General features: G+C 45.5%; 1 protein-coding gene across 1 annotated transcript; it reads left to right on the plus strand.

Annotated features, from left to right (window-relative positions):
- The first annotated feature begins 25,664 nt into the window (after positions 1 to 25,664).
- POU2F2 (POU class 2 homeobox 2) lies at positions 25,665 to 58,939 on the plus strand. Its single transcript, XM_063139690.1, is given in 17 exon segments — positions 25,665 to 25,774; positions 36,480 to 36,545; positions 38,747 to 38,781; positions 38,908 to 38,964; positions 41,097 to 41,216; positions 42,348 to 42,442; positions 42,444 to 42,549; positions 42,949 to 43,054; positions 44,970 to 45,061; positions 45,973 to 46,086; positions 49,159 to 49,300; positions 50,130 to 50,278; positions 52,138 to 52,314; positions 53,037 to 53,103; positions 54,897 to 55,068; positions 55,417 to 55,490; positions 58,373 to 58,939. Coding segments are annotated over 17 exon segments (1,950 nt in total). The 5' UTR covers positions 25,665 to 25,746; the 3' UTR covers positions 58,723 to 58,939.
- The last annotated feature ends 2,009 nt before the right edge of the window (positions 58,940 to 60,948 follow it).

Raw genomic sequence — 60,948 nt, forward strand, 5'->3', positions numbered from 1 at the left:
GGGGAGGGGGTCAGTGCTGAAGCTCACGTGTGTGTGTGTGTGTGTGTGTGTGTGTGTGTGTGTGGAGCAGGGAGGGGGAATGAGGGCAGGATGTAAAACCTTCTCTCGCAGAGTGAGCTTTTCCACCCACCCGACCCTTAGCCTCTGCCTGCCTCTTCCCCTCTCTTGCTCTCTGTCCACCTCCCTCCATCCATACCTCTTTTTGTCTCTTCCTCCCGGAAGAAGTCCCTGTGTGATGTGGATGCACCTTGCAGCTCCCCCACATATATATCTGGACCTGATGTCACTTAAAAATTGTGTGGCCCCAAGGTATAGGCCAATAGCAGAGAAGGTGCACCTGTCTCCCTCCATATACCTCACACACTTTCCATAAGCCATCAGACCTGTCCATTGCTCATCCTTAATTCCTTTCTACCCCGTGTTTCCCATGCCATCCAGCTTCCTGACTGGACGTATGCTTCCACTCTCCATGTCCCCAGCTCCTTCCCTTGTTCTTCCCTTATCACCCGTGTCTTCTGTTTGCCGAAAACCTCATGTATACCTTAAACTTCAGACGCCCATATTACATCCTGCCCCCCCCCCTCCGGTGCCATGATGCTAGAAATAAAGGCTTCGAGAGACCCTTATTTGAAAACATACAGAAAAGTCTGGCACATAGCCCTAGAGCATGCCTCATTATCGAAATTTTGCACGAGAGCTGCAAAAGTTGGCCAAGTGGGAAGGAAACTACAATGCAGTGACTGGTGATTGTATGTAACTTGCTTCAGGGTGATGATCCACCCAAGGATCACCAGGAGTAGGTGTTTGCCGGCACTCAAGTCTTCCCTCACCCTGAATCCTCCCTACTGTGTTATGCTTTGCTGACCACACACCTTTCCCAATGCGAGGAACCCTTTCCGATATCCCCCCCCCCCCCATGTGCCTGCGTTTCCCATCCAACTGCCCTTTCCAATTTTCTGCTGTCTTCTTCCTGTTCCGCGTGATGAATCTCCTTCACCAGAGCATGGGTGTTTTAACTCCCCAAACTGTTCCCCTGTCCCTCTCTCCCATTTTCTTGCTTTCTTCATTTCTGCCACATGCTGGAGACAGGGTAGGTTAATTCTCGTTGTGAAGGTAAAATGGCTGCTGTACTAATGTGAACAGTGGCCATGAGAGCTGTCAGTAGGCTAGCATGTGAACTAATGGGGAGAGTGGCAGGGAGGACAGCATATGGATGAGTGTGTTGAGCAGCCACTGGGTCAGCCATCGTTGCTGGCTTGTGACTGACACCCATACTAACTCTCAGCTTCATGAACATCAACACCCCCCCTGCCCCCGTCTCCAGTAAAACTGTAATATGTGGGATAATAATACTGGCCTATCTTGCAAGGGTGTTGTAACGAAAGTGTGCAGAATTGTCCCAAAAAGCAGTGCTTTGTTTTCCTCCATAGAGTGAACGGCATCCCATTTACTCTTTCCCACAGAACCCAGTGGGAGGTAGCCATTTAGAACTGAGCCTGACTCTATGCTGCATAGCCCCATCCTGGGTTTCGTGGTCACGCCAGGGTGTGACAGAACTTTGGAAACTAGCTTTTATATATAGAAAGATTATTATGGATCATTGGCTCACTCATGGCTCACAAGTTTTTGCAAATGTGTCTTGGGGGGGGGCATGATTTATACAGACAGAAATTGCACAAATCATCAACTATAAGCACAAGTTGCCGATACATGCATGATAAGACGTGTGGGCATCCATGCAGCTCACTGCACGGCCCGGATGTCTGATTCACACCATTGGTTCTCCATGCAGTAGCTTTAAAAGACAACAGCGACAGAAGTCTACATAGATTGAAAAAGGAGTACAGCGTGAGATTGTGTGAATAAACCCTGCTAGAGGCAATGCTCTATAAGAAATGGAAGTTTGCTAAGGATTGTGAAGCTACATGGCAACAGTTTACAGGCTGATACGAGTTAGCTTGTACCAACATGTTGCTGCCCTTTTGTACAGATTCTTGCACGCCAAGCATGAGCATATGGGTTCTCTCCTTGAGTATTGTGGTAGAGAGACTCTGTATTGTGGGCTGAGTCTCTTAGTGAATGGATCTTGGGCAGTTACTTGCAAATGCTAACTGCTGCAGGAATACCATCTTGGAAGTATAAGGTGCTCCAGTGGAATTGTTTGCATCTGCTAATGGCTGCAGAGCAACCGTTGGGTTGCTGTGGAGTTACATGTACATGTGTTTATGGTGGAGTCTGATCATGTATGGATGAATTGTTGTGGGGTGACTGTGCATTCAAGTGGCTGGAAATGTGAGCAGTGATTTATAGTTTTCATTTAATCTGCCACCAGTTCATCTTGTGCATTTTCATTGTTGCCAATGAGCATTATGTTACACTTCCGATTTGCATTCTTACCCAGCCCTGTTAGGTCGCAGTGAAATGCTTAAGCACTCTTGAGACTACGAAGCCCAAAATGCACCGCGTCTGCGAGTGCAAACATTTGCAGAAACATGCAGGCTTTAATTGAAGTGGGCGGGTGAAGGAATGGTTGTGCACGTGGAAAAAGCTAAAACAGGTAGATTTTCTGTGAAAATCCTTGAAGGAAGGAATTGGCAACAAAATTTCTCCTGCAGGATTTATACATCACTACTAAGAGGGACTGTAGGAATCAGTATGGATTGTTCAATCAAACAAGAGTTTTTTGAGGCACATACTTTATCACAGCCTCCTCCAAATGTGTTGGACTACAACTCCCAGTGTTGCTGGCAGGGAGATTCTAGGAACTGTAGTTCAGCCCACTAGGTTGGCAAAGGGTTGTTTATAATTTTCAAAATGTCTCTGTTTAGATCGTAAGTCAAGGACAGTGTAGTCCAGTAGATAACATTGTGTTTGTCTATTTACTAGCAGAATGCCTGCCATTATGATAAGGTGGTACGTGTGTGTGTGTGTGTCTGAAGGGAGGACTTGCATATTGCAAAGACTCATGGGGGATGTAGTACCTGTCTTTGTACTGCGTACATACTGTGTACACACTGTGTGATCTCTGTCAGTGTGGGCCAGGCTACCCAGAGCCTGGGATGGTTTTGCCCTCAACGTATTGGATTAAATGGCAGATCTGCTGGAGAAAATAAGGTGGGTAGATGTGAGAAATGAGTGACACAATTGGAGAAGAGCATTATTTAACACTTATACGGTACATAAAATTCTCTAAGCACCATGCAGATATTGAAAGATAAGACCTTATCTGACTGAAGGCTCTTAATCTAATAATGATACAAAAAGAAAAAGGGATGGGGAGAGAAGAGGAAAACAAGCACTGGAGGAGAAGCACGTTCTATGACCGACTGGTTGGTCTCAGTCCTAGTTGGTATTCTTTCTGGCAGGGAAGTGCAAAGCAAGCTCCCTGCAGCTGTTCCTTCTCTGGCCGATGTAGAGGGCCAGGTTGGTGTTCTTCTTGTCATGATGTTCTTCCTGGGAGGTAGGAAGAAGCAGTCTCCCAGTGGCCCTTAGTCTCCAGACTGATGGATGAGGCCAGAATGGGCACTGTGCAGCTATTCCCTGGAATCACCCTACATCTGTATGGTGCTTTTCCTTCAAGAAGCTCAAAGTGGGAGATGCTTTCTGTCCCCACCCTCACATCATGTACAAAGTCTCCTTTAGTTGCGCATCTGTAAAATGTGAGCAATAGTGATCCATCCCACAAATGGCATTGTGAAAAAGGACAAGATGAAGGGCCCATTCAAAAGACACCTTAAACCATGGCTTTAACCATGGTAGTTAAGCCAGAAAGCCAGGCTGTGTTCAGAAGACACCTTAAACCATGGCTTTAACCATGGTGAATAAGGGTTTTTGCTTTATTCATTGTGGTTAAAGCCATGGTTTAAGGTGTCTTCTGAACACAGCCTGGTTTTCTGGCTTAACCACCATGGTTAAAGCCATGGTTTAAGGTGTCTTCTGAATGGGCCCTTCATCTTGTCCTTGTTCACAATGCCATTTGTGGGATGGATCACTATTGCTCACATTTATAGCTAAGCGCTTTGCTTGTTAAAGGTCCTGCATAAATGACGAGTGAATATAATCTTCCATCATACCAAGTTGCCCAGTATCTCAACATTGTGATCAAATTGGAATGAAACACTTTGGAGAATTCAACTTGTAGAGCTTATTATAAAGCATACTGTTGTGTCAACAGTGCGCTTAGTATAATGGGCCATTTTGCAGGTAAGTGAAGAAGAACAGCTTTTCTGTCCTGGAACCGCCATAGTAACTTCTTGTCTGGTCCTATGTGTGTTTACTCTGGGCCAAGTCCACTGAGTATATGGAACTTACTCTGAAGTAAGTGTGCATAGGATTGCAGCCTCTGGGCAGAACTACATGTTACAAAACAAACACAGTATACTCATCTTTGCCTTGTAACACTAATTGAGGGGAAGGGGACATTTGCAGGGGTGAATTGGTGCATGGAGAGTGTTTAGGTTTTCCTGTGCCCACAAATTCTTCCCTGCAAAGGCCTCCTACTGCTTTTAGCTCATTCCCCCTCCCATGCATCCCAGTTGGTTCTGACAACACAAAAGGGGAAACACCCCCCTCTGTTTACCCCCTGATTCTCCCATTCATATTGTGTGCCTTTGCCAGGATAGGTACCAGTCTTGTGCCACATCCAGACCCTGTTGCAAAGCCCCTTAGGGCACATCCAATGCATTTTTAGACAGAAAAAAGGCCTTTTTTTGTCTAAACATGACCTTATCCATTTACACAGATATATACGCACACATTTTCTATTGCTCAGAGATTTACAAAAACGTGGGGGGGGGGAAGCAGTAAAAGTTAGTGAGGAAAGGAGAACTTTCTCAGTAGTTACAGTGGAGGAATATACAAACATGTGGAAGAGAAACCAAGGCCTTAGCTAGACCTAAGGTTTATCCCGGGATCGTCCCGCAGCCGTCCCTGCCTGCTCCCGGGATATCCTGTGTGTCATTTACATGAACAGGGATGACCCCGGGACGATTCCGGGATAAACCTTAGGTCTAGCTAAGGCCCAAGACTTTGTATCTTAGATTGAAAGAGCAAGGATTTATTTAGTCATTCATTTAAAACATGTATTTCCTGGGCCTCATAATCAGACCCTCAAGGCAGCTTACAAAAATTAAAACAAACTACCATAAAATCCCGTAAAAGCGTAACTGAAATAAGCCATTTGACAGCAAACAGAGAAGAATATTATTCATCAAATGTCCAGGCAAACAAAACTGTTTTTATTTCCCTTCTTAATGGATATTTCTGAGGAGGGCATTCTACAATCAGAATGCCATCTTGGCCAAGGCCCTATTCAGGGTCACCATCTACCTAACTTCTGAAGGTAGGGTTACCCAGAGCAGGGTGAAGAGGACACTATTATGGACAGGCTCATAAGGAAGAAGACAGGTGTGTGAGAGTTGAAAGTGAAAGCTCGGCATCAAATACTCAAAATGTGGGCAAGATATATCCGTGGTTGGGGTTATGTTGGAGGTTAGAAACTTCTGTAGCTGGCCTGTGAAACAGGAAGGTTTTGTGGCTAAATAGTTGAGGTAAAGAACTGGATTGATATGCATCACTTCTCTCCCCCCCCCCCCCAAGAAATGATTGTTTTTTCTGAAGTGTGAATGCAGTCATTGCTTAATGTCTAGTCATGTAGGAGTGGGACAAGATTGCCTCAGAGATGCAATTAAATGGCAAAGTTAAATGACAAAAATGGAAGCATAAATAAGGGGCCTAAATATTTTTTAGGGTTGTGGGGCCTAACTATTTTTATGAATACCTCGGTTTTAGACTCTTACACTTTGAAATAAGTCCTACTGGTTTCATTTCATAGATGTCTAAGTTAAATATGCCTAGAATTTCAGTTTAAAGCATAGCAAATCCAGATAGCACATCTGGCTCGCTGTCCTTATATTTTGTGTGCTACAAGTGGTGCCAGACTATCAAACAAAAGGCACACATTGGGCTGTGATGTACTTTAAAGATCAGGAAAATTGGTGTGTGTAGAAGCAGAGAGATTGGTGTGGTTAGAGTATTGGCCCAGGGAAACCAAAGTTTAAATCCCTACTCAGCTGTGAACTACACTGGGTAAGTTTGGGCAGTCACTCTCGCTCTGCGTAACTCAACTGATCGGGTTGTTGTGAAAACAGAATGGAAGAATCTCATGTAATCGAAGGGCAGGATACAAGATGGATGGAGATGTCATGACTCCATGGTAGAGCATATGCTTTAGATGCAGAAGATCTCAGGTTTGATCCCTGATATCCCTAAGTAGAACTGGGAAAACCCCTACCTGGAACCCTGGAGAGCCGCTGCCAGTCAGTGTCAACAATACTGAGCTATATGGATCATCAGTGCTGTATTTGATTCAGTATAAGGCAACTTCCTATGTTCCTAGAGCATTGAAGGTGCCACAGAAACCATCACATTGATGCTGCAGAGGTTTTGTAGCTGCAAAAAGTTTAGGCCACAGTACTTTGGTCATAAGACTTAGAACCTTGAAATATTGGGTTTCAAAGGGTATGTGTCTGAAAACCTGTTGAGTAACTATTGTTGTTTTAAGGGGACCTATTTTGAGTTATGCAGTGGTACCTAAAGGGCCACTGCCTCTTTTTTGCATAGACAAAGGGAGCTGGATGGAAAGCATCAGGAGTCAGATTTAGATCCCAGTTGACTATGTCTAGATTAGAATTTTTACATCATTCAACTTAGGGAGTTGAATGTTAGAGCTGAGACATTTTGGGGCTGGGAAAGCCATTATGCAGAACAGCCATCCCACAACCTGGTGGCCTCTATTATGTAGAATAGCCTTCTCTGGTACAGTTCCTATCATCCCTAGCTGGAATGGCCATGGGGATTGCTGATGGGATGATAGGAGTTGTAGTAGTCCAATATATCTGGAGGGCACCAGATTGGGAAAGGCTAAGGTAGAATTTTGGAGTTCAGAAAGGCTTCTGTGGAGATATTGCAAACCAGAGGAAGTGAGAAAGTAGATTGGGATCTACGTGTAGATCACTGTGATGTGCCATAAAGCGGCAAGGGCTTCTGACCCCAGTTGTTTAATAATAGCAACAACAAAAAGGTCCCCCCCACACACACACACTTCAAAATTAGGCTGTAAGCATCTCTGATCTTTAGTAACTCAGATGCTGATATATACTCATATATGCAAGTCATTCCAGTGTAGGGTGCTATAGGTAATTTATTCGTTCTGGCCCCTGAGCCACTATTTTGCACCTGGCTCTGGTTGGGTGGCCTTAGGGATCTAGTAAATACTGCAAGCCTGAAGTCTGTCCATGCATGTTCTAGACTACAGCATATTATTAAAAACGATACTGCATTCTTGTGTGAAGCTTGTCCACCAACTTGCTTAATCCTATTTCCATTACACAATGAGGTTATATCATGTGGTTCCTAGTTCCTGTATTGAGAGAGAGAGAGAGAGAGAGAGAGAGAGAGAGAGAGAGGGAGAACAAACATCTGCAGAGAAGTGAATGATTGAACTGAGGTTTAGTGAGCCGATCACATTTTACGCTCTCTCTCTCCTCATCATCATTTAATGAGGTCGGAAGTGGAGCTGCTTAATGAAGTTTAACAGGGTTTTAATTACTGGCAACTTAGAGCCCGTTCTATAAGGACAGGGCCTGGCCGCCAGCAGGAGTGATGGGAGTGTAGCTACTATGCCGGCCTCAGAAAAAAGACTAACAGGAGAGAAGTTGGGGCAGGAGGGAGTGGGTGTAACATAACAGACTTTCTCTGAAAGCTCAGCCTCTGACCCCTCTCTTCTTCTCTCCACACCTTGTCAGATACAGGTCCAATATTTATCAGTTTTTTAAAAGGCAGTGAACCTAGTATTAAAGAGCCACTAAAGAGTAGTGGTTAGAGTGTTGGACTGGGAGTCAGGAGATCTGGGTTCTAATCCCCACTCAGTCACGAAGCTCACTTGGTGACTTTGGGCCAGTCACAAGTTCTCAGCCCAACTTACCTCACAGGGTTGTTGTGAGGATAAAATGGAGAAGAGGAGGATTATGTATGCCATTTTGGTCTTCCTTAAGGAGCAAAAAAGGTGGGATATAAATGTAATAATAAAATAAATAAATAAAATAAACTGGCTGGCTTGGAAATTCCGAGGAACGGGATGTACCAAATTAAGGGAGATGGGTTTTGATTGCAGGTCCGGGTCAGAGGAAAGTGACTGGCACATTGGGATGGGGAATGGGGTATGAGTAGGGTTGCCAACTTTTTTTCTGGTGGTGTTCTTGTGCCTTTAACACCAATCTGATACAATGAGCAGGTAACACTTTACCTGCCATGGAGGTAAGCATTAGGTAGAGTTTCAAATGCTATGTGTCAGGTAACAGAGGGATGGGAGCAGAGCAAGGAAGAAAACTGAACCTTCAACACAAGCAGAAAGATTGTATTCCTTGTCAAGGTACAATATTTATTTCCTGTGGCATCACCTATAATACACCTGAGTTTTCTCAGTTTCTGTGATGCTGTTGTATCCATAGGCTCTGCCTGACACAGAGCCAGAGTTCATTCTAGATAGTTTCCTGAAAGAAAGCCCGGTGTCCTAGTGGTTAGAGCAGAAGTGTGGTGGACTTCCCTGCCCCCTCCCTCAACACATAGACATCATAAATCACCCTGTTCTGGTGGGGTGGGGGTGAGATAGGTCTACCCCCTTTGTTGTAGAAGGGGGCGTTGTCGTGACCCCCCCGACCCTACTCCCGACCCCCTGAGGGTGCAGCGTCCCCACCTCGCAGCATGGCTCCTAGCAGCCGACGCGGGCCTGACGGACAGGTCTGGCAATCGGGTAAATTGTGTGAGGGGGGAAGCATGAGGCCCAGTCTCAGGAAGCTTGTGAGGGCCAGCGCCTTGATGAATCACTTTAGATCCTTGTCATCACACAGACTGCAAATCTTCACTGGATCGTGAGGCAGAAGTACTCACAGGTGGACTGACGTGGCCCCTTACGAGTAGCTGCTTTGTTACAGTGTGTAACCCACCCAGATACATTTCTGTGCAGCACTGTGTGTCTCCTTGAGTACTTTGTAGGATGTGTGTCTATATGGGCAAGACCTGGGACAGGGTTCATAAAAGGGGGGAGAATGTAGGAGGTGCAGGGCTGCAAGGGTAGCCCCAACAAGAAGCTGCCTCAGGTGGAGATTAGGGTGCCACTGAAGGTGGGCGATAGAGAAACATGACCTGGGATGTTCTCCCTCGTAAATCCAGCAGAAATAAAATGCAAGAGCAGAGCTCTTGCACAGTTCCCATTCATTTTGATGAGGCTGTGCTGGAAAACTGCCCAGTGGGTTGTAGGACTTTTTTAATTGGTGTGTGTCAAGTGTGCAATTTGGATTCTCCACCTCATGTTCCAGAATGTCTTGAGTCAGCCTGGAAGGCTGAGCCAAGGGAAACCAATACCCGAGGAATGGCAGCTACAGGGACCTGGCTCCTTTGTCTGTCAGTCCTAAGTCTCCATCTTGCATTTACTGCTGCATTTTACCTCAGGTCCAAAAAAAAGGAAGCTGAGAAGGTGAAAGGGAGATTAGTATGCTGTAATAATTTGATTTGTAAAAGTATTTTGCAGCGTTCATTATCTCCACAACAACCCTGTGGGATGAATGGCTGCCATTCCCATTTTACAGTTAGGAAGTGAAATTGAGAGGAGAGCTGCTTGATATCGTGCCATGAGATGAAGGCAGCATCTGAACCCACAAAAAACAAGTGGAAGAAAGCCGCCTCTTCTCTCACCTCATATTCTGCTTGTGGGCTCTATTGCTGAGAAGAGCACTGCCATTTGCATTGCGGCATTCTTTGGAGAGAGGTGTAAGGCCACGTGAGGTAAAAGCAGGGTGAGATTGGCATCTGGCACGAATACTGGTACTGCTGTGGGTATTGCACTAGCTTTGGATGTGGGAAACCAATATTCAGATCCTCACTCAGTCACAAAACATACTGGAATAATCTTGGGCAAGCTGCGGTCTCTGAGTCTAATCTGCCTCACAGGGGTGTTGTGAGACAAACATGCAATGTACAAAAATACACTTGTTGTGGGAAAGCTATATGCAAGCTAAATTTGTCCATTTTAGCACTTCCTAGCCTTTACAGAGTGCCAAAAGGGACACATTTTACTTACAAATGAGCTAATTTTGTCCACTTCCCTTCTACTGAGCACCATGGAGTGGGTTGTTTCTGAATTTTGGTGGTGAACCAGAAATTTGAGTGGTAGGTAGTGCGCCCCATACAACTGCGTCCTTATCTGGATGAAGATAGCCTAGCTACAGTTATCCATGCTCTGATAACCTCTCGTTTGGATTACTGCAATGCGTTATATGTGGGGCTGCCTTTGAAAACGGTCCGGAAACTTCAACTGGTACAAAACAGGGCAGCACGGTTACTAACAGGGATTGGCCGATGAGGCCACATCACGCCAGTCCTTTTCCAGCTTCATTGGCTGCCAGTCCAGGTCCGGGCCTGATTCAAAGTGCTGGTATTAACATTTAAAACCCTAAACGGCTTGGGGCCAAGCTATCTGAAGGAACGCCTCCTCCCATATGTACCTGCCCGGACCCTAAGGTCATCCTCAGGGGTCCTTCTCCTCGAGCCCCTGCCAAAGGAAGTGAGGCAGGTGGCTACCAGGAGGAGGGCCTTCTCTGCTGTGGCACCCCGGCTGTGGAATGAGCTCCCTAAGGAGGTTCACTTGGCACCTACATTCTATGCCTTTAGATGCCAGGTGAAGAGCTTTTTATACTCCCAGCACTTTAACAGTCTATAAATAATTTTTAACTGGTGTTTTACATTTGTAATTTTGCATTGCTGCTGTTTTTATCTGGTTAAGCTTTTATATTGTATTTTATATTATGGTTTTATACTGTTGTTTTATACATTGAATATTTTTAATTTTTGTGAACCGCCCGGAGAGCTCCGGCTATTGGGCAGTATAGAAATGCAATAAATAAATAAATAAATAAATAAGTTATTTCCCCTCCCAGTGCAGCCCATGATGGGAGGGCAGGGGGCAAAAATTGTCCCCAGACCTCCTGCAGTTGCCCACCCCTGCACTAGCTGGACAGGGCAGAAGGACAGTTTGAGCACAGGCTATTATGCCATGAAGATGGCTAGTGAAGAGTCGAGTGAAAGCCTGGGGAGGATGAAGAGAAGCTTTGAGGGGAAATTGAGGCATGAGGTGGGATTTGAGAGAGAAAGAGAGATGGGGAGATGGGGGGGAATTAAGGGGAGCAGGGACAGCAACAAACTGTTGGGAAAGTGGATTTGTGGGCAGGAGTGTGATAAGCAGGGAAGGGCTGCAAGAACCGGAGTTGGCCTAGGCTTTTTTCCACTTCAGTCAAGTGTTTGGCCCTGTGTTCCACCTCCTTCCCGTCTATATTATTCCCAACTGCCCTCTCTCCTTTTCAGCTCCTCAGAGGTGATTAAGCAACCGTGTCATGTAGTTGCTGAGATATTTTGATGTCTAAGGTTGAAAATCCAAATGGTACCCCTTCTGTCCCCTTGGTAAGATGCAATTATAAATTAAACAACCAGGTATGCACTTTAATGCTACCCAAACCGAAAAAATGGACTGGTGAAGTAACTACATCACTCTCCCTAAATGGTACAGGCTGGCTCCGTTGCCTTCTTTTCCTCAAGCTGACAAAAAATGGCCTGGCTCTTGACATGGTGGTGGTGGGGTGAGGGGCTAGTTAAACCTATGTGTTTGTGGGACTGTGTTGGGGTTAGTGAGAGAGAAATGAGAATTAGGACGTCTGAGGCTGCTCTCAGTTCAGCCATTGTATACATGTGACTTTGGCAGGGTGCCTTCCTCCACCTGTACAGTTCTGGGCAGCGTTGGTACCTGTCTCTTTGTCAATGGCAACTGGACACTAGAGAGAAGGGTTTTGGTTATCTCTTGGCTCTTGACTCTGGGTTTTAATTTAATGGGGGGGGTAGAGGAAAGACGTCCAGCTGTTCCCCCAGGTTTTGCTTCTGTTATTGCTTTTAAAAAAAAATATTATTACTATTATAGCTTTGGCAAGGCATGCTGAGAACTGCGAAATCGTGACAGAGAAAAAGAGAGACTAGACAGGGTGGGGATGTCACCTGCCCCCCTATTCCAAGCCCCCCCCCCAAAGTCTGCTGCAACGCAGAAACCAGGGAATGGAATAGGAAAGAAAATGAAATGCGTCTGAAGCGAGGAGAAGGGAGAAATCGTCGGGTGGAAAAGGTGGGGGGGAGGGCGAGAGCCAGCGAGTGAGCGAGAGGCCTGGCCCTGCTGTAGCTAGCAGCCCCCCTCTCTCCCCCTGCACGGTATCGATCGGCAGCCGTGGCTCGAAACCATTTTCATTGTCAGGCGCTTGGGCTGACGGATGCCCCCCCCCCCACAAAGCGCAACCACTGGGGGATGGGAAAGGGATGCTGCAGCTTGGGGGCTGGTTCCCCACGCCCCATCATATTAATCCTATTTATCATCTCTGCTTCAGTTTTATCCCTCCAAAATAATATCTCACTGCAAATTCCAGTGTCCCCTATTCCTCTCTCCCTCTTTCTTTCTGCCCACTGTCCCCATCCGTGCTTGTTTCTCCAGTTCATTGAGGAGGACCATTGTTCATTGGAAGGTCCCCCCTCCACCATACCTCATGTTTCTCAAATTCCCCTTATTTAGGGGGCATACTCTAGATCCCTTAAGGTGGATTAGTTACTCTTTAACACGTATTAATCATCCTTCCGTACTTGCAACCAGGGCCGTTAAAGAGCGGGAAAGAGGATGGGATTTCTTTTTTACCGTTTCTTTTTTACCATGCTTACGGATCAAATGTGATTCTCATCAGGGATTGTGAATATGGAACCGGGGTCTGAGAATAATCCCCAATTAATGAGTCGTAAATTGAGATCCAGGAAAAGACTTGGAGTATGTGCCTTTTATCCCCACCGTATATGGGGCGTGTTTTCCTGTACAAATCACATCCTGTGTGAGAATTATATGTAGTTTATTGTGTTAGGCTGTGCATTGTGATTCAGGTGCTGGATTGTGCTGTGCTTCCCAGGTTGGGTTTATGGAGGAGAATGAAGCTTTGTGAGGACTGAGAAAAGTCTTTCCAAGACATTAGAGAAGGGGGTTTCATGAAAGTACATTTAGGGATGTGAGTGTGGAATTGTGCACCTTGCACATATAAGAGAAGAGGGCCCATGTTCTGTAGCTACTCTCTCACAATCAATGATACATAATGTGGACTGAGACAACCATTTCCAACTAATTTGTGACGTGGTTAAGTTTGGACTGGATGAAAAGATGGTGTGGTTTTTCCAATACATCTCCCTTCGTCCCCCAAAAGGTTTCAGGCATTGGTTGATCCTAGTGAGTTGCAATGCATGTTGGAAGAATTCCGCAAACGTTTGTTTGTCATGTAGCAAAGTCAACTCGGTTTGGCTTCCCACCTAACAAATGATGTGGAACGCAGTTGTGTGAATCACCTATGATGCATATTTATGCTTTCAGTGCTCAGATGTCTACATTCATCAAGATGTGTACCCACTCATTTTGGTACTCACTCAATGAATATGTTCAAAGAATGCATGTACATGAACGCATTCTTCATTTCACACGCTTGTGCCTTGTGTATTTTTTTCATGAATGTGCAGACTTGCTTTCACCTCCCCCTTCCCGCCCCCGTGCCGTGAGTATCCAAAACCCACTTTTATACTTGCCTGATACCTGGCAAACATTCTCTCACAAAGAATGTGTTTATGTTTTGCTCTGCTTTTCTCTCATATACACACAGACACACATCAATTCAGTTTAATGATAGGACAGAACGTCCAAATATTATCAAAGTTCCCTCATTTGTATAGCCATGAGCACAAAAGACTTCTGTTCTCTTATCTCTTTCATGCATGCACACATTCAATTTACTTAGTCTTTCGTGATCCATTTTAACTTCCACCTGAATAAAGTTTCACATACTTTGTAGCACATGTTCATATGGGAGCTTCCTGTATCCCAAGATTAATAATAATAATAATAATAATAATAATAATAATAATAATAATAATTCTAACCTGCCTCTCCATCCTGATCGAGGCGGGGAACAACAACAAGTATTAAAAATATTAATCAAAACACTGTATACATTGTTAAAACTTCCTAAAAACATACTAAAAACATCCTAAGATCAGCTGGAAACCTCCCCAGTAGTGGATCTACTTGACAGTAAGCACCCGAGGCTGCTGCTTGACAGAGCAGCTTGAAGCATTTACCCACAAGTCACACCTGCATTGCTTTTTGAACCACAAACATTTAAACTGTAAGCACAAGAGCTTCCCAGGACCAAGAAGGATAATATTTTGCCCTTATAGAAAAAAAAGTGCCATGCAGAGTTTGTGCAGATGGACGCCATATTGGTGCACAACCAAAAGCATGGGAGGCAGTACAAGGAGGAAGTGTGACCACGATGCATGAGGGTTTACAGAGGTTTCTACTATGTGGAGTTTGCCACATGTCCTGAGCCCACGATTCTTCCCAACCCACTGTGTGGGCTACCTGGGTCTCAGCATGTGATCATTGTAGGCATTCTATGACTGGGGATGGGATGGATCTCCGTGTGGTTCATTTCTAGGACTGGGTAGTATCATACTGCCTTTATACAAATCTATGGTGTGACCACACTTAGGCCTTAGCTAGACCTAAGATTTACCCTGGGGTTGACCCTGCCTGCTCCCGGGATATCCTGTGTGTCATTTACATGAACAGGGTTGACCCTGGGACGATCCCGGGATAAACCTTAGGTCTAACTAAGGCCTTAGAATACGGTGTATAGTTCTGGTTACCACGCCTAAAAAAAGATGTTATAGAGCTGGAAAAAGGGCAAAAAAGGGCAATTAAAATGATGGGCTGGAGCATCTCCCCTATGAGGGGAGGTTACAACAGCTAGGATTGTTTAGCTTGGAAAAAAAGGAGGCTAAGGGGAGACATGATAGAGGTGCACAAAATTATGCATGGTGTGAATGTGGATAGGGAGACATTTTTCTCCCTCTCTCAAAATACTAGAACTCTGGGTCATCCTATGAAGCTAATTGGTGGGAGATTCAAGGCAAATAAAATGAAGTACTTCTTCATACAATGCATAGTTAAATTATGGAATTCACTACCACAGGATATAGTGATGGCCACCCATTTGGATGGCTTTAAAAGGGGGATGGATATATTCCTGGAGGAGAAGACTATCAATGGCTACTAGCCCTGATGATTATGTGCTATCTTCGGTATCCAAGGCAGTAAGACTGTGTGCACCAGTTGCTGGGGAACATGGGTGGGAGGGTGCTGTTGCACCATGTCCTGCTTTGTTGGTCCCTGGTTAACAGTTGGTTGGCCACTGTGTGAACAGAGTGGTGGACTAGATGGACCCTCGGTCTGATCCAGCATGGCTCTTCTTATGTTCTTAGAACTGTGGACTGGGGCTCTGAGTTGGAAACCTTGCTCTCTAATCCCAGATGTTTTGAAGGGGCTGTGTTTTATTTAGTGGTGAGGGAAAAGGCGCTTTGCATGCTCAGAATCAGTCTATATTACCAGGCCTAGACATTGAGGATGCTTCCAGATGAGGCTTTTATCCCGCCATCACCCTGCTTCATTCACAGAATTGTACAGGTGCTCCAGACACCATTGTCTCACACTGGTAACCCTTCCCGGTTTCCACCACTTCTTCCACCTTTTTCCATACTGCCGAAAATTCGTTGAGAAAAGCCAGAATAGCAGCACAATGCCTTCCATTTACTAGTGCTAGGAGCCCTCCATCTGGAAGCACCCTGAAACAAGGGTCCCAAGCAGACTAGTATCAGTCTATTCCCCCCCCCCCCCCCCACGCACCTCGCCACCATGGGTGCAAGTGTCTCTTTAGAGTTTGCTTCCTGGAGGAGCCAGCGATCATTATTTATTGTTCCTATAGTGCTTAAAATAAACAAAGTGCTTCACAGAAATGGCAAATGAGACAAATGCTTACAGTGTAATTATTGACAAGACACAGAAGGCAAGGGGGCAAGAGAAAAATTAGAGAGAGAGAGTAATTTATACAATCACTGAAAATTGATGGCCCCTTCCTTCACTCTTTTTTTAACTTATAAAAATGACACAGAAAAATAATAATAATAAGGAAGAAATGGGGGGGATAAAGACTAATTTAAAAGAAGAAAAGAGATGAACCAAATTAGGCAGTAGAGGAAAAAATGCCCCAGACACAGAGAGAGGCAAAAGAGGGGCACAAAAACAACACACACACACACACACCTTCCCTCCCTCCCAGCACACCTTTTGTAAAACTATCCCCACCGCTACTGACTTGTCTGCATACATCATTCCCCTATGTACAGAGAGGCTGGGTTTGGTCAGGATCTGGGTGCTCTGGGAAATCAGAAGCTCTGGCACCTTGTAATCCTGAGTGAGCTGGGAAAGCTCAGGTTGTTTAAGTGTGTATACAAGAAAGAGCTTTATTTGACACAGGGCAGGTATGACACAGGTGTAAAAGGCAGAATTTCAGGAAAAGGTTTTATTTGTTATTGCAAGAGGAGACAGACGAGTGTAAAAGGAAAACTAGTATACATGTGGACACACAGGGATGTATGTGTGTGTGTGTGTGCGTGTGTGTGTATGAAAATGCACGTGAGTTTGAAAGGGACTAAGGAAGGACAAAAATGCACATGGCAGAATGTGAGTATAAATGCAGAGAGCCATGAATACACATGCAAAGCTGAATAGCCTTATTCCACCAGATATACTCACACATCATGCAACATAAACACACATATCAAAGTCTCTTTCTTGTCTGCTTTATCCCCTGACCGCTGGAAATCCTCATCAGCCCCACCTCGGAGCTTCTGAGGTTCCATCAAGTACTTTGTAGCCAATCTTTGCAGCAATAAAGTGTAGAAACTTGCATTTTTGAAAAGGTGAGAGTTAAGATCTTCAGAATGCTGAATTCTATGTCTATAGCTTCTGCAGATATTTGGCGTAGTTGCAGAATAGAGGAATTCACACAGTCCTGCCTATGGTGCTTGGTTGTGGCCAATTCATACAACCATATTCTGGTTTGTTTTTACAGGATGAAGTCTCTTATAAACCACATGATTGCTTTGGTGTGGCTGCAGATTGCACAACCTGCCCAAAGTGGCTGGGACAAGAATGTGTGGGTTTGTGATTCAGAGACCTGTTGATACCGTTGACTGACTTGGTCACTATGTGGCATAATAAACTGAAAAGGGTCACATTAATTAGTGTGTGTAGGTGTGACTGAGGCCTTTGCTAGACCAGGGGTTATCCCAGGCTGATACCTGGGATCGCCCCTGTGCATCCAGATGACGCACAGGATCATCCCTCCCTGGCCCCGGGATAATGCCTACCCCTTCAAGCCCGCTATTTCCTGAGGTCTCGAGCTGAGCGTGTGGCCCGTTTTCGCGGCTTTTCCCAGCTCTGTGCGATTACTCGCACAGAGCCGGGAGCTGCGACCGCTTCGCCCATTGGGGGCAGGGTGGGGGGAGCAGGGAAACCCGTTTTTTTTTTTAAACACCTTTGCGCACGGTCGTTCGTGCGCGTCGTCCCCTTTAAAAGTAAAAAAAAATGGCGGGCACAATGGCCCTCTTCGTGAGGTCGCCTCGCCTTACATGTAAATGAGGGTGACATCCCGCGATACTTGCATCGCGGGATCTCCCCTCCTCCATCGCAGCCTTACCGGTAGGTCTAGCAAAGGCCTTAGGCAAGTTAATACTCCCATAGATGTGCCACAACCTTGCATTTACACATTTACCCACAAAACTGAGGTATTTGCATAGATGTGCCATCAGAATCGTCTCCGCTGCTTTCTTTTTGCCAGTAGTCCATTTTATCACACATTTACACAGATTTCCTATATATGGTGGTATGAAAAGCCAGTGCTTCACAAAGCCTTTCATGAATCTTGAAGGATACTAAGCATGAGCAAATTCCCAATCTTGTAACTCATGGAAGCATGGGGATACGTTTCTCCTCAGATCTCTCTCTACCAGCCCAAGAGTTTTTTCTTCACAGGAATAGATCTCTAAGTAACACCTTCGTAAAACTCTGCGGTCTATAAAATGGAGGCAAGCCTGCTAGTTGTTTTCTCCTCTCCTGTCTTTGTTACTGTGTCCCCCTTTTGAAATATCCATATGACTTTCCTGTAAATTTTCCACATCCTCTTCAAAACTCAGTTCCACACTGTTTTGCCTGGACAGCAAAGGCCTCCCCCTTTCCTGCATGTTCTCCTCCTGGTTAAGCCTCTCTTATCCTTATCATTGCTTCTCCTTCATCAAAACAAGTGCTTTTGCTTCACCTTTCTCAATAAGCATTCTGGGCAAAGACCTGCTGTATCATATTTGTATCTAGCACGCTAGTGGCACCAGTTTTATGCATTTCAGCTTGGCAAAGTGGTGAGTTGACTTCTTTAATGCAGCCACGTCTCTGCTTTGTGACTATGTCATCATACACAGAAACACTGGTGCTCAAAAGATGCCACCTTTGTCATGTTCTTTGTCACTGAAGCATCACACCAGAGACAAACCATCACCTTCATGCCGTCCTTGTGAGGTCCCAGAGTCATTGGCCTGGCTGCCAGGGAAAACAGAATGCTGCACTAGATGGACCTAGGGAGGGGGCTAAGCTCAGTGCTAGAGCACATGCTTTGCATGCAGAAGGTCTCAGGTTCAATCTCCAAGTAGACCTGGAAAAACTCCTGCTTGAAGCCCTGGAGAGCCACTGCCAGTCAGTGTGGATAGTACTGGGCTAGATGGACCAAGAGCCTGAGTCAGTATAAGGCAGCTTCCCAGGTTGCTATGACCCTGGCCTGAGCCAGCCAGGCATTTCTTTTGAATTCCAATGGGAGTATTTACTGTGCTCAGTGCATCAGCACTAGGTTCTAATGTTGCAAGAATGGCAAGGCCCAAAGAAAACAGAGCTCTGCAGCCCATAGTCTCTATGATCCAGGATGACTCCCCTAATGCATACTGCTCTTATGTTGAAGTCTCATAGAGCCACATTGGTATGGCCATATATTGGGAAGAGCTTGGCAAACGCTAGAGCCAAACTCACATTTTGAGCAGAATGCAAAATTTTTATTTTTATTTATTTTATATAGATTTTTAGCCACCTTTCAAGACCATGGTCTTCCCATTGGCTGTTTTTATTTGCCCCTGCCAGTGTATTCACACAAAGCAAGAAGGTACAGAAAAGAGCAACCATCATGATCAGGAAGCTGCAAGATGAATGTTTGAGCATTTTTTGTTTGGAAAAAAAGGTAAGTGGGAGGACTGTCTGTTTCAGGGTTATGTGAGGGTTGTTTAACCCTCAAATATCCCCTGCCACATGGGTTTGGATGACACAAGCCCTGGCAACTCTCAGCTGTGGCTTGTATATTCATAATGGCAGCTGGCATGTACCATAGCTCCTCGCAGGTAAATTAACCCCCCAGTGGGCTGTTGTGTTATGTGAACTGGCCCACTACCACAAGATATACTGATGGTCACCAGCTTTGATGGCTTTAAAAGGGGATTAGACCAATTCATGAAGGATATGGCTATCAATCGCTTCTAGTCATGATGGCTATATGCTATTTATTTGTATATATTCATATGTACATAAAACCTCCATGATCAATGGCAGAGTCAATTTCTGGGTTACAGTAGTGGATGAAGGCAATTGTTCTCATGTTCTTCTTGTGAGCTTCCCATGGGGATCTGGTTGACCACTGAGGGGAACAGTCCGGCCTGGTTCGCACGTGGTGAGAAGCTACCAAGAGTGAATTTACCCACGGGGCTTCTTGTTGTGTTGACCGCCATTTTGAATATTTGGGTCACACCAGGGGTGCGCTGTGGCTCCTCATGAAATGCGAAACCTGTTGGTGGGTTGACAAGCCACCTGCAACTCTAAAATAGTCTGTGGCTTCTGGATTGGTTGTCAACCACTCCAACGATCCACTGTCATCAGGTTCACACATAATGAGAAGCTACAGCATGCCCCTGTCGTACCCTGAATATTCAAAATGGTGGCTGCTGCCACAGCAAGAAGCCGTACAGGGAAATGCACCCACAGTGGTGGTTTCTCATTACGTGCAAACCAGGTCTCTGCCAGACTAGATGAGTCTGTGGTCTAATCCAGCAGAGCTCTTGTTCTTCAGTAGCCATCTAGGGGGGAATCTACACACAGTCTTCGGGGCACCTGGAGTGCGCCTGCAGTGCGCCCCGAAATCGATGCTGTAGACAGTACCTTAAGCGTTCCAAGAAGAGGAGGAGCTCTCCAACCTGGGTGGCTCTTTTGCCGGCAACAGGAGGCCGTTGGGCAGGTGGGCGGTGCCAAGGACGCAGCTGATTCCCCGGCAAAGCCGCCGGGCCCGGCAACTCTTCACCCCGTCCCCGCGAGGGGCGATGCGGGGCCTCCTCCTCCTCCTCCTCCTCCTCTTCTTGGAACGCTTAAGGTACTGTCTACAGCATCGATTTCGGGGCGCACTGCAGGCGCACTCCAGGCGCCCCGAAGACTGTGTGTAGATTCCCCCCTGGAGAGCTCCTACAATACTGAGGTAGGTGGGCCAATGATCTGTCTCAATTAAAGATAGCTTCCAATGTTGCAAACTTCTGCTGTTCTGCTAGTTTGAATGCTAAAAGCCTTTGCTAATTTAATTATATATGGACCTGTGAAGGTTCCTTACACTGCGACATCTTCTTTTTTTGTCCCTCTAGCGCAGTACTGTACAATTTAGCAGCTGCTTTGTAGGTTCTTAGGCAAAGGGTCTTTGCCAGTCTGCTACCTGTGATCCTTTTTACTAGAGATGCCAGGGAATGAACCTGAGACCTTCTGTGTGCAAAGCCTGAACCTGACAGACTGTGGCTAAACTTAACTACGGTTAGTGGAAACATGCCAACTTCAAATCATGGTTTGTGAAGCTGGCTTGTTTAGACAAACCATAGTAAAGATTAGCCACAGGTTAGGGTCTGGATGGCATGTTAAACTGCACTTAATTCTAGAGCGATGCAAACTCCTTGTGATCTTGCTGGACAAGAGGGAAGGGGCGAACATGCTACCCTGAGGCTCTCTGTGGCTTATTCTCCTCATGATGCCCAAACATAGCTATTGACTAGAGCTGCCACTGAAATTTCACCTGAAGCAAAATATGAAGCAAATGTCCGTGTTCCTGTGGGATGAAATATCTGAGGGAAGTTGGAAGAGTTTTGATGAGATGGGTGAAATTTCTCAGGGGTCTTTTGCACATTCCTAATTTGGCAGTGGACTTCATCAAAAGCGAAATGTGGCTTGGACATTGGTAGGCTTCTTCTCAGGCGAATCGCTTGAAAAATTCTGGGGAAAGCCGGAAGTTCCGACTCAGCTAACAAAACTTCCCAGGAAAGTTTTGCACACCCCTCTGCTACAGATCTACTCCTACTCCCTGCCATCTAGCCCTTGAATGGGCCATGATGTGTACTTGTGAACTTTCACGTGGAAGTAGCCATTCTTTCTTACAGGTAAGGGAAGAGCCAGATAGTAGTGAGCAATTGATTCCCTCCTCTTCTCCCCCACCCCACTACAAACTTGTCCTGCCTTCTGCCATCGTCCCCCCACACCTGCCACGTTTCCTCTACTTTCCCCCCGCCTGCTGCTCCCCTCCCCCGCCCGCCCTGCTCCTTGCTCCCCCGGGAGCGCACTCTAATAATGTATTTGATCGACTGGCGGCCGCGGACAAGCGATTATTGTCTTGTAGGGAGTCAAAAGTATTGATCGGGGGAGAAATATGAGCAGCGCGATGGAGCCGGCGCGTCACATACAATAACCACAGCCCCGGGGGAGCGCCCGCGACACCGGCCGTCTCCTCTCATTACCGCCCGCCTCAGCCAGCCGCGGGAACGGGGAGACAGGGACCGGGCAGGGCGACTCAGCTTCTGCCCCTTGCTGCTGACCTGCAGGCCCATTGCTATTCTAGCCACAGGTTCCTCATAGACAGCACCAGGGTGTATGTGTGTGTGTGTGTGTGGTGGAGAGGGAGCATGGATGGCTCCTTAATGAATCTCTCCCCTCCATACCACAGCAGCTCTGCTTATGTCTTGCAGTTTCAACCTGTAGCTCTCCTGCTGGCCCGAGCCCACCAAAAAGCGCTAATACTCCAACGTAGGCTGGAAGCCGCACCTTTTGACCTAGAGGTCTGGAAATCTAATTCCAGATCTGTGATGGCAAATTGTGTGGGGATGCACTCTGCATATGGTCAGAGGCACTCAGAGCAACCCCTGAGCTCAACCTTGGGTCGAAGGACAAAGCAGCCTGGGTTTACATGACCAAACTTGTGGACATCCAACCTTCTTGGCCTGTAGCTTCAATACTCCAGCCTAAGGCCAACACGCTTCTGGTATGCTGTCTCCATCCGCTGCCCAGCAGCTGCTGCTAACCTTATTTCTACCCCACAGCTAAGGATGCACCAAGTCCGAGCTGAGCATTTGCTGTAAAGCCTGATTTTAAAATACGTTCTGGATCTGCGTCTCCGAGAATTAGACTCTGGCCCCAGCCCGTAGTAGCGTCAGGGAACCTGGGCTGCATACACTGCCATTCTAAGCATGCTGACTAAGAAACAGCCCCCATTAAACTCAGTAGGACTTACTTCCTGATAAACATGGTTAGGACTGTGCCGCTAAAGTCTAGCTTTGCTGTTGTTTCTTAAAAGTTACCCCTCTTTCTCGAAATCAGACCAGCACCGGCTTCATTTCTCATGGTTAAGCTGATCAGGAGCTATGTGGTGCTTCTAAATGTACAAAACTGTTTTATTATTATTATTATTTATTTATTTATTTATTTATTTATTTATATAGCACCATCAATGTACATGGTGCTGTACAGAGTAAAACAGTAAATAGCAGCGTTTTGCGTGCATCTTCACAAAAACCCTGTGAGGTAGGATTCTGCTATTCCCATTTTACAAATAAGGGACTGAGTCTGGATCACGTGCTCGAGGCTACAAAATTAATCACTTGCTTTAGCTCCCATCTCCCAACTGCAAACCCGCCCCCCCCCCCAAGCTGCTGGGCTACACTAACTGTATAGATACACTATGAAGCTGCTTTCTATGGAGTCCATCTTGCCCAGTTTTGCCTGCTCTGACTGGCAGTGCTCTCCAAGGACCCAAGCAAGACCTTTCCCAGCCTTGCAGACCTGAGATCACATAACTGGAGATGTTGGGTGTTGGACATGGGATCTTCTGCTTGCAGGCCATGTATTTTGGTTCCCACTGAGTTATGTTCTATGAGCTTTGGTAAGGTGCTAATGGTGTGTGGGGGTGGGGTGGGGTTCCTACCCCCCATTACTTGCATTCCTGCCCACAACCCTCACCTATTCCAGGCCCAGGGTTCTGTAAACTCATACAAGTAGCTACAAGCATGTGTTTGTAACTCCCCTGGACCCTGTGAATCGAGTCCAGGGGGATACAGATATGATTGTGCATGATTTTCTGGACGGCCTAATTTTTTTTTTAATTTGTGGAGAACAAAGGTGTGCAAGGTGGGTTGTAAGTTACTGTGTATTTTGGTAAATTTTTATTCTGTGTGCTCATTATAGGCATGGATTGCAGATGTGCCAGGTGGGCATTTGTGATGCTGTTCTCCCCCCACTCATGCTCCAGGTGGGTGCATGTGAAAGAGAGAGAGAGAGAGGTCTTCTTCACATATTTTAAGGCCAACAACTAGTGGTCCATGGGTGAAATCTGGCCTTCCAGTTGCCAAACCCAGAAGCAAAAGTAGAATGTACATAAATAGAATTCGTGACCGTGGGTCTGGCCTTTGCCCTCCAGCACCCATCCCACAGTGGCCCTCTGGCAGCGCTATTTGCTGAGCTTGGCTATACGTACAACTTGGCTGTTCCTCTAAGGGCTTGCTGTATTACATGGGTCCATCTTTAATATGTCCAGTTTCAAAAACCTCTGACTATGTACTCCTGGCTCCCCGATATAAATGTGTGAGACAGTGAGTAGTAGTATTTAGTGGATGTACAGATGCCTGCATGTTTGTGTATGTGTCACAGTGTCGAGGGTGAATGCGATGGGCATCGTATGTGCGCGTCTTCTAGTGCAACTGTGTTGTCTGTAGACTGTAGCGGGCCGCGTTGCCACAGGTGAGTGTGAGAATTGGTGGCCCTCTGCTTCCCTCCAGTGGCAAGTAGACAAAAATGCAGGCTAACATCCAGCAGCTAGCTGTCTGTCGCTCGGTGCTTCCAGACAAAGGTTTCATCGAGCAATCACCCTGCCTCATCCATGGAATTTTACAGGAGGTCAAGACAATGTCCTGTTCCACTGGTAACCCTCCAGTCTTTTCTTCTTTCTCTTTTCTTATCACAGAAAATCGGTTAAGGAGAGAAAGACGAAATACCTCTGCGACATCTTTTGATTGGTAGCTCTAGGAACCCTCTGCCTAGAAGCCCCTGCTATCTTCTTGCAGGTTTTAAAGACTCAGTGTCTCTGAACATGAGCAGAGAGCCTTTCTCTTACCACCAGTTAGCCACAGCCAGGCCTCTCACAGCTGCTGTTAGAGAAAGGTGTCCAAGGTTCACTGCTCTGTAATCACCCTAGTTGTACAGGCGGAAAGGTGATGCACATCTTTTCAGGGGGTAACTAGTCCAAGCTAAGTATGTGTCTCTCAGTCCTAACAGAATTGGTTCCATCTTGGCTTATCTACAGTGAACTGCGTGGCTCCCCTGGAATGAAGATATTCTGTTCAATTAAGAAAACCATCACTAGGTTTCTTGTAAGATGTGGGGTGAAATTTGAGTTGCTAGGTCTAGATTTGGTCCAATGTCCAAATCCCCCGATCATTTGGTAATTTCACAGCTTTTGCAGTTTCCCGACCCCCACTCTAAAAGGCTCCGTTACTGGCAGTAAAAGCTTTAAGCTAAAAATATGTTGGTATTTTCGCTCCTCCTCCTTGACCTTTGGCCCCACCCACCATCAGGATATGGCTCCAGGGTGCTTTATCTACAACTGAATCCAGTCCTTGGGCTGAAAGAGGTTCTGTATCTCCCGTCTAGACCACGAGGAGTTAGCTGTGCATTTTTTCTGTACCCCTGTGTCAAGAGGTACAGAGGTATTGCCATAAAGAAAGCCCAGGACGGCCTCCAGACGGACGTCCCTTAGCACTAATCAAAGGACATTCTGCACCTGAAAAGGTGCTTTATACATAGTTTAGATAGATAGATAAATCTTTCAGCTAGCGTGCCAGAAAGGCTACAACTGGTCCCAATCATATTTAAATACTTTGTGCAAATGCAAGAGAATCTTTCTCTGTGCTCCTGTCCAGGTATGTGACACACAGCACATGAGCATGTGCATTTTGTACAAACCCCTCACGCCCAACCTAGGTTGGGTGTCCAGGCATGTGTGCGTCAGAGCCCTTGGGCCAGCAAACACAAGGGTGAGCCATCTGTGGGGGGCAAGGGTAATTTCAGATAACAGCCCTGTACAAGCACATGTGTTTGTTATGTGCCAGTCCTTGCAGCGTTCTTCACTCCCCCACACTCGCCCTGCCATGGCTTCTTCCTCCCAGCTGCTTCCTGTCACATTCAGTGTTCTTGCTTCTCAATCGGCAGGGGACTCCCCCAGACCTGCCCCTAGCTCGGAGGCCCTTCCTTGTCCCGCCACCCGCTCTTCCCCTCTCTGGAACAGGCACTGTCTGCCAGTGGCAGGCAAGACTCTCCAATGTCCTCTCTCTTCCAGAAGAAGAACCGTAGCCATGGTGAACTCGGGTCTGTGGGCAACAGGTAAGTGACAATGTGGATCCTGGCCGAGAGCCACGAGTTGGGCACTCCTCGCTCTCCTTTCTTCCTAGCTCTCACGCCTGTACACATTGCCATTTTCTTCTGGGAGATTCCCTCCGTGCCAGAGCAATCCTAGCATTTGGTTGTTGAATACATCTTAGGCTGGAGACAGACAGTTACATCGTATGATAGAGGCACTGCTGACCATGGTACACACACTCGTCCCACTGTTGTTTCCGTTTTGATGCTTTTAGTGGTGTATCACAAACCTGCAGAACCCATTTGACATGAGATAACTGCAGAACAGCAAGGCATGCATCACAAGCAATGATGCTCGTGTTGCACCTTACCTCCAACACTTCTAAAAACGATGTCTCCAGCCTTCTCTTGTGCAGAGTTTAGTGCAAATAGGAAGGGAGAGGATGAGGGTGAAGAAGTTCCATTAGGGTGAAGGATGAGCACCTTTGGCACCTGGGGATCATTTCATTTCATTGATTCCATTTCTGTACCAATCAACAACCAAAGCATTCTGGGCGGTTTACAAAGATTACAGTTCTTTGAAAGGTACAGAGGGGAAGGGACATCTTGGCTTTTCTCTAGCAGAGCTCCTGTGCGAAAGAGCTGCCTGCCAGGCAGAAATTCAACAGAAAAGCTTTTTTCCCCAGCATAGAGATATTCGGGGGTGGGGAAACACCTATTAAATTTGTGCATGTCACTTAGCTGTTAAACCCATAGGAGCCCTGTTAGAAAAAAGGTAATAACTTAATTAGGAACAGTGGCTAAGGTTACCAACTTTCCAACCGGCTGCTATAGCTGTGCTCTAGCACCAGTTTGATAGCTAGTGATGTTTATCTGCATGCTGTGAAAAGCTTCAGCTGATGATTTCTGCTGATCAAGGCGCTGTTAAAGGCATAGGAGGAGGCCGTGCTCTGGTCACTTAGCAGCCTTAATTGGCTGAGAACATTGCATCAAGCTTATTTCGGTGCTTGGTGACAAGGTTTTGGTCATGGAATTGCTCTTCCTTATTCACAGAATTTTACCGAAAGTCCAGACGTCATTGTTTTCAACTGGTAACCCTCCCCTGTTTGCCTACCTCATCTTCTGTCTCCCCCCCCCCCAAACAAAACAAAAAAACAATTAAGGGGAAAAAAGATAGATTGGCCACAGAATGTCTGGATTGGTAGTGTTTCAGGCCTCCATCTGGAAGCACCTTTCCTGTCCCGTAGAGTCACCGAATGCGAAGGAAGACAGGGCTCTTATACTTTCGATAGGTGTTTGGAAGAGAGTACAACTTGCCATCGAAGGGTGAAAAAGAATCCTGTGAAATGATTAAAAAGGTACAGGAGCCTTCCTGTCCTTTGCATCTGGCAGTTTGATCCCAACTTTCACCTATCCAGGATGCAATTGAGAGCAAAAGGAGGATAGCAAGAGCTGGTTGCTACGGGTGGAAGGAGCGCTACCTACCCGGAGCAGCCAAATGGTTTCTGGGCTTCTGTTTTTAGCTAGGGTTTCAGTAAATTGGGGGCTGTTTTTAAAACATCTAAAAATGTGAAAGGGAAGCGGGAAGCAGAAGTGAAAGCCGGCAAAGGGTGGCCAGCAGTTTGGAGGGAGGGGGAGGGAGAGGCTGGGAAACCAGCCACTTGGGTCCTGCTATAACAGTTGTCAGCTCCCCCAGACAAAGAACTCCTCAGCTAAAGAAAATCCCACCAGGCGACAATTTCCCAACTTGTGAAGTTCTGCCATGAGCAAAGCTGCACTTTGTGAACATCTACACAGCTCTGAATGCCCAGGAGCCCTCTCGAGGTCTGGACATGGCAACTAGGCCCTGCTCCTGTGCCTTTATGACATCCACCGGAGACTCAGACCTTCAGCTGGTGAACATTTTCTGGTGTGGAGAGACATGGTGGAGAAGACTTTTACCGACTACATTCCTGTATACCAGGCTGCTCCTGAGAAAGGCAGAGGAGGACAAAAGTGGAAGCTTTTGTTCGTTAAACCTGTAGTCTTGAACCTTTTCAAACTCAGGATCCACTTTTAGATCTGAACATGGGACCCGCTTTTATTTTATTTTTACCATCTGTACATTTTCCTTTTCCCTTGTTTGTTTTTCTCCTTTTCTCTCTGTCTCTGTTCCCCTATCAATTTATCCTAGTTGCTGTTCCTTTCCACATGTTTTTTTTCTCTCTCTCTTCTTCTCTTAGAAAAATCTTTAACAATGTGGCAGTGCCAGTGGTCTGCCCACCTTTAGGTGAGGAGGCGGCCTGTGTGAGTCCCAACCTACCATTTATTTATTTATAGATATTTTAAAGCTACCTTTACAGTCAAACCCTCACAAGGTGGCTTCCAGTTTATAAAAATACAGTCAACATATAAATTAAACCACAGTCACCATAAAACAATGGTGAAATTAACAATAAAATAGCATTAAAAACATTTGTGGCAATAGCAATAGCACACTACCCAGCAGTACAACAATAAAACCAATAAAATTAGATTATTATTACTATTAGTATTATTACTTTTATTTATTTCATTTCTATTCCACTCTCTGGGTGGTTCGGAAAAATTAAAACCACAAGGAACAGCATAAAATATAAACGATGGAAGCTTAAAACAGCAGTATAACAGTTCACCCAGTATAAATCTGAGCAGCAATGCAGACATTTAAAATACAGATTTAAAACATCACAGCTAAAAGTCTAGGATGCTAACATACTAAAATACTGGGAAAATAAAACAATCTTCACTTGGTGACAAAGGAGTACAACGTAGGTGCCAGGCAAACCAGTCTAGGGATATCATTCCACAGCCGGGGTGCCACAGCAGAAAAGGCCCTCTTCCTGGTAGCCTCACTTCCTTTGGAAGGGACTCATGGAGAAGGACCCCTGAAGATGATCTTAAAATTATTTCAGTACCAAAGGAAATGAATTGCATGATAATATCCATTTAAGAACAGAATTTTTGAAGATCCTAGATCTTAAAAGACTTCTTGAAAGCCTATAATAGTGGGACCATGTTTTTTCCGTTGAAATAGAATTGCAAAAGTGTGAGGCTACCACTGAGAAGGCCTTCTTTGTGAAATAATTATTCTCAATGGCACGCCCAGACAAGTCTTTTATTATACCTCCTGTCTTCCTTATTGACAGAATTTTACCAGGGGCAGGTGTCGTTGTCATCTACTTGTAATACTCCTTTGTTTTCTCTCCACTTCTGCATTAAGAACGAAAAGTCTGAATAGCTGCACAATGCCTTCTAAGTGTTAGTGCTAGAACTCTTGTGTCTGGAAGAATCCCATGAGCAGGGCCTCAGAAGCTGATCTCAAAAGAAAGGCAGGTTGGAACAGGTGAAGGTGGTCTTTCAAATAACCTGACCTTAATCCATTTGTGGCTTTAAATATCAATACCAGCACTTTTAATTGTGCCAGGAAACTCACTAGCAACCAGCGCCACTGGTACAATCTTGATGTCAGATGTTGCACCTACCCAATTTTACCAATATCCAGGTAGCTTGCATTTTGCACCAGTTGAAGTTTCTATACCATCTTTAAAGGCAACCCCTCATGTTGAGGACCAAAGTAGGGACAGACAAAATTTTGTGCACATTTGGCAATTTGAGAAACTCCTGGGCACCACCACAAAATGGCTGCCATGGGAGGCATGGCTAGTCATGAAGGACAAGAACTTGCCCAAAACATTGAGTACAAGGCAGAAATGGGGACTGAGCCCCAACACAGTAAACAACTCCTTTGAACCCAGTTTTCAGTACCAATAGACACGTAATTCTCAAGGCCACCCCAGCTGCCCCCCTTCTCTCCGTAGCCCCCTGCTCAGCTTAACAGACAGAAGTCCCTTTTTTCTTTTCCCCCTTCCGTTTCTTGGTGGCTGGGAGCACTGCAGAGAAAAGCATGAACCTGCAGCTGCCCACCATCTTAATTTCCTAAGAATGTCTCAGAGCCCCACGTGTGGGCCAGAGGCATTCATGGGAAATGAAGATGGCAGCAGCTGGAGGCTTTCTCTTCGCTTTGAAACAATTTCAGCTGCCAATAAGAAAATGTGTTAATTGTTTTTATAAAGTGGGAGGGCTATGACCCCTCAGCAGGCACCAAGAAAAAGTGTCTGGGGGCATGTTAGTGCCTGGCGGGCACCACGTTACCTACCTCTGCCTTAAAGCATATAGAAATGCTGAATCATCTCATTGCCTTCAGGTTGGGATGATTCAGATTATAATTGGAAGAATTTAACTTTTGATTGATTGATTGACATTTCTATGCCAGCCAGAAGCCAAAGCTGGTCAGATCACAAATTGAAACTTAAAACCATAAAATATATTAGCATAGTAAAACATCATCTAAAAAACTTAAATTTAAAACAGAATAAAAGCAAAGTTTAAAAAAAGCAAAGGGGGAAAAAAGCCAACAGCAGTGCAAAGATCTAAAAACGCACAAAAGAGAAGGTTTAATTTGAAAATAGCCCTCTTCTATTTTTGGTATTGTGTCAATAATATTCAGAAGTGACACACAGGAGCCTAAAGGGTGTTTTTAGTGTCACTTGTGAAAAAAAATCCCTTTCAGATTCTATTCTTTCTCAAAACCAACTCAACTGCCTCTTACTCACACATACATACTGCCTCCCCATTATCTTTGATCAGAGGTTATAGAAATTTCTGATCTGTTTCCAGCTGTTATCATCCCCATGATCACTTCCCTTATTGTGGGGTGCTGGCATCAATGAGAACCATTCATACCAGTCCTGCTATTTATAGGATTGTCACCTTTCTCCCTTGGCATTACTCCTGTGCCTTTAGCAATGGGCTCGTGCTCATCACTTTATCGCCATGCTAGGAAAAACCTTCATCTGGTTGATATCAGCTTCTCTGGGCCAGTTAAGCAGGAGGCCAACCTGGTGGTGTATATTCCTCAAACCCATTTTACTAACAGCAGACTCGGTTCTCCAAGCGCTGGTACTTGTTGCCAAAATGGCACTATCCATGGATAAGAGGGAGGGATCAGCAGGCTTCAGGGGACCCCAAGCATTTGCAGAGGGACAAAAAATATTTAGAAGGGGGGAAAAAAAACTGGGGTGGGGGAAACCCCAATCAGTTCAATTTTTAAGCATGCTGTCTGTCTGTTGAGGGCAGGAGGAATGGGATTAAGCATCCTGGAAGAGAAACTGGCTGGCTGGAACCCTGAACAGGAGCATCATATACTGCAACTGCAGGTCCCACTTGATATGCCAAATGCTCTTCTTTATGTCAGTATGGGACATTTTGGAGGCTCTTGGAGGGCTGGATAGGAAGTAGAGGCAGGGCTATCCTCTAGGGACTGTTGCTTAATTGGGGAAACTTTGTGTATATGAGTTAGCTGGAGGAATAAAGTGGGTGGCTACCTCAGTATTTCCTGAGAAGGGTGTTGACTTTCTTTCTCTCTTTCTTCCTTCCTTTCTTCTGTAATAAGTGCATGGTAGGCAGGAATATAATAAGTGCATGGTAGGCAGGAATTCAACAGATTTAGCCTATCATAATATGGAAGAACAGGGAGGGTGAAAGCAGCGCTGGTTGAACTCTTGCCCCGTTGTTTAGGTGTTGAATGTGTAGGTACCTTGGCAGGGCAGAAATAAATAGCAACAATAAGTGAAAGGATGGATTTTTTTTGCCACCCTTTCAGTGCATGCTTACAAACCAAGTGGGGACTTGCATTGGGTGAATGGCTCAATGCAGATGACCATTTTCTGTGATGTGCAAGTGACCACTTGGTAAGCCAGTTGCCTAGATGATTACAGACACATTTCACCACCTGTTTGCACCTGAAGTGTGGTAGCATCAAGTGCACCTTTCACTTGGTAGGATAATACATATAAACCGTGGTGAGAGAGCTCACCTCAGGGTAGTTTGGTCATCTGCCCGGGCGGCTCTTTGGTCCATCCTGTCAAATGCTGAGGGGATTTTTTGCCCCCTCTCCCGGGCTGCATCTCCACATTTCTGACCAGGGGCAGATGTATAGTAAAGTTCTCCTCAGCCTTTGATGCAGCGCAGCACCCATACACCCCTGAAAAAGTACAACCATGTGTATATTGCCTTGTCAAATGATAAGGAGAACTTTACCACATGTAAGGCGACAAAATGGGCATCTGTTTCTGGTGTAATGTATATTTACAGCAGTTATATACATGCAGTGATAGGTTACACTTCAGTGGTTGTCTGATACACTCAATGTGCTTCAGATAACCAGTGGACACCCCTGCCCCCCAGTGCTATGCTGAGGTCATCAGGGCACCATCTCCCTTATTAGAGTGTGACTCATTACGTTTATGCAAATTAGAGTGGAACAGCACATGATAAAGCTCTGAACTTGGGTGGGATGGAGTGGGGTGAATGGAGGCAGCTGCTTTCCCCCTTCCTTAACCTAGAGGCATGCTGTGGTTCAGGGCCAAAACTGGACCAAAAATGGCCACCGGTCATTCCTTTTCTGTGAGGCAATTTCTAGAGCAGCACAGAGGGAGGAAAGCGGTGGAAATCTGCTCACTAAAGCTTTCCATTGCAGAGGGTGATGGTGAGGGAAGAGTTTGCTTCAGTCACTTTCAGTTAATATATTATGTAGGCCCAGCCATGCCTGAAATAGTCATGTTCCGCCGTTAAGGCCTGATAATATTAGGAAGGGGATCTTACCTCCCTCAAGCTAAAATAACTGCAGTGCTAGCATTATGGGACAAAAAGCTGAAGGTGGTGGTGGTGGGCAGAATAGCAGAATGAAATCCCACCCTCTGACTTACCCCATTTTTCACCAAATCATGCCCCTACCACCACAAGGACACATTATAGTGGTATGCCTTGTCTGACAGTATCTTCTGTTGGCAGCACATTCACTGCGGTCTGTATTAGGTATATCGATTTGCTTGCGATCTTGAAGGCCAGGGGCTGGAATGTATGATTGTGGTTTTAAGAATCTGTGTAAGTTTTTTTTTAGTTATTTCTGGGTAAGTTTCTAAAAAATATTTCTTGCCCCCCAAGCTGGAGAAAGCTGGTAGTGCTGATATAGGGCTGTCAGTTTCACTTTCTGTTTTGCTCTCCTAGGGGAAACAAGCTTACTCTGCCTCAGAAACACAGGGCATTTCCACACAACTCATCACAGAAAACAGTTTTTCTTAACGCTGAAGTCATGCTAGCCAGGATTTAGCATTAGTGGTGCAATATCCTATTTCCATGCTGTGAAGCTGGGGTGTGGGCATGTTTGCCCCTGTTTCTTCTTCTTGCACATGCTGTCTTCTTTCACATGCTGCCCCCATATGTTTGGAAGCAGACCTACTGTATACTAAATGGAGAGAGAAAGTTTCATACCTGAAGGTCCTACTCATGAAAAGTGATCTGGGGGCTGTCTATACGCGGGGAAAGCCCCGTGGTGGCTGTGGATCTGCGCTGCGTCAGTTACATGATGCGGCTGCAGCTTCGCAGCCACCATGAGGCTTTCCTGTGAAGCTGCACATTGAAAAAGTGGGGACTTACCTTGACGTTTTCAATGGGAGCGAGATCAGAACAGCTCTTCTGCCGTCTGATGTCACTCCAGGGCCAATCTGGTCCCTGGTGGAAGGTAACTCGTCATCGGTCACCTTCCACCAGGAAGATGGCAGGGGCAGCTCCGATACCCGGATGGCTGCCGGAAATGCTGTGCTCCTTCATTGGTGTTGGGATTACCCAGCGTCACCATGGGAGAGGAAAACTGTGGGGTTTCTGAGGGAGATGGTGCCACGTCAGTGCTGGGAAAACAGCCCCCTGGTGTTAGAGGTGAACAGTGAGGTGCCCAGGTTTGCTGGTGATACCAAATTATTCAGGAGGTTCCAAAGCTCAAAGGGACTGTGTCATATTAAAAGAAAGAAGAAGTGGTAGTGGTGGTGGTGAGATTACTAAATGGCAGAGCATTGATGTAGGAAAATGGTGAAATAGTTTGTCTGATGATATCATGGTAGATGCTTGTGGTACTTGCCCAACTACTGAATCATCAATGAGATATACTTGACATTCCAAATAGCAATAAATATACTAACTTGGGTGGGGGGGAGGGGAGAGCGAGAGAAATAATTAGAACAGCTGTGATTTATTGCTGGACAAAATTTGATTTCCGCACGGTAGATGCGTAACCTTGAGAAATCGGAACAGCCAAGTAACAGCTGGACATTTATTGCACAGTAAAACTATAATCTTTGATGGGACTTAATAAAAATGTGCAAGGTGCACCTATCCAAACATTGCTTAGTTCAGCTTTCCCCAACCTGGTACTCTCCGATGTGTTGGACTGCAATTCCCATTATTCTCAGCCAACCTGCTGGCTGGGAATGATGGGAGGTGCAGTCAACACATCTGGAGAGTTCCAGGTTGGGGAAGGCTGGCTTAATTCTGTCCACACCAATCATAAAAAGAATTGTGCTGATTTGGACCAAAGTTCCCATCTAACCAAGGATTCTATTTCCAACAGTAACAGTGAGATACTACTGAGAACCCCACAAGCAGGTTGTGAAGGAACAGGCCTCTCCTGTTATTTAACCTTCAGTATCTGGTATCCAGAGATATACTGTCTCTTGATATGGAGGCCCCATTTAACTATCATGGCTGGGACTGGTTCTAATAATAATAATAATAATAATAATAATAATAATAATAATAATAATAATAACCCACCTCTCCCTCCCAACACAAATGCAAATGCCATAAAATACATATAAATGTATTTTATATAAATTTTAATTTATATAAATTTTAATATATAAATTTTATATAAACATATAAATTTTGTTCTGACTTTATACTGCTAGTTTTACCCTACCCTGTGCCTGTTTGGTGCATTCTCTTCCCCTCCTTATTGTTTTATTATGATTTTATTAGAATGTAAGCCTATGCGGCAGAGTCTTGCTATTTACTGTTTTACTCTGTACAGCACCATGTACATTGATGGTGCTATATAAATAATAATAATAATAATAATAATAATAATAATAAATGATTAAAACATTTAAAATTAATACATTATTAAAAGCAGCACATTACTAAACATGGAGTCAGCATGACAGAAGACATAGAGGTGGGAGTGCAAAATTAATTTTCCTAACATGGTTCTCAGTCATGTCAAAAGATGCTCTGAGAACATAAACAGAGTCTGGATGTGTCAAACCAAAGGTCGATTTAGTCTAATCATCCAGAGGCTTCAGTAAAGTGCACAAGCACAGCATTATTCTATTGTTGCCTCTTTAGCTGCTCTCTTCAGTGGCATACTGCCCTTGAACATGGAGGCTCTATTTAACTATCACAGGCAATAGGCCATGACAGGACCTACCTTTCTTCTCAATGGATTTGTCTAATCTGTGTCTAAAGTCATCTTAAACCAGCCACCGTTATCTCATTCCATGGTAGCAAATTTCTGGAATTAATTATGCACTGTGTGAAGAACTTTCTTTTGAGAAGGGCCAAACTACGTATGTGTAATGGTGGCAGCACCATATCTTTTTACACAGAACAACCCATGTCACGTAGCAAGAGGGGTTATTTGGAGAGGGGTGTGTGTCTGATTTTTTAAAACAAAAGGTTTTATGAGCACAGAACCATGCCTCCCAAATTTTCTCTCCACAGCTTCTCACCAGTTGCTTTTCTCCTCACCTAGACTCACTTCCAGTGCTGGAGCTTGACTGAGGAGAAACAGCATGAGGGGAGAGGATTTGGGAGGAAGTATATCACAAACAGGGGTGGTATAGGGGAAGGGTCTCTTCACCCACAAGGCACTTTTACTTTGAAAAGTGCCCCCCTCATTTCCATCTTTCTACTTGATTGGAACAGTTGCCCATGTTTAAATGAACACACGGAGCTGCACCAAATGACAGATAATTTGGCTCTCAGTGAGCGCAGGTAGTGGAGTCTGGAGATGTAGGAGAATGTGACTGGAAAGTGTGTGGGTGATGGATGGTTGAAAAACAGAACCTGAAGTTGTTGCAGGCACTACTGTCAAATTTCTAAACACATCTCAGATACCTTGCCAGCCGTAAGGGCTAGACACATCCTAGTTGTTGTTTTAATGAGATTTTTGAGGCTTTGTGAATCACACACCAGATAATTCCTCTTTCTGTACACATGTGAAAGGAATGGGCATGTCTTTACCACACCGTCGTCCATTGTTTCCCTTCTGCCTATCTACCCATTGTCCATTTGTATTTAGGCAGTAAATAGTAATGGTTTAAGAATTGCTGTAATGTGAGAGGTCAAAACATTCACTTTCAGATAAGGCTCTTCTGTGAGAGGTGGAGGGACAAACATGGAGGCAGGATATAACCATGGGGCAAGGTGGGAAGGTCAAGTGGGCCTTTGGGGTTGTCCCCTTCTAGATGATTCTAGACCCTTTCTCTGAAAAAAAAAACTTCTTTACTTGAGGGAGATAATTTGGAAAAACATGCAGGCAGTATTCTTCCCACTTGCTCACTAAAAAGAAAACTACCTTTCAGTATTCTGGCCAACATAGTAGAAAGGCACTAGGATAACTGACACATACTAGGCATTTATTTTCACATTTTGTACAGTTTTAAAACCCTTCTAGATTAATATTTCATACGATTACATCACTTTAAACTTAGGGTACCTGTGCTTAGGTTCTAGATTTTCTGCATTAATTTCTGCCCTGCCACTTGGTGTACCTTCACACTTATCCCAATCTTTCTTTTTTCTCTCCCTCTCATAGAAGTAAGAATGTCTAAGCCCCTGGAGTTGGAGAAGGCGCGGCTGGAGCTGCAAGAGGAGCACACAGGTAGCAACATCTGGTGGGAAAGGATGGAAATTTGGGTGGGGTTTTGTGTTTTGTTTTATTCATTAGCTAGATTATGACCTTTGAGGGGTGAAGGGTGAAAAGTAAGAGCACTGTGATGTGGCAGTGACCCCAGTGCAGAGTTTTGCTCCCTTCCTCTATCACACCATAGCTGTGCCCACTTTGTTGCTTGTTTTCTTTGTCCCATTGAATTTAAGATGAGCCATGGGGGATCATGACTTGCCTTTCATTTGCATAGCCCTGCCCTGAGTTCCATTCCTTGGTCATGCTAGAATGTGGCTTTTCTCCACAAGGCATTTATCATGCACTACTCATTCCCTACTCAAAGTTGTTTATGGGTTCTTTAGGTGATGCTATAAACCTTGAGTTTCACTTCTGTGTCTAACCAGAACTTTCAGCAAGTTTTTTTTAGAGCAGGGAAAATGTGTCATTTAATTGTGAAAGAGAAAGAAAGCACGATTTCCCACTGTGTATTAGCGCTGTTCCACTATATTATTATTATTATTATTATTTATTTATTTATTTATATAGCACCATCAATGTACATGGTGCTGTACAGAGTAAAACAGTAAATAGCAAGACCCTGCCGCATAGGCTTACATTCTAATAAAACCATAATAAAACAATAAGGAGGGGAAGAGAAAGCAAACAGGCACAGGGTAGGGTAAACTATACCACAGTGCCACCTAGAGATTATGTAGCAGAAAAACAGGAAAGGAAACGCTTCTCATATAGGCTTAAATATCAATTCTGCAATGAAAATGAAAGTAGTTACAGCAGATTAACAGCCTCGTGTAGAAAAGTTCCAAGAGACAGAACTCAGGAACTGGCTTTCATATATATGAGAATGCCTCCCGGTATTCTGCAATTTACAAATGAGCATTTATGCAAAATAAAAAGTGATAATTCACTTTTTAGCAGCATTGTAATCAGTCTTAGTATGGGAGGGGAACAATTGAGGTGTGTTGAAGTATGAGAGAGAGAGAAAACAAGCAATGAAGAATCCTGAAAAGGTGTTTGTTTTAGGGGAGGAGAAGGAACAAAGCAGAAGGAAATGGGCCAGTGACCATGCTGCCTGAGCATGTAATCCCACACATCTGGAGGGCACCAGGTTGGGAAAGGCTGACTTAGAGGAAAGGCACGAAATGCCAGACAAATGGAGACCTCAAAGTTGCACCGAAGAGTTGTTATTGTTCAACTCTAAAAACAAAATACATGTATAACCCATTAACCATTCAGAATAAAAACTTGTATCCTAAAAACATACTGTAATATGGAAATGAACATGAATATTAGATACAAAATAGAATAGGCTCTATATTAGATCAAAACAGTTTTAAAATGCTATTAATGAAATTTAATTCTTGAAAAACATACATGTTTAAAAACAACAACCATCAAAGCTAATAATAACAAGGTTTGCACATGTACTTTGTTTTTAGATTCATTCCTGAGAAAGAGTTTTAGCTCCAAATGTGTTGGCAATACAGTTTTCTGAGCACATTTGTGATCTTGTCCTTATGCCTTTGCACTTGTGCACTCATGTGGGTGGGTGTGCAGTAGCATAAGACAGGGGCAGGCAGAAGGTAGACCAGGATCTCATGGTATGTCTCTGGATCATTTGCAGTAAATCGACAAGGTTTTCTGACACCTGATGTTTGACCAATAGAGACAACAAAATCCCTCCTTCCCCTGTGCCCAAATCAAGAAAGCTTTGGAGAAAACAGGAGTAGATGCATGTGTGAATGGATTCTTCCATGAGCACCAGTTCTGGCACTGAAAACAAATTCCTAGGCTGAGCATGTGTTCACGGGTGCCTTGTTTCTTAATTCTCTTTTCTGAGCCACTAATTTTCACCCTGCTCTAGCTGGTGGTCCTCAGGGTTCTAATGAAAAGCAAAGTAGATCTCGCAAGCCTAAAAGTCTGTCCTGCCCCTTCCATAAGAAACCTCATGGCTAAGATTGAAGTCCTGCGAACCACTACGAGCAGCAGAGAAAGTCCCAAAATCCATAGGGAGAGGAGGGGAACAAGAAGAAGTTCAGCAGATTTGATTTGGACTCTGGGCCCCTAGTTGGGAAATGTGGGCCTGGGGAAGAGGGTTTGACACAAACTGGGAAGAGAGATTCTTGAGGGTATCTTTGTATGGAGGCTTTGTGCTGATTTTTCTTCTTCTTTGGTTCAAGATACGGAAAGAAATGGACCTGACACAAACCACCAGGTGAGAAATGTTGGGCAGAAGCATGAGCTGTATATAATGTGGGAGCGGAGATGTCATGGTGGCAGAAAGTGGCGCATGCCCCCAGTCTGTCCATGCTGATGTCCTTTCTCTGTTTGTCCCTCTCAGACCCAGCAGAGCAAACCTTCCCCGTTCTCCCCATCCCCAACCAGCACCGGCACCAAGGTAAGTGTCCAAGATGACTGGAGAATGATAAAGGTGTCTTGGTGGCTTATATTACTTAAGGAGCAATCCTGTGGCCCCCGGACAGCTTCTTTCAGCGCTCCAACCTTGGAGGTGGGGATCAGAGCTCCAACCTCCCTTCACCTTGCAGTTGGTGCAGATCTTGGAGAAGGAGAAAAGGGGGCGTTTCAATGGGCAGGGATGGGAAGAGAGTGGAGAGGCCAGGATATGAGTTATCCTGAGGCCTCTCCAGCCTCCATCTCTCCCACTATGAAGCCCCCCAGCTAGATGGGGGGGGGGAACCCATTCAACGAAAATGCAGAGCGGGAATCCAGGGGGGGTGAAGATTGCTTCCCTGTCCTAGAGTCAGACTCAGCTATGGTGGCTGCAGTTGAGAGATGGCATTTCTGTCTCTAAGGGAGAACCTAATTTTTCTGTCTGTCTGTCTGTCTGTCTATCTATCTATCTATCTATCTATCTATCTATCCCATTTTTCCTTTGGGAAGTGGCTTACACCGATCTCTCATGCCAATTCCCCACTGAAGTTCTCACCGAGCCGATATTTACTTAGCTTTAAAGCTATCGGTGCCTTGTGCTCTCAGCATGCTTCCAGTGAGAAGCCCAACGTACATCTGGTTTGGATGATCTAAGGCTGCGTACACACATTAGCTTTTTGAGACTTGGGGGCAGTATGATGGAGACATTCAGTATGACATTTTTTAAACTGTCCCTCAATAGTCTCTGATCAAACAGGTTTTGCTGGGTTTGGAAGCATGAGAGAAACCTGCAAAACCTATTTTGTTCAATGCTTGGAGCTGTGAAGTGTTAAAGATATTATAGTTGATTACTCTCCTACCTTTTGATAAACAGATTAAACTGAAGACAATTTGCATATCACCAAAACCACAATATGTGCCTTTTTCAGATGTTGAAAGAGGCATCAGATAATTTTAACAGTTCAACTTTTGGCAAGATCCAAGAATTGCACCCTCTGCAACATTGCAAAGGATCCTGATTTTGCACCTCTTGGATTGCAAACGGCTTCAGTAGAAACCCTCAAACGTTGCTGCCTGCACAACTGATTGGGTTGGTTGTACAGTTAGGTGGGGGAAAGATTGGAATAATATATACAAAAAGAAAAAGGCTGGGTGGGTAGGGTGAGGCAGGACTGTGGGCTGCCTCGCACTTTTGTTATCAATGTGATAGGAACTCATGAATCAAGGTTAGTTGGGGAGGGGGGAATTCCCTGAGTCCCAGGCCCGGCAGCAAAACAGGAAGCCGAGCGGCGATGTGTTTGAGAGATAGCATCAACTTCCATTGGTCAGTGGGCGGGATTTTGGTGCCTTGCATTGTTCTTTGTCCCTCCAAGTGGTTTGCAGCAGCAAAACGAATTAAACGCATGCAGAAGTGCTTATTTAGCATAATGTATTCAAGTTGCAGAATTTGGTTTGCCTTGATGTGAAATTTTACATTTTTGCTTAACACACAGTATACACAACCTTGGCCAATATTCTTCGGCTCTGTTAAACCATCGTCCTTCCTCTAAATTCTTCAAAAGTATCCTTAAAACTTGATACTTCTGGCCGTGCGGACCTCAGCCTGCCTCATGAAGGAAACCTTTTACTGCGGTTGGGGTTTCTCTTTAAGTGTGTTCCCCTGGGTTGGTGGCTTAGACACAGGGCCGGTGCCAGACTATTTTGTGCCCTAGGCAAGGCAAGCTACTTGCACCCCCCCCCCCCAAATATTGCCAACTTCGATTCAGCTGTTCAAAAAGAGTTTCTGAACTATTTTATTTTCCTTTTATTATGTTTTTTCTTAAACCAGCTAATTTGTATAAAACTGTGACCCTCAAAGGGCAGTACTGCGCCCCTCTGGGGTCTGCGCCCTAGGCAGCTGCCTTAATGGTATCACCGCCCCTGCTTAGACATGGTTATTTTCTTCAGGTGAGGGAGCGGGAGGTTAGGGACCCTAGAAAGAAATGAAAATATGGGAGAAGGGAGTCATCACATTTGTGTCTGAAATAATCCAGGTTGGGCCAAGGAAGAGAGCGACAGCAGAAGCAGAAGGATGTCTTGTCATACAGACTTAGAAAGAGAAGTGGGGTGATTTTCTTCCTTCTTGCTTTCTCCCTCCAGATCAAAGCTGAAGACCCCACAGAAATGCCTCCAGCCCCAGCCCCGGCCCCGGCTCCGCCAGCTCAACAGCCACACCTACCCCAGGCCCAGCTTATGTTAGCTGGGAGCCAGCTTGCTGGGGTAAGTGGAGGAAGCCCAGTGGCAGGGCACAGTTCCTGCAGCTTCACCAGACGCAGCTGTTAGGGTGGGATGAGGTGGATGCGAATGACGAACGCTGCTTCCATGACCTCAAGGAGTGTTGAATCAGAATGTTGAAAGAAGTCTAGGAATGTGACAATTCCTGCTGGCAAGATCAGGGGCTCCGGGCCCAAATTCCATGATGTAAATAGTAGGATTTTATTCTCTCCCGTGGGCAGCTTCTCCCTTTCTATAGGGCCATTTCATAGCATTATGCAACAACAAGCCCGGATTTGCAAGTGCAATAATGGAGAGTCTCTATCATGAGGCCTGTATGCTAATTTTTAATTTTGCATACCGTGATTTTCGTTGCATTCACACTTTACATTTTTAGCTGTACACGCTTGCGGAAGAAAAACATCTTAGGTGTACTCTTAAAGATGTCATGTTTGAAAAGGCCCATGTAACCTGCCAGATTGGAAAAAAAAATCCAGAAGGCCAGAAGGACTCCCTTCTGAATCCCTGGAGCTCTGAGGTGGGCCTTGGAGGAGGAGGAGGAGGAAATGGGTGATTTAGAAACCCCACCCCTCATCTCACTTCTGACGGTCCGGATGCCTTTGTGTTGGATGGAGGTCTGAGGAGGTAGATGGGTATTTCTCACCATCCTACACAGGAGTTGCTTGTTGGAGTATGCTTGGGCTAGGGCTAAATTCCCACCCTGCACTTCCAAAACTCTGCCGATACTTCCCTGTTATTGGCAGTCCTCTCCATTCCTCCTGTGGCTTTCCCAGTGTCCCTGAACCGCCATGATGTGAAAAACCAACCGCAACCCTCTGCTCTTCCACTTGATGAAATTCTTCCTGTTCTGTGTGAATGATAAACCCGGGAGCTTCTCTCAAGGATGTAGTTGCTTGGCTATGTGCTTGCTGGGGGTTCTAGTGCCTCTGCTGATAAGGATGGGAAAGAACCCAACTAACCCGCTACTTCTTTCTCTCTGCCTGATTTATTCCTCTTTGTCGTCCCTTTTTCCTTCCCTTTCCACACCGTCATCCCCCCTCCCCTTTTGCTTGGTTGTCCTCGCCTTGCCTGCCACGATGCCTTCGGTGTGCCTCCTTCTGCCTTCCCCCAACCCAGCTTACGGCCCTGATGCCCGCCCAACAGCAGCTGCTTCTGCAGCAGGCCCAGGCCCAGCTTCTGGCAGCCGCCGTGCAGCAGTCCAATGCCGCTGCCCGCCGCCGCTTCCTCTCAGCAGCCTGGGGCTGAGCTGCCGGCGCCACAAAACCAGCCCCAGACACCTCAGCTTGCCCTGTCTCAGCCAATCCAGCTCACTGCACAGGTAAGGGCTTGGTAGGAGAGGCCCAGTTTGGTCAGAATGGGTCCTGCTTGCACAGCGCTACAGGGTCACCACACAGTAGGGTCCGTATCCCTGTTCCTCATTCGCCTGGAGAATTGGACAGGACTTAAAGTGTAATAAGGGTTGTTTAAAACAAACTAACAGTTTGTGCTTATCTGTCCTAAGACATAGGGCGTATCTGTACTATCCGTTTAAAGCGCTTTAAGTCATTGTCAGGCCGCAAGGGATACCTTGGGCCTGCAGTTCTGTGAGAGAGACTTTCCAGCATCCTTTCCAAGCTACAGTTTCCAGGATTCTCTAGGGAAAGCCATGATAATGAAACCAGGATAAAACAGATATAAATCTCTCTCCATGCTCTCTCGCCTCCCTTTTCTGCTCTAGGACATTCAGCAGTTGCTTCAGCTCCAGCAATTAGTCCTCGTCCCAGGGCACCACCTCCAGCCGCCTGCACAGTTCCTGCTGCCACAGGCCCAGCAGGGACAGCAAGGTAAGAACGGTTTGTGTGGTGCTGTGCCGTTTTTGGAGGGTCTGCACTAGAGCCTCTGTCACCCAGCGCGGTATTTTTGAAAAATGCGTTTTGGCCTTGGGAACACATGGTGATGAATACAGTAGAGTATCCGCCATGTTTACAGTCGAACATCACATCCAACCAATGCAGGAGAAATAGGAGGACTTGGAAAGGTCTTGTGTGTTTTGTCATTTGTGTGTAGAATGAGCACATGACATAAGCCTTTTGTGTGTGTGTGTGTGTGTGTGTGTGTGTGAATCTGCTGACTGCATGCACACCTTTGATGGTGTGCAGCAATGGAGGTTTAAAAATAAGTTGTGTGGTAATTCACAGTTCTGCACCTCCATACATGCATAGTCAAAAGCATCTGCAAAAAACACACCCCGAAACAAAAAATGCATAGAGGAGAAGGAAAAAGAGACGTGGGGAGAGAAGGTGGTCAGGTCATGGTGCCGTTGCTACTGGCATTGGCATACTCTCCCTTTCTGGGCAGACGCTAGCAGATTGGACAAGTGCCACTCACTGAGAGCGCCATCACACGAGGGAAAATCGTGTTTGCTTACCGTCGCTTCTCCGCCTGGGCGTTTGTCTCTCATTACTCCCTCTTTTGAAAGAGGAAGTAAACAATGTGCAAGGGCCACGTTGAGTGGGCTGCTTTGATCGCACTGCTTCTCCTGCACACAGCAGGAGATAGCGGCTACTTCCGTCTTTATTTTAAGTCGGACTTACTGGGGTGTTTTTCCGTCACGCAAAGAAGGCTAGAGGGGGCTAGAGGCGCGCGGGAGGCAGACGACATCGGGAGAGGCACCCAGAAAAATCCGTGAGTGCCCAGGAACGAGCGTGCAATAAAACGCTCGTCTGATGGACCTCTGAGTTTCCTCCTTGTCGTTGGGCTGCCTTTGAGCTACTTCAGCTTTTTTCTCCTCCTCTGTTTGTGCCTTTTTGCATGCTGTCTGGTGAAGGGTCCCCACCAACCCCCAACGGCCTCTTCCTTTCTCACTTGCTCTTGCAAAAGGGCCTCTCACCTTTTTCCTTCCCTGGGGGGGGCACCCCCCCATCCTCCTCCACTGCGGCTGCTGTTATCCTCTCCCTGCAATACTTTCTGTATGTTTATCTTTTCTTGCCTGTGCATCCCATTAAAATCAACGTGAGGAAAGAGCAGGAAATGAATGGAGGTAGAGGAGAAAGACACTGTGTGTGTGCAGAGGAGCTGGGGGGAAACGTTAAAGCTATTTAACAGTTACAATACTGCCAAATATAAACACACATGTCTTTGTAGCATATGGAAACCACAAGCAGCAGAAAAAAACCCATCATAAAGGTAGTTTGGGAAACAATGGAATATTGAGGGAGACATATCAACAGGGCAATGAATTGGGATGTGCATCGTGTGAGATGTTACAATACCAGGGAGAAATGCTAATGCAGATAGGCCCTTTTTCTTAGGATAAAATATTATTTGTTTATTTGTTTATTTGTTAAGTTTGCATTCCACTTTTTTTTTTTAACAGATGGTGTCAATTATTGTATTCTCTTAGATTAGAATCATTGATTGAGCAGTGTATAAGGAAAGGAAAATTGCTGTGTGGAATAGAAACTCCCTCCCAACTCTCTAACCACTACACCATCCAGCTAGGTTTTCTTTTTATCTCCATATTTTCAGCAGAAGCTGCACATGTTAATTTCACTTCAGCCCATGAGGGCTGGGAACTTGCTTTGCTTTTTTAAAACACCAACAACAGAGAATTTTAAGAGTCTGAAGAATGGTACACCAATGGCCAAAACACAGATTTCTATTATGTGTTTGATCAGAAACTGGGCTGTAACTTTGCACACCATGGCCCATGTGATGCCTGGACTTTGCTGAGCTGTTTGTTTCTTCTCTTCCTCAAAGGGCTGCTCCCAACACCAAATCTCTTTCAGCTACCTCAGCAAAACCCAGGGAGCCTCCTGCCGAACCAGCCTCGTGCAGGACTCCCAGCACAGGTGAGTGAGAAAGGGAGAGGTGCTGTATGTAAAATGTTCAGTGATGTGGAGAAGAAGGAAGAAGAGGGAAGAAGGAAGAAGAAGAAGAAGAAGAGGAAGAGGGAAGAAGAAGAAGAAGAAGAAGAAGAAGAGGAGGAGGAGGAGGAGGAGGAGGAGGAGGAGGACGAGGAGGAGGAGGACGAGGAGGAGGGAAGAAGAAGAAGAGGGAAGAAGAAGAAGAAGAAGAAGCTCTTGTAGATATGGTTGGGTGTCATTTGGGGGCCTCATTCTTCCACTTTTAAAAGTGACTTACAACAAATAAACAATGCAATGATAATTAAACGCAAGAAAACAATATAACCTAAAAGCAAATCAGGCTCCAAAGGCATCCTCAAAATAAAAGATCCAAATGTTTGCCAAAAATAAAAAAGGAAAGTTTTTCACCCTTTCCAAAAACTCAGTAATGATGGTTTCCCCCCCCCCCCCCCCCAGCACCTTCAGGTAGAAGGTCCCAAGTTCAGGAGCAATTACTGTTAAGGCCTGACTCCTTTACTTGACCATACTGGCTTACTTTGACCACTAATAAATAATGACCCCAAACCAGTTCAGAGCAATTTCTTCCCTTGCTCTGAATAAGCAAACACTTCCTGCCTTTTTGCAGCCCTTCATCACTATATATATATATAAAAAAAGTACTTTTTGCAGTTGATGAAAACTGGTGAAAAGTGACCTTTTCCCCATTTGGTCAGGCGACGACACTGGGTATCTAGTATATGCTGTTAGGTTGTTCCACCTAGGTGTTGCCCACACATTATGTTTTGGATTGTACTGTATGTAGTACCTCTCTTGAATAACCATGTCTGTGGCTTCTTCCCTCTCCCCAGCAAGTGACTCGGCCTGGCCTCCCCGAGTCCCACCTCGCTCACTCGCAGCCGCCCAAATGCCTGGAGACCCCATCACACCCTGAGGAGCCCAGTGACCTGGAGGAGCTGGAGCAGTTTGCCCGCACCTTCAAGCAGCGGCGTATCAAGCTGGGTTTCACGCAGGTACAGGCCAGGATATTTGCCTCAGACAAATCCAGGGTGGAAGAGTGAAACATAGGTTTCCCTTAGGGCTGCACTAAATGTTCTTCTGTGAACATTTTCAGCGCGAAAGTAGTAATAGGGATGGAGGCTGAAATACTCCTTAGGAAAAACATCGCATGCTCTTCTTTTTTTGCTAGTCCACTGCTTCAGCTCTTTTTAAAACAACCACAACAATAACATTGTCTTCTTGTTGGGAATGTAATCGGAGTGAATCAGATTTGGCTACAGTGACAGTGGCCGGATCTGCACTAGTCTTATAACATTGCTAGTGTCCCTTTCTAACGTGGTTCTCTGTATCGGTTCTCTGTAGCTGTAACGTTACTGCAGGGCACATTGTTAAATCCTTTCGTTGTTCTCCCTCTTCTCCGAGAGCTGCTGGGTTTGCTCCGCCCACTGCCTGCCTCATTCCTAGCCAGCAGGGCAGGGCAGGGCAATAGTCATAAGCACACACACAAAACCCCTCCCAAAACATCTTAATGCAGGTCCCGGGGAATAGCCTGAGTGCATAGGAGCCAGCCACTTTGCTGAAGCTAAGCAGGGTTGGGTCTGGTCAGGGTTGGGATGGGAGACCAAATTGAAAAGTTTTAGCGTTTAAGCCCCTCTGGTCATGAGTTTTGGACTTTGGACCCTTGTTAATTTTCCTGCACGGAGCTACAGCGATCCTTTGAGTGCTTTTCCGCTCCTTTGCAAAGAGTGGTGAAATGTTAAAAAAAGTAAAATAAAAAATCAACCGATGACCCAATTTGATTCAAATTTTAAGGCAGGATGCATGGGTGTACTTCACAATAAAAGCAGATTCTAAGGTGGAAAACTTCTGAGTCCTTTGCATGCAATTGTCAGTGATTGCACAGTATAACGCTGGTGTGATTTATCTGCTGTAGCAGATAAGATAGCAAACGGGGCGAAGGAAGGAGAACAGGAAGTGGGCGGAGCAAACCCAGCAGCTCTGAGAAAGGGAGAGGAGAATTACCGGTAGGACGAGGCACATGAATCTGTAGACACGCTGGAACTAAGAAACAGAACCTGTAAGTACGACTCATTTACAACGTTGGAGACCCAGGGACACGTAACGCTATGCGTCACAGTAACCCATTCAAAACGTTAGAATAACACCAGTGTAGATTCCCACAGTGTCAACTGGATTTGGCCACCTGGTAATGTCACTAAAGACAATTCAGAGCAAAGACAGTTGTTCCTGCCCTTGCTCTGAATGAACAAACACTTTCATCTCTTTATGCAGCCCCTCCCACCCCACCCCTTAAAACCTGGAAGAGTGGGGAACATTTCACAGCTAATAAAAACTTCGGTCCTAGTCCTACTTCCAAATAGAGACACTGGACTTTTTAAAACATAACGCTAAACCAAGGTTTAGCTCTATGTGCATGAGCTGGAACAACTCCAAGCAAAGTCTTATGCTTGCTTGCTTCCCCCTCCTCTCTCCTCCTCCTTCGTGACTTGGAGAAGGTCTTCTGCAGCATCACTTTTTATGAAGCCTACCTTGTCATTGCATGTGAACCAGAGATTATAGTTTAAAATGAACTCTAGTTGGTTACTAAACAAACCAACTTAAAACACTGGGTTATGAAATTGGCTTATTTCACTAACTAGAGTTTATTTTAAACCACAGTGATCCTGTTCAGCTGACACACTAAGCCACGGTGGTTAAGCATTTTGAGCTAAACATTATGGCTTAGTATGTCATATGAACCATGGCTTAGTGTGTCATGTGAACCATTCCTAACCATGGTGGCTACCTAACCATGGTTTAAACATGCTCACTAAACGTTTGCTGCAAAAGGGTTAGCAGCCTAACCATGGTTTATTTTGTTGTCTGAACAGGCCCAATTTCTGGTTTGTACATAGCAATAAGCCAGGATTTGTGGGGAATGAAACTAAACACTGCAGATGTCCTTCTCCTGACTTGGAGAAGAAGATAATCACAATTCTGTGCCAAGTAAACCTTAGTTCTGCTTGAATTGTGCAAAATAAGAAAATATGAATACATGTTCTTATTTTGCATAATGTATTCTGTTTCTTCCTGTCTTGGAGAAGGGAAGTCAGCTGTGCAATGCTTTCTGAGGACTAGAAATCTTAGTCACTTCTCCGATACTGGAGAATCTAAACATAGATGGCACCACCAACGGGTCTGCTCTGGAATGTGCACTCACCATGTGTATTGGCACACATACAGTTTCCTCATTAGGATCAATCTTAGGGCTGGAGTGAGGGTGCAGGCGCTAGCAGTTTGACATAAAAAGGGCTACGTAGAGCTCTGATGGGCTGGGCTCCCGGTGACATCCTGTAGCAAACTTCCCTCTCTTTTCTGGAGTAGTTTCTCAGGTGAAAACTATTGGTTTTCAACATCAAGCACCATATGGTTCTTAAGTGTATAATTTTACAAGCAGCACCTTAATCAATCAAAACAAAAAGGGCAGACAGCCCACTGAAAGCATGGAAGAGGATTCAAATGGACAAGGAAATCGGCATTTGTGTATGTAATTTAAAGAACGTAGGCAGGAGAAACATCCCAGAGTGCAGGACACGGATTAACAGGCTCAAGTGACAGGAAGCCAGATTCCGGCTGGACATCAGGAAAATGTCCTGACTGTTAGAGCAGTACGACGATGGAACCAATGACCTAGGGAGGTTGTGGGCTCTCCCACCCTAGAGACATTCAAGAGGCAGCTGGACAGCCATCTGCCAGGGATGCTTTGAGATGGATTCCTGCATTGAGCAGGGGGTTGGACTCGATGGCCTTGTAGGCCCCTTCCAACTCTACTATTCTATGATTCTATGAAACGCCTCCTGTTTATATGCACATTTGTACATAGCCTGAGATTGCTCCCATCATTGTCAACACAGTTTCAAGCCTATGTTCAGAGCCTGAAAGGCTGGAAAATTTGGTTAAGTGAAAGCTGAAGTTCTTAGGGCGTTGAACGTTGTGCTCAGCCTACAGTTCTGGGTTTGGATGGAATCGTGAAACACACTTTGAGTAACAGCTCTTCCCTGCACCCCTGTTTATGTTCTCCACAGGGTGATGTGGGGCTGGCCATGGGGAAGCTTTATGGGAATGACTTCAGCCAGACAACTATCTCACGCTTTGAGGCACTCAACCTCAGTTTCAAGAACATGTGCAAGCTCAAACCTCTGCTGGAGAAATGGCTCAATGACGCTGGTAAGAGAAGCGGAGGGAGCGGGCAGACGCTGAGGCCTGCTGGAGGAGGGTCAGGCTGCAAGGGGGCTAAGGCCTGTTTGAGGTGGCAAAAGGAAAAGAAAACTGGGCTCTTGTGGGAGGTGGGATTGTATGGGGTGCTGAATGAGACTGGAGATAAGAGAAAAAGCAAGGTTCAAGATTTGGGGGTATTTTCTGCTATGGCTTTGTTGGGGTGGTGGATTGATCAGGCTCCAGGGAGGTCACTGGGAGTCAGGATGAGTGTAAGAGAAAAGACTGGTTCCATAGTCTGAGGGTGGTTCCTACTGAGGCCTGATTAAAACCAGTGGACGGGGAGCCAAATAGGACTGAACAAGGAGGCTCATGGAAGGACCTGGCCCTGGCCAAAGTCTCCCAGGGTTGAGGAAGAGAAGACTCACTTTGGGCCTTGACAAAAGTTCACTCTATGGCCGTGAAGTTCTTCAGATTCCCGCCGCTTCCCAGTGGGGCAGGCATGGGCAGCTCTTGGCTTATTTGCTTCATCATTATATATGCATTCAACTTTAAAATTGCCCTTTGACGGCCATCAAGGTAGAGCTTGAATGGTTGGTTGGTCTTAGCTGGGAAACAGCTGATGCGCAGGTCACTTAAGTACCAATCAAGTGGGAACCTGGTAAAGCTGCAATGAGATGGAAGGGAGGAGTGGCGTTGCTTCTTGAGATGAGCAAGTGAGCAGAAACCGGTGGAGGAGGATGAAGGTGAAAGTGGGTCAAGCCGTGAGATGGCAGGTGCTATGGGGAGGTGTGAGGGAGATGTGCGGGAGGTGAATAAATGCCCCCCTCCCACGTTACAGAGACAATGTCTGTGGACTCCACGCTTCCCAGTCCCAACCAGCTGAGCAGTCCTAACATGGGCTTTGATGGGCTACCAGGCCGGCGCCGCAAGAAACGGACCAGCATTGAGACCAATGTCCGCTTCGCATTGGAAAAAAGCTTTCTCGCGGTGAGGCACTCCCTAGCACCCTTTCCCGAAATCCCCAGAGCGGTACCAACTTCCCTTCCCCTCTCCCAGACAGTGAATAGAAGCTGCTCTAAAGTTATGCATATGGATGCGGAGCAGAATTAAATAATGTTTTAAAATGTGTCACTTTATCTGATGTTTCATGACAAGAGTGAGACACAGTTTAGTGTATTAGTTAGAGTGTTGGATTTAGAAAGCAAAAAGCCAAGCTTCATATTCTTACTCATATGTGAAACTCACTGTGTGGCGTTGCCGTCGTCACTATTTCTCACCCTAACCCCTGTCGCGTGGCTGTTATGAGGATAAAAAACAGTTAATCCCATATATAAGCCACCTGAGTCACTTTGTAGGAACAGTGTGACATATAAACAAATAAATGCACAATTAAGTAACTTTAAAATGGGTTTATTGAGATTAAGGAACTCTTTTCTAGGCCTCATGGCTTTCAACAGCTTTTCCTTATCTCCATTCATCCTGGCCAAAAGCTGGTCAAAAAAGGTCACTTTTCGGGCTAAACTGTATGCTACGTTAAATATATAGCATGCAGTTGATCATTACAATTTTGTTTATCTTAGTGTAAGCATGCAAGCTCCCGATTGTGATCAGGACTTCCATGTGCAGGACATGGAGGTTTAAGCACTCCCCCTCTCAATCCATTCCCACCTATGAAGACTAAAAAGAAGAAAGGGAAAAAACCTCCATTGGTACCAATGGAGGGTTTCTTCTTCTTCTTCTTTTACTTCCTGCAGGGGTAGGGCGTGGGGAGCAATACACTTCGGGCTAAAAAGTGGTTGGGTGAGAAGGTTTAAACCTCCCTTTCCCACCTGCGGTGGTCCTGATCAGGATTGGGGGCCTGCTTGCTTACACTAAGGTAAACAAAAGGGTGAGGATCAGCTGCATGCTATGTATTGAACGGCATGTGTCGTTTAGGCCTTAGGCCTGGGCCCTAGGTAGTCATCAGAGGGGAGCCAGGCGTTACGCCAGGGAATCGGAAGCAAAGAACCCCCCAGAACCATGAAGGGCATTGTTGTTCAGGCCAAGTCCCAGCCCAAACTGGAAGCCCTTTATAGGGCTTTCTGTCAAAGAGGGCATAACGATCAGTCTGGATGGAATGCTGTGGGATGCTACCTTTTGCAGTGACCTACCCAGAGCTGCAGTCTGGAGTTCTTTCTAAGGAAGTGATGTATTCTCAGGGCAAGGCCAATCCAGAGCCTGAGAATACGTCATTTCCAGACTTGGGAAGATCTCCAAACTGCAGCTCTAGGTAGGTCACTGCAAGGGGCAGCATCCCACAAAGTCAAAGGTTCCTGGTATTTGCCCTGGTGGTTCCTGACACTCCCATTTCACAGGAAAAGGAAATCAAAGCTGAGAGAGACTTGCCCATGGCTTTTCAGCAAGTTTTTTGCTGAGTTACAGCTCGACCCCAGGTGTCCAGGCCCAAGGCTGACTTTTCTGTCACTTGATTTCAGCTGATTAACTGTGTGGGTTTGCAGGTTTTCTTAGTCCTCTTAATTCTCTTGATTTTAACCGATTGGTCAGCTTAAGCCTCACATCATTGTCTGTCAGTAGCAGAGACAGGGAAATGCACAGCATGGCAACATCCTGTGACAACAACTCTCTTCCTTTGGCCTTTTAAGTTTCGCCCGCTATATCTCAGATTGGGTTGATAGTCTGAGAAGAGATCTGACATTCCTTGGAATGAATAAAACAGACTCCCTCACCCTTCTGTGTCCCTTTGTTTCCAATGGGCTCTGTGCCATCACTTGCTCCAGTGTATGTCTATTGTCACTCAACCCTGTCCTCCCTGCATTTCCACCCCTGCCCCTCCCCCCCGACTACAGAACCAGAAGCCTACCTCAGAGGAGATCCTACTTATCGCCGAGCAATTAAACATGGAGAAGGAGGTGATTCGCGTCTGGTTCTGCAACCGCCGCCAGAAGGAGAAGCGGATCAATCCTTGCAGCTCTGCTCCCATGTTGCCTGCCCAGGGCAAGCCTCCGGGCTACAACCCTCACTTGGTAAAATCCTACACATCTAATCTTTCTTCCCCACCCCACCCCTGCTCACAAGACATGCATTACTGCAATCCCTTATCATAAGTCCTGCCTATCTCAGTTTTCCTCTTTTAAAGCGTTAACGGACTACATTACCACCACTCCCTCCCACCAAACTCCCTTTCGGAACGTGTCTGTGGACATGTCTGTGAACATGTTGCTCCTGTTACAGCCTTCTGATGAACCCTAGTTAGTTAACACACACCTGCTGGTACATAGCCTTCTATTTTCCTCCCCTGATATATCCTCTACATCTATGCCTACCTACCTAGGCCTCATACAAAACTGCCTGCCTACCTTGTCTACACCAACTGAAACTGCAATATGGTTGTATATATGTATCTACTTATTTCCACCCTTGATAAATCCCATACATGCTACAGATCTTCTCAGCTCCCCTCACTCCCATTATCCCCTGTGATATAGGCCTTACCCCCACCATATAACCCCCTTTATGGTACATTCCTACCACTCAAGTTATAGCATTTGCACTTAACCTTTATATTGTGCTTTCAAATCCTTCCTTGCCCGGTGATGTGTGTGTGTGTGTGTGAGAGTCAGTGTCACATACATAACACACACACCTTTGTTGCTCTAGGATATGATCCCCAATAGAATATACCTGGGTTAGGGGAGAAATCTATTATATTTCTGTGACAGTCTTCTTTCCTGCTACGTTCCCCCAGGTGACCAGCCCAGGCACCGGCACAAGTCTGCCCCTCTCCCAGGCTTCCAGTAGTCTGAGCACAACAGGTACTTGTCTTTCAGTTGCACACTCCCTTCTTGCTGAGGCCCATCTTTCCTTTGCCTCCTTCTAGCAAAACTGACCAATGGGATACGGAGTGTCGTGTTTCTCAGCAAACTCCTGCTTTCGATGGGAGACAAATGACTGAGGCCTGCTAAGTCAGCCACAAAACTTTTATTAAGCAACAAACATCTCTTCCCACCTGAAGAGAGTCTAACCTCTTGGAAACTTCCCCCTAGGCAAAACTATGCAAACTAAGAGAGATAATTGTCCTATCAAGGAGAATAGGAAGCCTTTTCCCAAAGCCTGTTACTTCAGAGAGGCTGGTTCGGTGGCGGGTTCTGGCTCAATGCGAGCCGGACAGACTTTCTCACACCTTCCTTTCACTCCCTGCGTTTTAGCCTGCAGCACACCCTAGCATCAGCCAGCCTGTCGGGGTGCTCTCCTCTGGAAGAAAGATCACTTCCCACTGACTGTGTATTATTTGCCCTTGAGATAAACTCTGGAGAGGGTTCACTCCCAGCTGGTGAAGAGCCCGTGAGAGCTTTCTCCCCCACTGATACAGGCTTGCCTGTGTCTGGCGCCGACTCCTCTACTTCAGAGTCTGATTCTGATGGATTACCTGAAACACCTTCTCCCAAAACAGGGGGAGCAGGGCTAGACATGACACTGAGAGCTTATGATAACCGAATTTGTTAGAACTACACAAAATTGGTGTCTTGGGTAAGAAAGCAGGAGCACCCTGACATTTTGCTTCAAAAAGAATTGAATATTTAGCTTGGCACTTGCAAAAGTCTTGCTGACCTTTGAAGTAGCTGCTGCCCCATCCGGCTCCTGCCCCATCCTGAACAACCTGTCCTTGGGCCATGGGGAAAAGGTGGCAATGGCAGAGAAGGCAGCAGGGGTTATGGAGTCCCTGCCAGAGCATGTTTTTGCATGGGGGATGGATGGGGCAAGGACTTAAAGAGGTCTCCAAGCTTTTTGAATCAGTGGGTACATTTGGAATTTTGAGAGTGACAGCCTAGTTGCACACCTGCTGAAGCTGAGAGACCACCTCCAGCCAAAAATACTGGGCTTATCTCCCATTTCCCAATGGAAATGGGAGTGGGGTGCACCTCTCTTGCGTGCTCCTTTTAGACCTGCAGCACCTCCTTCGTGCTAATTGCTCGGGAGCACTTTGAAGCAAAAACTCCAGTGCTGGTAGAGTCAGAAGGAGCACCAGAGAGTTGCATTTTCCTCCTCTGCTCCTGACAGTTGTTCCTCCCATTGTGAAATTGCCTCAACATTATGATGATTGGGCACTTTTAATGAGCCTTGCAATTCTTTTGAAGATGCTGACGCAGGAACCGTGCCAATCATAGCATGTTCTGCAGCCTAGATCCCTGGGTGTGTTTGCGTATTGATGCCCTGCCAGTATTCCATCGTCATGCAATGCCAATTGCTCTGGCCAGTTGCACGGCAGCCATGCAAAACCAATCCACCTGCAGATCTTTGCTAATGCTGCTATGCCTCCCTCCGGAGGCCGAATCTTTAATTGCCCAGCCCACCACAAAGTAAGCGATAGTTGAGTCTCACTTCTGATTTCCTGATGAGCTTTCAGGGGCACTTAGAAGCAGGGCAAAGTCACACTCTTTTGAGTGCCTCTGAACCTCAGCATGATGTTAGAGATGATACACTTCGTTCCCTTGAATCCTCTCTCTGGGGGAGAGTCAGGGTTGGGGACAACTTCAAATAGTGTCTGGCTAATCATATGGACCCCTACCTGGGCCTACATAACCTCCTGTGCTTTTCTCTTGGGCAGTTACTACCTTGTCCCCAACAGTCTGCTCCCTGACCTCCAGTCGGACAGTGGTGGGGGCAGGCGGCACCCCCCTCAACTCGGTCACGCCACCCCCAAGCAACAGCACAAATCCCAGCCCCCAGAGCAGCACTCACCCGGCTATCAGCTTGCAAGGCCTGAATCCCAGTACAGGGTAAGTGGCCGGGGAGCAGAAGGGCTTTGTGTGGCTTCAGGTTCCTTGATGGGTTGGAATGTGGAAACAGAGGTCTGGACCTGTCTAGTTCCACCGAATAAGAGGGAGTGGGCTTGGGGTGGTGGTGCAGGTTATGCAAGGGGCATTCCATACCCAAAATGGTAAGGGAAGTAGAACTCACAGGAGATAGTGGAATCCACATGGGCTGATATTCCTGAGGGTATTTTAAGCTGCATCCTATTTCTACAATCCTGGACACGTCTGAGAGTGGAGATGGGGGGCCACTCTTCTGTTTTCCACTGTAGACTGCTCCCCACCTTTAACCTGCTGCCTCTGGTTTGATTTCAGAAGCACAGTGCTAGGGGTGAATGCAGGGTTAAACCCAGCGCTAATGGCCACCAACCCGCTGGCCACCATACAAGGTTTGTGAAAAAGAAGACCAGAAATGATGTCATTACTGCCATTCACTCCACTGGCCTGTTTGTGTAAGAGAGCAAGTGTGTCATCTCGTCTGTGTGCATTGGTGAGGGAATGGATGTGAGGTTTCTGAGATTGTACGTGGTGTGTGCAGAATGGGAATAATAATAATGATGATGATAATAATAATAATTTATTTCTTACCAGCCTCTCCATTTTGATCGAGGCGGGGAACAATAGTAAATATAAAATACATAAAACTGAATTAAAACATAATATACATTGTTAAAACATCCTAAAACAGTCTAAAAACATCTTAAAATACCACTGGATAGGCCTGCCGGAAGACATCTGTCTTAATAGCTTTCTTGAATGCTAACAGACTGTTAAGCTGACGAGTCAGGCCAGGCCGTTCCATAGTCTGGGAGCAGCAGAAGAGAAAGTCCTCTGGGAAATACTTGTCAGCCTAACTTTGATTGACTGAAGTAGATTCTTCCCAGAGGACCTGAGAGTGCGAGGCAGATTGTATGGGAGAAGGAATGTTTGCTTGAATGCCTAGAGAAGATTTGAGTAATTCTGTGAGTGCTCATGTCCCTGACTATGGCTGTCACCTGACTGATGAAATCTTAATTGATTGCCCATATGAGATTTAGCCTATGAATCAGCTAAATCTGCATACATTTGCATATGAGAAAAAAGTTCTTTTAAAGGAAAAAGCCTTCTCCCTTTGTTTTTAGATTACGCCCACACATGTTGCAGCAAGCATAATCTTAAAATCACCTTCACTCTCACACACAGAATAGAGTGCTTTTCTAAGATGCCCCTTGCCACCTGGAGTTTGCAGAAGTACTTGGATTCAGATATTTTTCTAATAACCAACTAAATGTGGCAGCTATAAGGATTCCTGGATAAATGAATAAGTGTTCAGAAAAGCTCGTGAGTGAGAATACAAATAATTATATGCGAATGCAGGCTGGCTTAATTTGAGGTGGGGATTAGCCCCTATAATACTTTGAAATAGCAATCTTAGAAGAGAGGGCCTTTGAGCAAGACTGTGTGTGCCTTGTGCTTAAAAATAAAAATAAAAATCTAAAGGCTGTGAGGTGCAGCATGCATGATTATGAAAACTGAGGACATTTGCAGCTTTTCTCCTTTTGAAATGCCTCTCCTAAGAGAGTTATTGGCAGTTAAGAATTGTAAGCTAAAATAAACTGGTGTTTTGGTATTTCAGCTCCGGGAAGCTTCTCCAAAATTGAATTTGGCCCTTTGGCTGGAAGAGGTTCAATACCCTTGCTTTAAGTAAAGATACTAGGAGCTGAATCTTGATCCTTCTATATACAAATCATGTGCTGTGCCGCTGATCTATGGCTCTCCCTTGTCATGGGGCAATGCAAGGAACCCACTTTTTTTATAGCTCACCAGACTAGGACATTTCATCATCCCTGCCCATTGTAGATGAGGCTACTTGAGGCTCAGCTAGTCTCAGCATGGTGAGGACCGTGTTCTACCTGTCTGCCATGTGTCCCTTAAAGAGGAGGAGCCTGTCAGAAAAAAAGAAGCGGCAGTCCCAATTCAGCACTGCAAACATGGTTGAATACACAGGGATTCGAACCCAGAATTTTAAAAGATAAGCATTCAAAGCCCTGGGCCTGAATGGGCAAATCTGTCAGTTTTGCTTCCACCCCCCCCACATTCATTTTTTAAAAAAATAAATCTGAAGTTCTTTCTGTCCCAAATATGAAGAAATTTGTGAATTTTGGTAAATTCTTATCAAAAAGGCGCTAAAATGAAATTCTCATCCATCCGTACTGGTGACTTACCATGCTGAATGCAGCCCATTAGACATACAATTCTTCTTAACTACCCCTCACACAAGTCTGATTTGACGTGTCAGTCTTTCAACCAGCGTTAGATGCCAGATTCATGAGATCCAATTGTATATGTCATAGCCAGAAGCCGTTTTAGGTTCATTCTGCCTGTGTTGCTGCTAATAATAACAATATAATCAATTCCTTGACAAAATGCGATTGTCAAGCTACAGTTGCCTGAGTGGTGGGCTGGTGCTTGGCTTGATGGGTCACCATTGAAAAGATAAAGCTGCCTTGTACTAAGTCACACCACTAGTCCATCGAACCAGGCATGGTCCACTTTGGCAGCAGCTCCCCAAGGATGCAAGGAGAAGCCTTTCCAACCCCATTAATCCGAGATCCTTTTAATGGAGATGCAGGGAATTGAACCTGGGACGTTCAGTAGATGTAGCTTATGCTCTAGCATGGAGCTGTTGCCCTTCTCCATGTGCAGATTTGGCCAAAAGAAAACACGTAGGGCCTTTGCAGCCCTCTCCCAACTTCAAGCGTGGAATATACTTGTGTCTGGGTGAGGATGCCTGAGAGCTGCTGTGCAAATGTAGTGCAGAGGTGTGAGAATGCAGCACGTCAGTGGAGTCCCCTGGAACCTTCTCTCATTCCTCTTGAGGTCCTGTCTCCATCCCATCCTTAGCCTACTTCTCGTAGAAGGCATCATGCTCCATAACATGCGTCTTCCACATCATGCCTGCTCATCATGCCTTGTTCACCCTCTCTCTCTCCGCGCACCAAGTGTCTTTTCTGTGTGGAACATGCTGGGGAAGGGAGATGGTGAAGTGAAGGGAGGGTGGGGAGATGCGATTTCAATTACAACTACGGCTGTGGCTGCACCGTGCGCTGCTGCCGTGGGAGGAGGGTCCCGAAGGCCCCTGAGTCTGTAGGAATGGTCTAATGTGTGAGATGATCCCTCGAGAGGGGAGCCACAGCGCCATGCAGTGGCTCTGGGCTAGTTGCACTTTGGCCCAGAAGCCATTGTCAACAAGCAAAGAGGTCCTAACCCACGTTCTTCTCTCCCAATGTAGCATTGGCCAGTGGTGGAAGCCTGCCGATTACCAGCCTTGATGCCAGTGGTAACTTGGTGTTGGGTACCAGTGCAGGCACAACCGGAAGCCAGAGCATCGTGACCTCGTCGCTCTTCCTCAACCATGCAGGCCTGCCCTTGCTGAGTGCTGCCCCAGGAGGCGTGGGGCTGGTGTCGGCGGCCGCTGCAGTGGCTGCCTCGATGCCCAGCAAGTCCCCCACCCTGACCTCCTCCTCTTCTTCCTCCTCTTCCTCCTCCTCCTGTTCCTCATGCAGCTCCTCCAGTGACGTGGCGCAGACTCTGGGGCAGGCTGGTCCCGGATCCACCGAGCCGGATGCCAAGACAGAATGAGGGCTGAGGAACCTCCTCACTGCCTTTCCTGACACGGTGGGGGTGGCAAGGAGTTGGACGTACAAACCGGCGAGTGAAACCAAAAAAAAAAACCAAACAAAGAAATGTCAGCAACAGCCAAACGAAAAACCAACCAAAAATAACCCAAAGCAACCAAACAAGGAAAGCAAAAAGGGACAAAGGAAGAAACCAAAAAGAATTCCCCAAACTTTTGGCGTTCGTTTTTTTTTTTCCTTTTTTCTTTTTCCCCTCCAATGTTTTAGAACAAAACACCTTGCAAAAGGTGATTATCAGTGATTTATTTGAATTTTTAAAAATGATTTCTCTTTATTTTTCATCTGCTAGTTTCCTGGACAGTTCCAGAAAGGAAACAAATAAACGGGGATAGGTTGTGTTTTTTTTTGTAGAAAAAGAAAAAAAGAAAAAAAAAACCACCTTTAAAATCCTTAAGGGGAAAACGAATCTCACACCAAAAATCACCAGTCCTAGCTTCACCCAAAGCTTTTTACAGACTTTTCTAACTTCTGTGTCTGGTCGAATGTCTTTCAAAACTCTTTTATTTATTCTTATTTATTCTTCTTTTTCTTTGGGATCCATAACGGGTTGGACAGGGAGGGGGTGGATTGGTTTAATTTCAGGATCGTACTATACAAGTTTTTTTTTCCCTTTTTAAATGCATTTCCCCCCTTTTTTGCTGGGTTTTTTTTAAAAAATGAAACAAATAAGAAGCTTTATAGTTTTATGAGGTTTCTCATTAGATACGAAGGCTAGGATTTTCAAAGGCAACGATGGGAATTAGGCACCAAGTTCCCGTTACGGAATTTGGTTTCCTAATTGATGTCCTGCAATGAATTTTTGCGCCTCTGCTTGCACCTGTTTGCAGGGGGTCAGGGAGTTGTCATATGACTCAGCCTTGCAATGAAGTCCACAAAAGTTGGTTGACCACAACATTATTTGACTGGCTCACTTGCCAATGCATACTTATGCTAGCCACCTGTGGCTTGAAATGGGGTTGGGGGAAAGGCGCCCGTTTACAAAATTTCCCTGCCTGATTTGCCACAAATTTAGTACATAAAGTGCTAATGGAGGACCCTGTTTAGTTTGCCTCTGTCTTCTAGACTTCCCCCTACTACTCCAAGGAGGATTTAATGAATTGGATCCATTAGGAGTAACCTTATTAGTATCAGCTGGGCTACTCAGACAGTACAAAGTGTAAATACTCATCTCTTTGCAGGACAAGAGGCCTTATTGAAAGTCTCAGTCTTCAGGTCTTTCAGGATGGGCAGCACTAAACATGTATACATTTTCGAACATTTTCTTTGCAGACTTTAATTTTTCTATTGAACTTAGCTATAGGTTTTCCTTTTAAAATTGATTTCTGCCTGGGGTTAGTATCAGGGGTTATTTTATTTTTGTTTTTTGAAAACAGGGGATGTGTAATTTTTATTATTATTATTTTTATATCTGTGTTCTGAAAAAAAAATACTCATATTCCAGTGCCTGACAAAAACCAAAACAAAAAAAAAAAACGGGAATTTCAGCATTCTTTACATTTTCCAGAAAAAACCAAAAATTGATAGACATCACTACAGAAAACAACAAAATGAAGACCATTGGGGAATAAAAATAAAATAAAACCACAAAAGAGGGATTAAAAAAAACCCTTTATGTGGATATCATAGAGACTCGGAGGCGAGAGAAAAACTTTTAACCAAAAAGAACCAACCAAGCGAACAAAGAAAGCTAAAACAAACAAAAAAACTTTAATCGAAGAAGAAAGGATGAAAACATATGGGAATAAAGGGGAAATCTTTACTTTCTCTGGTTAGACAAATGGCTCAACCGTCTTTCTCTGTCCTGAAAAAAATACCTCATGGAAAGTTGCGTTGAGAAGCCAAGATTTTATAAATGGCAAAGAGACAAAAAATAAATAAACCAAATCAACAGAAATGGGAGGGTGAGAACAGAGGATCCTGAAACTTCCTCCCAGAAGTCTGGAAAGCTTTAAAAATGGCTTCTCAAAACGCTCTTTTTATTTTTGTTTTTAAACTTTTTTTGTACATTTTTTTTGTTGATTTCCTTTTTTCTCTCTTTTAAACTGGTTGGTTTTGTTTCAATTGTTTAACGTGTTTGAGGGGTTTTATTTGCTGTTTTGGGGGCTCTTTGAATGTTTGTCTTTTATTTTCAACTCCTGCGAACCAAAGTCTTGCTGTTGCAGAGAAGGAA

Source organism: Elgaria multicarinata, chromosome 13 (assembly GCF_023053635.1).
Source record: "Elgaria multicarinata webbii isolate HBS135686 ecotype San Diego chromosome 13, rElgMul1.1.pri, whole genome shotgun sequence".
Taxonomy (NCBI): domain Eukaryota; kingdom Metazoa; phylum Chordata; class Lepidosauria; order Squamata; family Anguidae; genus Elgaria; species Elgaria multicarinata.